General features: G+C 37.5%; 1 protein-coding gene and 1 long non-coding RNA gene across 3 annotated transcripts; both read left to right on the plus strand.

The window, feature by feature from the left end:
• Positions 1–1959: 1959 nt before the first annotated feature.
• SCYL2 (SCY1 like pseudokinase 2) lies at positions 1960–32919 on the plus strand. Of its 2 annotated transcripts, XM_082498693.1 has the most exons (18): positions 1960–2139; positions 9743–9900; positions 14097–14241; positions 14836–14985; positions 15597–15818; positions 16695–16811; positions 19032–19157; positions 20588–20764; positions 24331–24342; positions 24476–24598; positions 25874–25987; positions 26468–26600; positions 28388–28506; positions 29164–29264; positions 30021–30087; positions 30219–30308; positions 31399–31518; positions 32116–32919. In XM_082498693.1, the coding sequence occupies exons 1-18, from the start codon at positions 1963–1965 to the stop codon at positions 32764–32766; spliced, it is 2802 nt and encodes a 933-aa protein (XP_082354819.1). In that variant the 5' UTR covers positions 1960–1962; the 3' UTR covers positions 32767–32919. The 2 variants fall into 2 exon arrangements, with proteins under 2 accessions (XP_082354819.1, XP_082354818.1); XM_082498692.1 differs by lacking the exon at positions 24331–24342.
• A 2547-nt stretch (positions 32920–35466) lies between these two features.
• On the plus strand, positions 35467–38207 carry LOC309675458. The gene is made up of 2 exons (XR_014269498.1): positions 35467–36318; positions 36384–38207. It is a non-coding gene; the product is annotated as an uncharacterized lncRNA (long non-coding RNA).
• The last annotated feature ends 13663 nt before the right edge of the window (positions 38208–51870 follow it).

Consider the following 51870-nt stretch of genomic DNA (forward strand, 5'->3'; position numbering starts at 1 on the left):
CAAGACAGACCAGCATAGATGTGTTGCTTCCAGCACTGTGCTAGAGTTTGCTTAGGACTAGGTTAATACTGTTACACACATCTACACTGGAGTGAATTCTTCGGTAACTCATATTACGTTTTAAGAAGTTTTGTTTGGTATGTTTATTACCTCTTCTAGAAATCAAGTCTATTTTTCTGATTTGATACTAATCAGATTATTTGTCCTGATTTCTAATGGAATCTATAGTACCAGGGGGAGAAGGTGTGCATGTTCAAATAACTGTGGTTGATTTCACTCAAGTTTGACTGAGGTATACAGGTGTCAGAAATAAGTTGCTACAGGTTTTGTGAGGCTGAGGAGCTGTGGAAAGGAAACAGATTCCATCTGTGTCTTGAATGTGGAAAAAGCTGTGGTATAAACGCATATATTAATAGTTACCAGATAAGCTATGTAGACCAGAATATTGCATAATAAATGTATATGATACAGTGGGAAGAGCTTTAATTCGTAAAAGCAAGCACCTCGCATCTGATCAGGACATTGGGGCTGATTAGTCCCAGTGCTCACTGGATTGCTTGTTAGTACCTTCTGCTTCTTGTCTCCTTGTTACCGTGACTTGGCAAACATCGTCTTCATAACAAAAGAATCTTGTCTCTTCCCTTTGAATAGGAATTACATTCTCTATTTTTCAAAGAAGTAGTTTTATGCAAATTATATGCCAATGGGTTGAGTATATGACAAATAAGCCCATAAATGAAAATAGTATTTCTGCAGATTTTACTACATTTCCTGCTGTCTTAGGTTTGTTTTACTATAGGTTGAAGACATTTGGACTCTACACACCTAATTTGAAAGAGAATGTGAAGAAATATCCTTAAATGTTGCTTTTGAATATAACACTTAATACTGATTCCAGGAAATCATTTCTTCTTGCATTCTCTCTCCATCTTTGCTCACACCAATAAGGAAGATGAATGTCTATCTCTTTTTTTCACTGTCTGTTTCCTGTCTTCATTCTTGTATATATGTTATCAGAGAGACAACTGTGTAAATGGGACACAGGCTTCAGAACTTCTATCTTGCAGAATAGGGAAGTTAGATTTTTTTTTTTACACTAATTATGACAACTTAGGAAACTGTGGAAGTACACACTACAGGGAGAGATGAACTAAATTGTAAGATGCCACAGTCTTATAGCTCTTAAATTTGGAAGGTGATATAAAAAACTTCCTTGTACAATTTTGTTAAAGCATAAAAAGATGGTTTCTTGTTTCCTTTCTCTGTAGCAGCTGATCAGCTCATTAATACTTAGGTCATCAAATAGTAACGTCAGCAATCTGATGGGTAAATACTGAATTTTGAGCTTGTGTTTTGACAGGCACAGTGTAGGAAAGAACATATTTTTTAACTGTCTTCTCTATAGTACACATCAATTCTTTTGCTGGTCTGGGATCTTAAACAATCTTTCCCTTCAGAAAATGTGTAGTTCCAAGAGCATTGGAATTAAAGGAGCCTGGTTTCCTTCAGATTTGGTTCTCTTTTTGATTGATATTAATATACAAGGTGTGAACCTTTCCCTTTATAGGAGCAGTTTATAGATTCTCTGCTTTATTCAATCAGCTGTGTTCAAGAAATGGTTGAATTTCCCAGTCCTTAATTGCTTTGTTAGATCTAAGGAAGAATGATCAACAGATTCAGAATTTTTGGAGGAGGAATAGAAGCAATGACATATAATCCCCAGGTATGCGTGCACAGATATGTGTATGCAGTGTGAATATGTATAAGTGCAAAGCCCTAGAAGTTATATTTCAGTATCCTTTTTGTGGGTTACTCCTGTATATTATTGCATCCTTGGTTAGGTATCCTTTAATAATATAGTTTTCAACATGTGTCTTATGTTAATAGAAATTGTGAAAGGACTGTGGAGCTTTTTTTTTTTCTTGTCTTTGTAGGATAATACGTTGGTCTACAGTTGAGACAATGGAGTCCATGCTGAATAAATTGAAGAGTACCGTTACAAAGGTAACGGCTGATGTCACCAGTGCAGTCATGGGAAATCCTGTTACCAGGGAATTTGATGTTGGCCGACATATTGCCAGTGGTGGTAATGGTCTTGCTTGGAAGATCTTTAATGGGACTAAAAAATCAACAAAGCAGGTGGGTTGTCAAGTAAAGATGTAAGTTTATAAGCATTCAATAACAGACTGATAAGTAGCAGTTGGTAGGTGGCTTTTAAAAGCAAAATCCAATGGGGTAGTCTAATGCTAAGGGTAAATAAAATGAAACAAAGAATTCAACGTTATTTATATGTAATGTTACATATAATATTTATATATAATGTATATAATTGTATATAAATTGTATATACTTTATATATAATGTAAAATAGGTGATAATTGCTTTAAGCCTTCAGTGGTGGAGAAAGAAGTGGTTCTGCATTCATAACATACAATTTGAGACCAAGACCAAGAATTAATCTGAGTTTAAAGTGATCTGACGAGAAGAAAGAATTTTTTTTTAACGTGGATCAGTTCCCCAATTTGTTTTATCTTGCGGGTTTTTTTTGGCAGCAGTACTGGCATTTTACAGTTTAAAATAATCATGAAGTTTGCCATCATTTGCTCTCAGGGAAAAAAGACTACTTTTTTGCTCAGCTGCTGTACAGAAATTGAGGGGTTAGAAATGTTAAGTCATGAGATAGAGTAACAGGAAGGCATGGGATAGAGGAGGCGGCTGTGGAGGAAGTGAGTTGTGCCTTCCCTGTGCTGCTTTCAGATCATTATTGTTCCCTTTTAGTTTCTTTAAAGTATTAGGGTTTAGAGCACTAGCATATAAACTTTTGACTCACTGGAAGTCACGTGTGTAAATGAAAGTGGGATTGTGACTTTGGAAGAAGGTTTGCCAGAAACTGAGTTTAAGAACTGTTATTATAGACAATTATTTTGTTGTACTGGAGAAATGTGAAAAGTCTTTTTTCGAACTTAGAAAGGAAATAGAATTCTCAACGAGTAAATAGAAGTGTTTGTACGTTATGGCATTCAGTTAAACTTGATGCTAAAGTGATGTGAGGTCAATTAGACAATGAATCAGCTGGCTAAAGATGTACCAAAAAGAAATGAACACAAAAGAATAACTTTGGAAAATATGTATACAATCTGTTAGATGGTAGGAAAATAAACTGTAGCAAATAGAGAAGAAATATACTATGCAGAATAAATAATCTGTGGAGAATGTGTGATCTGATTGTGACAGGATCAGAATAATGTTTAGCAGGTACTTTTGCTATATTCTCAAGCATCTGTCTAGCTGTTGCAGAACTCTATACATCTAGTATTAACTGAATTTACCCAGCATACCAATTGGGGTGGGTTTTTTTTGGTCTTATTCAACTGTAAAAGGAATTATAACAGTGAATAGTCTGCGCCCGGTAAGCGTTTGACCTGTAGCAGGTGTAGCTTTAAGGTCTGGAGCATTGTAGCTAGTTTCTTTCATTGCCTGATTGACAGAGTGTATGTAACTTGGTTCCTGTTAATCATGTTCTTCAAGCTTTGAATGAGTGTTCTGACCACTGATTTTGCAGAGTTTTAGATCAGGTGTTACCACATGTGATTCTGCAGTGTCTCTGTAAATCCTGACTAACATCTGTACATTTGTGTGCCATCATTAGTCATTAAAAACACAGCAGCAGTTGTACTGCAAGGAATTTTAGATGGCTGCTGATTTCACATGCAATTACCATTCATTATTCATACAGTAGTTAGGTAACATCATGTCAACATTCAGGTTGACATTGCAAAATAAAACTATGCAGCAATACAAACAGTTTATGTTGCGTTGTATTGCAATATATCTGTTCTTTAACATTATTTCTTTTGCATGTACATTTTGAATGTTGGCTGGGCAATACGGAACTGACTGGCTGTCATTTTCCAAGTGGTAGCAGTCACTTGTGAAGTGATGCGCATATTGGCTATATTGCAAGTGTGTATATCTAATTTGAAGCTACATGCACTTAGCTTTTTTACAGTAACGTGTATTGTAATCAGACAAGCAGGATTCAAGGGCTTAATTGCAATATTGTCACTTTACAACAACACAAGTAATAATTTAAGTCATTGTAGCCAGATAAAACAGCTACATTTGGAGTTTTAGCATTACAGCAGTAGAGCTGATCAGAAGTTTTTGTTCTCAGGACAAATCAAAGTCAGCAGTCTTACAGAAGCTGGGCAGTTGAATTTAAGATTCAAATATGGATTCATTTGGTTCTTATTTTAAGTCAGTGGACAGTTAAAAACATTCCATCTCTGGTAACAGTAGATATGTATGATTTTATTCCTCTTTCCAGAATTCTGCCTGGTTCCTGCCTTGCTGTTTTTTCTGGATTTCTGAATCTTTATGTTTTTGTTCTTTTTTTTTTTTTTTTTTAATGTGTCTTATCTTTTCTTTCTTACTTTGTAGATGATTGAATAACAACGTAACAGAACATGAGGAAATTACTTACTGTGTGCATGTTTGTCTGGTGCTATTTGTTTGAAAGATTTATGAGTCTTTTTGATTATATGTGTATACGTGAAGTAACATATTGCTAATTTTACAGTGTGTATTTCTGCTCATCTTGGATTATTTAACTTAGTCTATATGCACTTATATTTTTTTCTGGCATAATATGGCACTTGTCCTTTTTTCTGCTTGGAAAGTGTGATGATCATAAAGAAATAGATAGGGTAAGGTCACTTAATGTTCTCGTTGGCAACTCAGTAATAAAAACTAGCGGAATTAAGGAGGTAATGGTTTTGACTTCAAGACTATTCTAATTGTATTTAACTTTTAGTGTGGTAGTACTAAATATATTAACGGTGGATAAGTCAGCTTTCTGTTGTTTTGGCTGTGCACACAGTAGCTTTGAAATGAAAGCTTCCTACTATTCAAACTTTAAAGTCTAATTATTTTTAAAACTGAAATAATTGTATTGTATACCTTATGACTGAAACAAACTGATGGGAAAGTAGGGTTATAAAAAAACATTGGCAAGCTTCTAAAAATAACCCCCCAAAAGCTGGAGGGAAATCTTTTTTTTGGCAAAAGACCAGAGTAATACTGGAATGCTTTCCAATATTTTAGTTGAGAGACTATTTTGCTTTGCACAGTGGGAGGTTTTGGTAAAACATCATGTGTTTGCATATTGAGTTACATTTGATTATTCATTTAAAAAATGTGTGAGTGCATATGGGTAAAATAGATAACAAAAATGAAACGGAAAACAAATGTAAAGTTTCTAAAATCAAGCACTCTGACTGCTACCTTAAAAATTTCTTTGCTTTTATGTTTATGACTTGATTACATTTAATTTTTTTCCACGAGAGTGCTACACCATTCATTTCACAAGATAGATGGTGAACTGTAATTATTAAATATTTTGTGTTGTTGTGTTTGTTTTTTTTTCTTCCTTGTTGTTCTGTGCTTAGTCTCTGGCATTATTACTCCACACTATTCAAAGTGTCATTGAAAACAGAAGGATTTGAGTTTCTGTAGCATTCATCACTATAGTGCTTGAATGTTTTACGGGTATTGCTGACAAGTGTTCTCAGTATGCAGTGAGATGAATAGGAAGAGGTATTGCTATTCCATTATCATTACATTTCCACAGCTTTTAGAGTTGTTAATTTAGAAATACTTTATTTTTTGACACACAAACTCAGTGTATTTCTGAATTCTTACCTTCCTCTTAGGGGCAGAACAGAAAGCATGACATGCCTTGGTTGCCTGGTTGCCTTTTTCCGGTTAGGGAGAATTATTTTTCTCTCTCTCTTTCCCCTTTCCCCCTGTTGTGGTTGTTTTTTTGTTTGTTTTTTTTTTTTTTTTTTCTTTTTAGCAGTTGCATTGGCTAAGATAGGACTGGGATTTTTGCAGTCTGTTTGGTTTATAAGGTTTTTACGTGGGTAAATAAGGACAAGTGTCAGTGTGTGTTTCAAACTGGCATGTGTTTCATAAGGAATGCAGGATTGCAAATGGACTTGGAGGATGTGGTGGCTCGACCCCGACCAGCAACCAAGCACCCACACAGCTGCTCATTCACTTCCAAACCCCCAGCAGGATCGGGGCAGAAAATAGGAAGAAAAGCAAGAGAACTCCTAGGTCAAGATCCAGACAGTTTAATAGGTGAAGGAAGGTGGTGGTGGTGGGGTGGGGAGGGGAAACAAACAAAGCAAAGGAATTTGCTCACCATGTCCCACAGGTAGACTGATGCTCAAGCTAGTCTCCCAACAACAGCTACCTTGGAAGGCAAACCCTTCCTTCTTCCTCTACCCTAGTCTTTGCCACTGAGCATGATGTTATATGACATGGAATAGCCCTCTGGCCAGTTCAGGTTGGCTGTCTTGGCCATGTCCTGGCCCAATATCCTGCCTACCCACAGCCTATTCACTGCGGTGGTAGAGTGGGAAAAAGAAAACCTTGACCCTGTGCAAGGAGGACTGTTCAGCAACAGCCAAACAGTGTGTTATCAACACTGTTTTTACCACAAATCTAAAACACAGCAGCATATGGAATATTATTAAGAAAGTTAACTCCATCTCAGCCAGACACAGTACAAAGGAGAACTACACAAAGAAGCTGGGAAAAGGAAATTGGGGCATTTATTGATTAAAACTACAAGGATAAAAAAACCTTTATGAAGGGGTATGTTAGTGAATACTAGGTTTTTGGGGTAGTGGTCAACAGGATTCCCCTGAAATACACAAGCACAGTGAAAGTGAACTTATTTACACTTTTCTGTTCAGTGTCTGAAAGCGTTCTAGATGGGTTAATATGATTATAGTCCAGTTAAACCATGTCCTGTGTTTTGCATGTTGTGGACAATGATTACTCCTGTTTGGACAGGTGACATGTATTTCCTTGGCAATAGCATTGTAGAAATAAAACACTCATCTTTTCAGTGTTTGTTCATGTTAAAAATTCTAAATTCTTGGCAGTAACAACAGGTATTTTCTTAAAGGTCTTCATCCTCGCAAGTATTTATATGGTACACATCATAACATACAGCTGTCTCAATGTCATCACTGAACTTTACCTAACACCACTTTGAAGTAAAGCACTTCACTTGGCTTAAACATGTGGGAGGTGAGACAGAAGGTGTGGACTGTCTCAGGTTTGTGTACAGAACCGAGATTTAAACTTAGCATTGTGTCCCGTCTAGTCCCCTACATGCTTGTCCATACTTCCTAAACCAGGTAGTAGCGTTACTGGTATACAGTATTGAGACAAGAGCATGTTGAGCAAGGTGTGTTTACTTCCTATCACATTATGAATGAAAAATTGTGTCATTAAAGATAAGGGTGGTTTTGTCTCTATTTTTCCACTTTCTTTGTGGAGAGCAGTCGTGGTTTTTTTTAATATATTTTAGTCTTTTTGTGTTAAATTTATTTTTGTATCACAAAGTTGGAATTACAATACAACTGAAGAATTAAGTAACGAGTAGTCATCTGCAGGAGGAAGCTATGCTTCCTTCAAACCTATGAAATGAAAAAAAAACGAAGTGGAAGCTCCCCTAGAGTGTTTCTGTGGAAAGATGTAGTAACTATGTAAAGCCTTTGCAGGTTTTCATCTCAGTAAGTTTCTGTGAGAGTAATTACAGGAAATGAAATGTCTATCAGCTACAGTCAGTAGCCCTCCTTTTTGGGATTGAGTATCAGTTCTTTTAAAACAGAAAAGGGAAAACAGAAATAATGTGTTCATAGTCAAAATTTGACAGGGTTATTTGGTTCACACAGCATAAAACCATGAACGCTTTTGAATGTTTCCAAGCATCCTATATGGTTTCAGTAATTTTTGTGCATTGCGTGTGTGTTCTGTGGCCCATGACTCAGCTATCTCTTCATTTTTCTGTGAAGTAATATCTGGTGACTTATGGAGGTTAAGATATTAAATTATTGATATGGCATTCTGCATATAAAAATAAATGTTGATTATGGAATTGAATTTCAGAATGGCATATTTTGAATTATTAATATCAGAACATTTAACATTTTAGTGTCCGTGAGCAGACAGAGAAGGCTGTTTGCTTTCTTCTTGTATCAGATCTGTTATATGAAAATAAAGGTATTGAAAGGAAATTGTCGGCTCAAATTATTTTGATTCTCGACACTCCGCAGTGACTAAGTGTACAAAATCAATGTGGTAGCAGTCATTTTCATATGTAGAATACTACAATTTCAAATACATACTTGTATGCGAGCAGGTTTTGGATATGTAGAAGTTATGTCAAATTTCACACAAACTATGCAGGATTGCAACAAGCACCAACAGAACTTACTTATAGCCATATTAAAATATTCAAAACATAGTTGATGTTCCATTTATTTAAGTATTCACTTTCTGATCATTTTGATTTGTCATTTAACAGAAATGCTGTATGACTTTGAAATTTTGTTATTGGTCACATACTGCTCAATACATTCACACTTTGTACTGGAAAATGTGTATTTTTTAGTGGGTTTAGTCTATGTTTTCCATCCCCTGTCACTGGTTCTTCCCTGCCTTGTGTCAATGTTAATGTTTGATCCGTCACACTTAAGAGTTGGAGCAGGGAACTGGTAGGAAGAGAAGGAGGAAGTGTACTTAGTTGAGTTGGTTATAGACCTTCACCTGCTAATGGCTTAATGAAATAGGTACCAGCTAAAAATTATAAACCAACTTTTTGTGTATTGGACTGAATTTCTTTCTTTATATAGCCTATTTCTGGAAGTCTTTTTTTTTTTTTTTTTTTTTTTTAAGAAAATCAATTACTGTTCCTTTGAGATTTTAATTAGAATAATGGTTATAAAATGTGCACTTACAAGAGCATAGACTTCCTCTTGGGACTGAAAACTGTGTTTTCCTATTATTTTCTATGGGTTTCTAAGCTTTATTATTATTTACAATGCTGTTGCGGGAGTATAAGAAAGTCTCTCTGTTTCATGGCAAAGTTTTGAATTAATTTTTTTCTTCAATTGATTTATTTCTCTTTACTGGCTTCCAAGGTGGTGATGTAATCTAATTTTTTGTTTCACATCCACCTCTAATTTCAAAGTTTCTTATAAATGTCTTACTTTTCTCCCACTCCATTTGCAGAGGTTGGTTGGAAGAACTATTTTCTCTGTTTTTAACATCTACCGCCTCTCTGGGACTTCTTTTTACACATGTTTAAGCATTAAAAAAATTTCTTAATGATTTATCATGTGAATGGTCTTATCAGATTAATTGATTACTGTGACTATAAATTATCTTTCATGAGTGTCTAGTTTAATATAGATTGTACTGGTTTGGAGCAGAATGCTGAAACAGGGTTGGATTTAATAAAACACTACTTGATATATTTAATGTCAAATGAATACATATATGCTCAGAATATTTTAGTTGTTCATAGTTGATGTAAAAGCTTTCATCTACTTAAAATCAAGCTGATTTCTGTCCTGCGGATCTGCTGCTTTGTCACTGTGTGGCCAGTGGTTATAGTTCACATATTACTGTTTGCAAGCTAAGGAGTAGTAGTACTTTAACACTTAAAATGTATATTCTAGAGGTTATATACAGTAAACTATGTGATTATGACTGGGACAAAGTATAGGACAATGTGTATATATACATATACATTGAAATGCTTATTGCATTGGTGGGATTGTACTGTTGATTCAAAAAATCTGTGTGTGTGTGTATGTAATTGTGTATAGGCTTGTTTTTTGGATGTGTTATATACCAAGTGTATTTTGTTGCTTATTTCTAGGAAGTGGCTGTTTTTGTCTTTGATAAGAAGCTAATAGACAAGTATCAAAAATTTGAAAAGGATCAGATTATTGATTCTTTAAAACGAGGTGTTCAACAGCTAACCAGGCTTCGACACCCTCGACTACTAACAGTTCAACATCCATTGGAGGAATCCAGGTAAGCTGTAGTAAAGTTGAGAACAGACTTTCTTAGTCATTGTTTTGTTATTGAACGTAAAATATCTGGAACATTCAACACATGCGTCTGATGAGATTCAAGTTGACTGTATTTACTTATGTGAGACTAGTATTCGCCCCACCCTCAGGTGTTTTGGTTTTTTTTTTTGCCCCAAGCCATAGGATGCATTTCTGGTGTGAATCTAATGCATTTAATTAATAATCATTTGCATGATTGTAGTACATTTGCAGCTATAAGGCTGCACATGACCCTTAGACCATGAAAATTTTGTACTTCAATTAACTTTGCTTTTATAGAACTCTCTTAAAAATTGTTTTCTTTTAAAAGGTTGTTCATATGTTTGTTCCATTTATGAGATGTATGTGCTTAGTGCATGTGAGATTGGAGATTTTTGGTATGTGTGTTGTGGCCACATATGTGTTTAAAAGGTCCTCAAATGCCAATCGAGGGAGACAAAATTCAGTGTATTTTGGTAGTGGTAATTTGATTTATATAGGGTTGGTCACTAGGCACAATAATGGATTAGTCTTACAGATTTATTGTTCAACTGTAGTGATAACAGCACACTAAAATCTAACAAATAAAATAAAGGTTTCATGTTAAAATAGAAAGCTGATCCTGATCCTACTGAGTAAGATCTTGAAGGTTTTAGAGTTTTTTTCCCAAAGTAGTTTTTTCTAAATGGTAGTCTAATAAAAATTCATGTACCTTACTTTTCAAACTTCTATGTTTTTGATTCTGTCTGTTAACCTACATTTTTCCAAATGTACTGGCTTCTAGGAGCTGATAATACTGTAGGAGTGCTTCTTCATCTTTGTGATGCCTGCTTTGGGAAAGATCTCTTTGATTAAATGACACTTGCATATTCATATATGTCTTTCCTCTAGTACTAAACACGCTTCATGTTAACAAGGGCTTGAAGCTGTCATTGACCCTATGGTTCGGTATGCCCCTGACAAAAGTCTAAGGAAGATTAATTAGGTAATTGAAGGCAGTTCTCAGTACTCTACAACAGTAAATATACTATTAGACGCCAAAGGGTCTAGGGTCATCTCTGTTGTAGTGTATGCAGGTGAATCCGAGACTATACCCCAGGCTTCTTCCTAAAATCGTCACAGTATTTCATACAATCATAGAATCGTCTAGGTTGGAAGGGACCTTTAAGATCATCGAGTCCAACCATCATCCTAACACTGCCAAAACCACTACTAAACTGTGTCCCTAAGCACTACATCTATGTGTCTTTTAAATACCTCCAGAGGGGTGGTGATTCCACCACTTCCTTGGGCAGCCAGTTACAATGTTTGATAACCCTTTCAGGGAAGAAAATGTCAATTGACTCGGTAACTGCACCTGTAATTATTTTTTCCCTGAACTCTGCACTTCAGAAAAAGGTTAAGATTCATACCTTGGAATGTTAAGAAAGCTTTGATGTTCTTCCTGTGGAGAATTTAAGCATTTTGAGTAAAATTTACAGTGTAGTTACGTTAAAGTTCTCATTCATGAGTTTTTAGTAATGCCCTATGCTTTGCTCCAATTGTTCTTCTTTCCATACTTGGCACACTCAGCTACTGGTAGAAACAGCCGTAGCACAAAACCTGTCCAGTTGCTTGCTGTGCCAGAAACTGATGTAACGGGTTTTAATAGGGGTTTGTAAAAGAAAAGTTTGCTTGGAATATTTGTGTGTGTTACCTTGTGCAGGCATGCTGTAAGATTTCTTTAGAATTGCAGGTCTTTCCGGAGTGCTTATTCTTGAAGAAATCTGTGATGGGCTCCTTCTGGCTAGACTGTACCTCATCTTTTATTTTTTTTGTGTCTCCAAAGTAACATGCAGTTGTGTTGAACTGTTGCAAGTCACTCTTTATTCCTCCTTCGTGGGGCAAAGGGATGCTTGGTGTACCTGCACAGCTGAAGTAGATGTAGAAAGAAGGGCCATACTTTTCAGACCCTAGTGTGTAGGTAGCTTTCCCACTCTTAATAGAATGTTTCTACTCCAAATTATTGGTATTCAACATAGTTACAGGTAATACAAATATATATATTATAATTTATACATTTTCACATGCATTTACATAATGAAAAACTCTATAGTAAATAGTATAAGAAATGCAATATGCTTACTTAAAACTGGTGTTGAATTTCAGTAATGCACAGATGAGCAATATTATTATATATTTAACTTGTTATTGGAGAAAAGGATAAAAAAGACAAATTGTAAGTTTACTCATAATGTCATTGCTACCCATTAAAAACAGTAGTAGTATGAAGAGTCCCAGATACTTAATTTACTAGACATTCTGTCTATTGCAGTTTTTCGCAAAGCGTATGCGTTTTTGGCCATCGCTTTAACTTTTAACTTTTTTTCTTATGTTCATTTTGATATTATTCAGGGAACTGTTAAAGAAGCTGCACTGTATGGCAGACATCAGCTTCTGCAATATTCAGTTGCTTTAATTAGATTTGCCCCATCCTTCCGTTACTCTGGTTTGGGTCCTTATTTAATAAGCTCATAAAGTAAAAAATAAACAGCCGTCTTTTCATTCCCTCAAAACAAGAGCAATCAGAGAGTTTATGTTATGAAAATCAATGAATAACTATTCCCTAGATATTTTCTATCATCTGTGCCTTAACTGTAACTAAATGTATAAGCTCTGTGGTAAAGTTGGAGTTAGATTGAAAATGAAGGACTTTGTCTTTCCGTGCTCTGATTCTTCCTTGTGATTACTGCAGAAATGAGTTTTATAGCCCTAGTTGTGTTAATAGAAATAGGAAAGGGATGGCATTAACAGAATGGTAGGGAGGAAACCAAGCAAAGAAGTTCTGTCAGGTTGGCTGACAGGATTCAACGTATTTGAATATTCAGTTGTTTTTCTTTCAGAAAGGCAATAGATAAAGCTCAAGCAGAACTAAAATCTGGATGAGTAATGAGAGGTTTGCATGTTTCATCAGCCTGATTTTACTTCAAAGAGCAAGCTTGTTAATTACTGAGATACATAAAAACAATGTGGTAGATTCATGCTGAGGTGTTGTGTCTTCTGGGATATTTTTATGGAATGAACAAAAAGTTAGGCATATGTCTTCTTGCCTATAACTTTATATTCAAAAATATATCTTCATCTACATAAAGATATAAGGATAACTTTACATATATAAAGATTTATATATAATATACCCAAACCATTCTATGATTACTATTACTCAGTTTTTGGTGTTAATACTGATACAGTATTTAGTGTTCTCACGAATTACTCATCCTTAAACCAGGCATGTGGGCTATCAAATACGTAATGCTTTCTCCAAAAAAATTTTGAAACAGTTAGGAAGTGAGGTGCAACGACTGTTCAGGGCCTCCAGGACCGTACAGACCAGTATGAAGAATGTGGATGTAAAGAATGACTCTGTCTCTGTTACGTGAAGTTTGTTAAACTGAGACATACATTATTTTCAGGACTTCAAAATTTGGATTTTTGAAGCATAGTGTTACAACGAGTCCACTTTATGTGCGGAAGTTTGCTTCATCTGTGCTTTTCAAACACTGCTAACATAAAAATGCATAAACAAGACCTGTATTTTTTCTTGAAGAAAACAATAGAAAAAATAATTTAGAAAACAGTCACTTCATGTGCAAACTGCAGTTCATACAACAAGCGTATTTGTGTTTGGCCCTCATGTTTTCTGTTCATTTGCAAAGTAAAAGAATATTCAGGTGCTACCTTACATTTTATTAATTTAGTTTCTGACCATTGTCTGACCACATTAAGTATTGGTTCAGTCAGGGATGTGTCAGTTTTAGGCACAGCTTAAAAGCCTGATTTTACAAGTTTTAATAGTGAGAATGATTTGTTTGATTTTCCTGGATCAGGACAAGAAAAGCATTGTTTTGTTAGAACTTTTTATGAAGCATTGCATGCATCATTAGTGATGTATGTGAATGTTAGAGAATAAAATAACTTAAGCTGATTTTTATATTCTAATAATTTTTGAATACTTCAGATACTTACATATTTCTCTCTAGTATAATATTACTTAGAAGGATTCAAAACCTGAAATATAACGTGTTTAGGTAGCACCAAGTGATCTGGTAACGTATAATGTGATGTTTGTACGGCTTTTTATTTGCCGTCAAGAGATTTGTTACATTTATTTACATTTGGTTTTATGTATTTCCTCTGTAGGGATTGCTTGGCATTTTGTACAGAACCAGTCTGTGCAAGTTTAGCTAATGTTCTTGGCAACTGGGACAACCTACCTTCTCCTTTACCATCTGACATTAAAGAATACAAACTTTATGATGTGGAAACCAAATATGGTTTGCTTCAGGTATGACACAGATTGTCCTTACAATTTTCTTGTGCTTTTAGTATTAATGATTGTTTTATAAAGTTTGTAAACTGCCAAAGTTTGTCTGCCTGTAGTAAATCAAATAACCGGGAAGAGATGGGTGATAGTGCCCTGTTCATTGTAAGTATAAGAGAGGATGAACACTGGAGGCTCTAAGTTGCTACTCTTTTTGCTTATTCTGACATGGAAAATGCAAAATCAAATAAATTTTTATTTTCTGTATAAATGTCTGTGCTAGAGTTGTCTCTCCCATACGTGAATCTTTTCTTTACCTTCTTGTGGAGGAACAGTAGCTCCCAGGTTTATTTGGTGAATATGTTGATCAACTTTGAAAATAATTTTTGTTATTATACTGTGAGTTAATCGGCACTAGTAATCTCATCTGCTGATTACCCATCCATGTTTAATTTCCTTCATGCATAATTTTTAAGACGTAGCCTAAAATAGTGGTGAAAAATGGTTTCTTAGTTAACTTACCAATTTAACTGTGACCACAGGATCAGAGTTTTTATGAACATCTTACAGGATATTTGGGGAAATACTTAACCTGGAATAATAATCTTTTATTAACAGGTTTCTGAAGGCTTGTCATTCTTGCATAGCAGTGTGAAAATGGTCCATGGAAATATTACTCCTGAAAATATAATTTTGAATAAGAGTGGAGCATGGAAAATTATGGGCTTTGATTTTTGTATCCAGTCAACAAATCCATCTGAACAGGAGGTAATAGGTCTTTATATTCATCATCATTATATTTTGAATTCAGATCTTTTTCTGAAACCAGTTTCATGACCTTGCATTTCAATGCAGAATCTGTTATTTAATATTCACCTCTATATTTTGTTGGCAGGAAGTTTGAACTTATGGCACAGGTCTGGATTGAAGTGCTGCCTTTGGTCATCACAGAAAAAGAGTCTGAGTTGGCTCAGTGGAGTCAAAATAGACTAGTGATGGTTTCAGATAGAGGCTAAAGCCTGTGCCACTTCTGCTCAGCTGCATGTTGGACATGCAAAGCTACTTAATTTAGTCTGTTGCATCCACTCAGTGCCTGGTTGCTGCCTCCCAAAATGAATTCCAATCATAGCTCATGTTTCTCTCTTACAGCAGTGCTCCGATTTTATGTTACGCTTCCCAACTCTAGTCTTCAAACTTAACTGCATCAGCTAGTCACTCTAAGCAACAGACACAGGTTCTTAACAGTTTTGCCTTATTTTGTTTCATTCATAATTGAATTTGAAATTTGAGTGGATTAATTTTTTTGCTGCTTGAGTTTCTTATTTAAAATGCTCTGTGAAAATCCCTAAGAAATGTACTGTCTTTTACTTCTCTTGCAGCCAAAGTTCCCTTGTAAGGAATGGGATCCAAACTTGCCATCCTTGTGTCTTCCAAATCCTGAATATCTGGCACCAGAATATATTCTCTCCGTGAGCTGTGAGACAGCCAGTGATATGTACTCTCTAGGAGCTGTTATGTATGCAGTGTTTAATAAAGGGAAACCGATTTTTGAGGTCAACAAGCAGGATATTTATAAAAGCTTTAGTAGACAGCTGGATCAGGTATTTGTTCTATTTGTAACTATTATTCATTGATTTTCATATTTGGAAAGTTACTGTTTTAAAATACGTTTAAATATTTAGAACACAATACCAGTGCTCCAACATAAACAATCTGATAATGGTATCTTACCTTGCTTGCTATCTTTATGACAAGAAAAAAGAATCCTAGCAACATACAGGAAATAAAAATGTGTAGAGAAAGTTGCGTGTACCAACTTTATAAAGCACAAATTTAATTTTTCACCTGATTTCTCTGTAAACCTGTTGAATGCTGGTCTTGTGGAATAAGTATTTTACCTGTTGGGGTGAACAGTGTGAAACACAAGGCAGTGAATGACTTATGGAGGACCACGGAAGATGGCTGAGGTTAGAGTGATTTGGTCACTTGACATGGCAATTGGTATCTACTTAGCTGTCAGCTATTTCACATTCTTTGTGGACTATGAATATTAACAGAAGACAGTTACTTGGATCAGCTGACATAACGTATGTTCATATGCAAGTTTCCTTGTCATAACTGCTTTGGTGCCCATTGCCTTAGTTGTGTGTACTGTATTTTAATGTGTGTAGACAACACCTCGGATAATAACATGTACCTGTTTAAAAATACTGGGTTTGTGTTCTCTGATAACCTGAACACAATGAGAAGTTGGAAATAGGGAAGAGTGACCTGAAGCAGGTAGACTGTTGGGAGACAGCAAGAAGACTGTGAGGGATCAGAAGCAAATGGGTTACAAAAGGGGAGAAGGGAGGGATATCAAAGGTGTGGGTAGAGAAACCATCAAAAAGTCGAAGTACAGTCCTATTGTGTATTGGAAATAGTTATATGCAGGATTTTCTGACTTCATGGTGCATGTGCTTAAATTACTTACGCAGCTGAGCCGTTTAAGCTCCAGTACTCTTCAGAATATACCAGAGGAGGTGCGTGAACATGTAAAGCTACTCTTAAATGTAGCTCCAGCAGTCAGACCAGACGCAGATCAAATGACTAAGGTCAGTTCATGGAAAATACAGTAGCCACAGGAAAGAGGGGAAAATAGTGTTTGATTTGTAGAAACAATAGAGCTATCTTAAAGTGTTTTCCTGTTAATCATTTTAGTTGAAATGTTAAATATTTTTTAACTATTTTGGAAATAATGATGTTAGTTGATGCCAAAAGTTGTCCTTATGCTGACCTTTATTAATATGGAAGAAGTGGGTGCTAAAACAGAATTTAGAATAAACATTCAATGCAGCACTATTTTGTTGCTTTCCAATACAGTCGAATGTATTTTTTTATGCTATGTTTTTATGCAGTTCAGTCTTTAAAACTGTATTGGAAGGATTTTAAAGCCATAAAATGATAAAGGGCAGTAAATGTAAGGATTAACTTTTGGATTATGATTTTTGGTGTATTCTTAAATATGCAGAAGAATAGCTTAAAATATATATTCAGAGCTTACTTGCCATAATAAAGCAAAAATTAATTGCAAGTTGGATAATTTAAGTTTAAATTTGACAAACTCTTCCTCTGCTTTTCTATTTGAAAGTTGAACTTAAAAGCATGATTCTTCCTTTGTCTTATACCCTATTTTCTTGTATCTGATAGCCTTTCAAGTTCCTGCTTAGATTTGCTTAGCTAAACAATTTTCGTCTTTTCCTGTCATATAAAAAGATTGTATGTAGAGAGAGAAATCAATACCTTAACAGTTGGAAGAAGTAGTGAGTGAAGAAGGGCGGGGCAACAGGCAATGGTTTTGCCAACATATATGCAGAAAGATGGGAAGCGAGGAAATTGGCAAATATTACTTAGGTTTCAACTTGTCTGAAGGACTACAACAAACAAGTCTGTAAACGGTTGTAATAAGCAGTATGGTTTATAAAGATGTTAGGTCTCTTTTACCAGGTCTGCACTGCAGGCTGAATTGTAGGGTAGAGCTTTAGTTCAAAAAGCAGTCTGTTACGGCCCGCCTGACATGAGCTAACATGGAACTAGACATGGGCGAGTTTACCTTGCTAGTTTTAACTAGTTTGTGTTAACCTGTGTAGAATTCCACGATCACATACCTTCTGGAAGACAGAATTTAAGTCCATAGTGCAGACTAGCTTCAATTCTCTGCTGAAAGTTTCTTTTCTTCTGTATTGCCCTACTCCAATCTGTTTTTCTGATTCTTTTCTTCTTTATTGCCCTACTCTTACTAGCTTTTCTTTCTGCCTTACAGCAGAGCTTCTTTAAATGCTTTTACATCCTTTCTTTTTGCACATTTTTTTCAACTGAAAACAAGCTGAGAGACCATGCTTTGTCTTTAACTGTTGCAAGCCCATGAGTTTTGATATATCCCTCCCTAAAAATGAGAGCTAGCAGGAAGGAGGAGTCTTAGCCATGCAAGTTTTTGAATGCAGAACTTTTCATTCCAGTCTGTGTACATCTTGGATAGACACTGTTCCACTCTTTTCATTCATCTGCTAACTGAAAACTGACTATTGGGGGATGGATTTTTATATAAACAGTCTTGTTATCATCGTGCATTTTTATCAATCTAACAGTGAAGCAGCTCTATCAGTATTAATATTATATACCACAGCTATAGATGAAACACCCTGGTATTTAGTTGGTGCCATCTTTATAAGTCTTCTCTGTGTATATACATTGTTACACAATACTTAAAAAGGCCTCTGCCCTCTTTGCTGAAGTAATGCAAACATGGCAGAGCATGTGAGAAATTATACTGGACAGGATATACGAGTGGGTCCTCACATTGGAGAGAAATTTATATAATTACGCATTTATTGCATATACATACGTGTTGATTCATTATAAGTTTCCAGGGGTAGTAGCCAGATTTGGGTGGTGTAGTAGGTAATCCTTTGTTGTCATATTAACTAGCATAACTATTCTTAGGAGAACTTTTTAGCAAGGTTTTTACTTTTCATTCATTTTTTTGTAGACAAAACACTATTTCATCTACAATAAGTTAACTTAGATACACATAACATGCATGGGTTTCTTTAAAATGCTAAGAAAATTCTGTCTTAATAATGAACCTTTATCTGTGAATATTATACTATTTAGTATGTAAAAATGTACTTTTCTAATTGTTAGTTGCAGGCGTGTCATTGTAAAGGTTTACTGTAGTGCATTGAGAAGGTAAATAGGTGATAATGTTATGGAATCTTTGTAACAGTGTCAATGTTGTCTCCCTCCAGATCACAAGCTTTTAATCTTATTTTTAGATACCGTTCTTTGACGATGTAGGGGCAATGACGCTTCAGTATTTTGATTCATTATTTCAAAGAGACAACCTTCAGAAATCACAGTTTTTTAAAGGTCTACCAAAGGTTCTGCCAAAACTTCCTAAGGTATGTCTGCATGATGTCTTGAAATGGTGAGTTTAAAACTATGTGAACACCTGTTAATGTTCTGAATCTGGGAATGCAGGACTTGGTGTAGTGTTGTACCATAATAGACTGCCATGAGACTGTCAGAATAGAGTGGTGAGAAAGAAGGCGAGATTAGGAAATAATTGGTGTGGAAATACTCAGCTAGCAGTAATTCTTTAAACAGAAAATGGCAAATTGTGCTATCATTATGTGTAAGGAGCCATCATTTGTGTGTCCTCTTGCAGTTCATCCCACTTTGAAAGGGAGTTGTCTTTGCTCCACTTACAAGGCTTTCCCTTTGTTTGCAGATAGCTCTTTGAAGTCATCTTGCCACCTTTTCTTCCAATAAGATTGCTTCAAGTTTTTTTCATAGCGAGGCAGTACTTTAATGTTGAGTGATGCAAAACTTCTTCCCTCAACAGACGAAGAGCTCTCTTGTGCTCGCAGTGCCCAGAAACCTCAAAGGCAAATGTCTGTCATTACAAATTTCTTCTGTGTAGTGTTAGACACTATGTCTAGACTGACTCCTTATCCTTGCTCAGAGCTTCTCAATCATTGCATTAAACATCTTTATTTTTAATTCTGTTTTGAACTACACAGTGCAAAATTTGGACTTAATGTTTAATACATTCTTTTAAATTTAGTAATAATTTAATTTATTTAATTAATTAATAAATTAATAATTTAATTTAATAAATTCTTTTTAATTTAGTAACTTTTTTCTTTGATCAGAAATCATTGATGCTGAATGGAATTTGGAAAGAGATGGGATGTACTTTACCTGACTTTAGACAGCCACTGACTGACCTAATCATCTTCGGGCATTCATTTTTTTTCTCTCTTGAAAGTATATTTTATGAGGAAGTGCCCATGAACTGTGTATTTCTCTTTATTGACTTTAAAAGCATTTAGGGATGTCTAACTCTACAGGAGACATCCACAGTTTAAATACCTATTTTGTCAGCAGAATCCCATTTAGGGAATGTACCTGGAGTTTTACAGGGAGGTATAGTAGGATTATGTGTTTGTTCAGCGAGTGATGGGGTACTGAAAAACTGATTATTTTGAGGGGGGTGATGGGGTCTTTTTTAAGAAAGCATATAGAATAAGGTTTCCAAAATTCATGTATGTGACTGAAAGTCCTATTTTCTGTACAGTTAATTGCTTTTTGTTGACCTTTATAGTTGTTATAGTCTCCACTTATGTTTTGAGTGCAAATAGGGAAAAGTAAGCAAAGTAGCACAGTGTAAGTTAGCTGAAGTATACTGTGAAAATAAAGAGTTCAAAATTGAAAATTGTCAATCTGTTTTTTGTAAATATCAGGTTAATACAAAAGGTGTTGAGCTGGCACAATAGTAACTTACTGCAATGCAGTATAAAGTGATGCGTGCTTGTTTTTTTTCTTTCAGCGTGTTATAATTCAGCGAATTTTGCCTTGCTTGACTTCTGAATTTGTGAATCCTGACATGGTACCCTTTGTCTTACCTAACGTTCTCCTAATTGCTGAGGAATGCACCAAAGAAGAATATATCAGGCTCATTCTGCCTGATCTTGGTCCTGTTTTTAAGCAACAAGAACCTATCCAGGTATGTTAATGTTGTTCAGGTTACAATTTTTCTCTTTGGTGTTTTTTGCATGAAAAATGACTAATTTTTCTATTTCCCTTTTCCAGCTTCACACAGATTTCCCAGCCTGCTCTGTAATTGTCCAAGCAGTCAGTCTTGATTCATATGAAATAGATTTTTTCCAGGAAATTCACAAAACCTCTATTCCTGCTTTTTTAGATGGGTTTTGTGAGGGTATATTTGCATTCATAGATGAGATTGGATTAGCAAAAAAGGAAATATTTAGCTTACCACTCAATTCTTATTTTTGGTTGATTGTAGACAGTATATTTGTAAGCATTTTATTGCTTATCTAGCCAATCTGAGGAGGGTTGTACAGTACGATATATTGCACATATTCTACCAGTAGCTGAGTCTGTCTATTTTTTTCTTGTATTCAGATTGCTGACACTGGGATCATGGGGTGGAAAAGTTGTAACTTTGACACTTTCTTAAAAATGCTGTTTATTGATGATAATAAAATAGTGTTTATTTGAGGGCTGTGCACAAATTTGTGAAATTTGTTTCATTTTATTTGGCAAATATGTTGTGTAAGTAAAATACCCTTTTTTTTGTTGTTCACATGCATAAAAGTAGTAAGACATTATCATTACTGTAAAGGAACAAAACACTTGCATCCTTTTGTCAACACCACGTGCATGATGATTCCTGAGGCTTCTGCCACATTGTGCCTCCACAGATAAAAGGCAGTTATGCCTTCCTTCTAGCTCACCTTGTTTTACTGCTGGATGCTGTTATTTCTCTGCAGAGCACTTAAGGGGCAGGATAAACGTAGGAATGAACAAGTAGACCTTTTATTTCTGGGTTTTGGAAAACTGGATCAGAGAACTCTCATTATACTGGGGAGGGGGAAAAAGGCACAATTGTGTAACTGAGAATACCTCAGAAAATTTGAACTACTTAATGTTGTTTATTTTTGGTACCCTGGGGCTTTATGTTAGCTTTGTTGTTGTCTTGAAAAGACTGAACGTCTAACCAACCAAAAGCCAGTGAGCATCTTACTTGTGCCGTTTCATCCTAAGAGGTAACATTGTGTTTTGCTGCCTTTAACATCAGATTTTTGAGACAATCCTCACTGCAAAAAGTTTGTCTCAAAGTTATATCTGGAGCATAATGGGCACAAAAGCTGTTTTATTTCTTGAGAAATGAGGAAAGCAAAATACAGACTTGGGGTCAGCTCATAAAGAGCAAGCTTTGCAAAGTTTTTCTTTAGCTTTCTAGATACTGTATATTAAATTCTAATGTTGACATTTTTAATGCACACTAAGCACTAGATGGCTTATTCAACTCTTATTTCTGTGGTCTTTTTAGTACGGCAAAGTTTAAGTAATATAGGACAGGTTTTCAGAATTAATATACCAGGAATTCAGGAAAAGAAATACAAAGGTTCAGAGTGCCAGAGGGCAGAATTCCAGGTCTGACTGTTTTTGTACAAGACAAAAACGTCCAGGTCATGTGTTTGTAGGTCATGGATAGGGCGGATGGGGAAGGTGTCAGTGTTTCTTCCAAATGTTCTCCCAAGATGTTTTAGATTTGTATGAGGCCCGTAACTTGGCTTTTGTAGGGTACTTGAGTTAGGAAGTGAATGTATTGTAGTGAGGCTCCTGTAATTCAGTGTGAAGAAATTATTATCCAGTGTTCACTATGTCTTTGTATGAGGGAATCTATAATATGAAAATGGAATATTTAGTTAAACAAGAAATTGTTACCGTACTCTTGGAGTTAGCATGGAGTAACTGGTATGCTGCTAATTACCATCCTAGTTTACCCTGACATAGCTTCCCTGTGTAGACAAATCCTTAATTTATTTCTAGGGGAATCCACAGAGAGTCAGCATATGAAGTACTGTAAATTCATACTCTAATACAGTACACCAAAGTGTACCCTGACAAGTGCTGGGCTCTGTGTTAATGACTGAAGCACAGCTTTAGCATTATTGATTGGAGTGCAACTGCTGCTGCTTGCTTACTAGAGGGTGTGTTTGATTCTGTGACTGTGGCATCTTAGTTTCTACTTAAATAGGTAAAAAGTATCAAATATGATCTTAGAAAGCTAAAAATAAAAGGACTTAATTGGAGTTAAAGACAGGTAGAGAGGGAGATCAAAACTAATTGAGCTTTATTTTATCTTAGTTGAAAAGCATTGACAGCCAGTGGAAAATAGCTGAACTGCTTCTGTGAAATCTAAATGACTGTATAGTGCAATTTTTAATTTTAAAGCAGTCTGTTACAAGTTCAAACGTCTTGTTCTTATTTTAAAGAAAATTTCCTAGTTGTTAAATAACAGGTTAATTCATGTCCTTTTCAAATTTGCAAAAACAATCAAAATGATCCTTCTCCAAAATATATATTTAGCTAACATAGAAGCAGTCATGCCACAGTATTACAGGATTGGTAGAAAAGTGAGCAATGTTATGAGCAGATGGATGTTTCAAAAAGCCAATTTTAGGACAAATAAAAATTCTTTATTCAAGAATAATTAGCAAATCTAACTTTAAAACTGATCTGGTGCATCTCACCCTAATTCTCCCAAATCTGGGGATATTGCATCAGAATCAGCGTTCATGGAATGAATGAATGAGTCTCTTTGTGTGTGTATAGTTTACGTAATTATAAATATAGAATAAGAAAGCACACATTATCTGCAGTTCAAAAGAATTTCTTCCCCGTAAAGGAAGCAAATGAAAGGGGGAACTTGTATGTGGTTTTGGTACACTTGTTTTTCTACACTCTGATGCTTCTGTGTATTTGACATACAAGCACTGATTGCTGCATACTTTTAGACTTAAAAATTGAAATCTTTTCTTCCTATGAAATACCTGGCTTTCTATTATGAATGTGATACCATTCACCACAATTTATCCATCTAGTCTAACCTGTTTTCTAAAAGGAGTTTAGTTGTCAGTGTCACCTGTAGCAAGTTCTGTCACCTATGTGAGATGAGACATGAGTCTTATCAGTTACATAGCTCTCTGTATTGGAGACTGAGCCTGCATGAGTAATTTAGAATAGCAGCTAACTTTTATATGGCTGAGCCTTAGCAAGGTGAATCCCGCTATGTAAATGTGCTATTCTAGTGTTGCTTTTTAGTTTAATGTGATGTATTTTTTTGTTGTTTGAGATTTTTCATTTTATGATCTATAATTTCCATATGGAATAGAATAAAGCTGTTTTGTGTCCATATCGTAGCTGTAATATTCTTTTCGTTGTGTCCCTATTTTGATTCTAGATACAGAGGGAATGCAGCTTCTATGTGTGGAGTTGTGATCAAATGCTTTAAGGGCAGCATTTGAGCCATAGGTTTTTGAAAGGTCAGCTTTTTCGATATTGATGTGTGTATAAAGATTTTCTGTGGGTGGATTTTAACAAAAGACTGTGTTGTAAATAGAAACAAGAACTCCCTCCTTAGTCATTATGATTTATTTCAGGAGGATTACTCTAGAACACACATATTTTTGTTTGATTTGTATTTGCTGTTTTTAAAATGCAATAATATGTCAAAGTGTTTTTTGTCTTCCATGCCTTCAGGCAAGCAACATGGTAAGTGATCTCATTTACTGAGTTTCAAGAAAACTTCTGAAGTTTTTGTAATATGATACAACACACTTTAAATTGTAAGTATATGTTTCTGGAGTTAAAACTTTTGGCTTCTGAATTGTCCTTCTTTTAATAGATCTTGTTGATCTTTCTGCAAAAAATGGACTTGCTTCTAACCAAAACTCCACCAGATGAAATAAAGAACAGTGTTCTACCAATGGTTTATAGAGCCTTGGAAGCACCCTCAATTCAGATCCAGGTATAGTAATTGCAGCCTTTATTTAAAAGATTTTTTTCTCTCTTTTTCTTTAAGCTGATGTGCCAACTTTTTGTATAACCCTGCGTTTGTTTACTTGGAAAAAAAAAAAAGATAAAGCTGTGTAAGATTCCTGAATGTTGAAAGACATCAATGTTTTATTAAAGAAAACTTGTAGTAAAATAAAATTTAGTTCCCTTACTTTCCAAGGAGTAACCATTTGATTGTTTGTTCTAATGCGCTTATCCTAAATTCTCACCAGCCACCATAGCAAAAAGTAGGATGTGCATTTATAAAGCATTGTCCGTACCACAGAAACTATGCAGGCATGCGTGCGCTTACCAGTCAGTGAGAGGTGGCTTATTCTGAGGTCCCACTGGTAAGAATGTGTTGCTTGGAAGACTTGATTTCCTGTAAAATCATACTAATATGCCTTCTGGTGACATTTTTATGTATCCATATTTTAATTCTACTCTTTATGCTTTCTCTACCTTTCTAAGGTTCTTTTTTTTTTTTTTTTTTTGGAGATCATTCTTCCACTGGAATTAACTTCCAGTTAGCCAAAGGCATTCAGGAGGGGGAGGGGGAGGTAAACAGGAAAAATATTTCTTAAAGAAGGATTTGGATAATCAGATGTGACTTTCACCTTTGCAAAACCTTTGCAGTATTCTGGAGAAAGTTTTTTGTTTCTAAATACCTGGCTTAAAGTTTTTCTGCATCAGTAGTTTGGTTGCTCAGGTATTTAGTTGCAACCTATACTTAATATTGCTGTCTCTTATTTTTTTGAGATGGGGCTGAAATTGGGTATTTTTCTCTCTGTTGCTTAAGTATGTTTAATCTTGATATGCTCTTTTATCTTTCAGCCTATCGTTGTGCTGCTGCAGTGTTGTTGATAGTACTTATTCAGATTTGCTTGATTTATGTAGGAAGATGTTAGTTTGATGTAATAACAGGATTTTTTAATATAAAGGTGCTTTGTGAAAATGCAAGATATTCTTGCTATCCAAATATTTTATTATAAATTTATGAATATTCTTTTTGAAATCCATTTTCCAGGGTTGTATCTGCATATCATGATTCTTTATTATTCCAGCTATTTTTAAGTAAGTCCGGTAGATTAAGGTCAGCTTAGTTGAATATGATGTTTCCTTAAATATTTTCTTAAAAGGAAAGCTTAAGCAGACATTTTAAACTAATTTTGATGTTGAGTAATATTAGCACTAATTTGGTAATAAACATGCATGTTTCTCTTTAAACTTATGCACATTTTTTTTATAGGAGCTTTGCCTAAACATAATTCCCACGTTTGCCAATTTAATAGATTACCCATCAATGAAAAATTCATTAATTCCAAGAATTAAAAATGCATGTTTGCAAACTTCTTCTCTTGCTGTAAGTATCCTAACAATTTTATCTCTTAGTCCTCAGCAAATATTGTTACCCTTAATTACTTTGGCTTTTCTGCTGTTGTGTCTTTAAAGAAAAGCCCATCAGCGTGCCCTGGTTTCTTTTTGATCTTTTTTTTTTAATTTTTACAAATACAAAAGCACAGTTTACTTTTTTACTCTGACAATTTTTAAAGTTATTAGCAACTTATTGTTGTTAACAATACTGTAAAAATTGTTGAAACCTGTTCCAGAATAACAGTGTTTGCCCTGCAGAAAAGCCAAGGTTTTGCGAGCAGTGTGTAACTATATCTATTTTACTTTCATGACACAAAAGGGTTTTTTTAACTTGTCTTGAATTTTCAGATATGAAGGTCATAGTTTCAGCAGCACTTGTTTTCTTCTAAGTGTGAGTTTTGTATGTTGGGTTTTTTTCTCAGACAAAAATATAATAAAGAATTTTTTTAATTCTTGTCATACTTCACAGGTCCGGGTAAACTCACTGGTGTGCTTAGGCAAGATTTTGGAGTACTTGGATAAATGGTTTGTGCTTGATGATATTTTACCTTTTCTACAACAAATTCCATCCAAGGAACCTGCAGTGCTAATGGGAATTTTAGGTAATTAATATTTTCAACTTTCTGCTCTTTTGTGCTTTGATGTTGTAAATCTGGGAGCTTTCTGTATGATCACTGATAACGTTTACATAGTGTATTGCTAAAATGACTACTAAAAACTTCCTGTTTCTGGTTCTTAAGTGCACCCCTGTTCAGCTGCCTTATGTGTTGCTGGTACTTCTGAACACTAGTACATATATTTGTAGTCTTCAAGGCCCAACGTGGTTCTGAGTACTCATTGCAGTTCTTGGGCTGTGACACTTGATGGCCCACAAAGCCACAGAGGCTGTGTTCCTCAGAAGAGTATATGATCTGTCTTCTTTCAGATGCTGCTGAAGCTTTTAAAATGTTACTGTTGCCTTCTCTTAGCACTCTTGCATGTCAGATGCTATAAACAATTGTCTACAAACCTACTGCTCTTCACTGCAGGTTTTATTAGCCTCATTTTCTTGGACGTTTAAGCAAACATGGCTGCCTTTGCACTGAAATGGAGCATAGTCTGGGTGAGGTTTCACAAAACAGCTAACAAAACCTAATGACTTGTTACTTCTGGAAGGGGAGGCCTCACTCCCAGTTGTGCTTTCCTAGTGCTACTCTGGCACTTGCCTAACTTGGGATGAGTGATTTTAACAACTTGAATGGGCTCGAGGAGACCAGATGACCAGAGTCACTGCCAAGAAAGAGGTGTGACTGCATGGCCAAGTCTGGAAGACAGCGACCATTTCTCTTACTGACAACACAGTAGTAGGCAGAAGACCATTTGTAACAAGCTGAGCTGTACTGGCAGCAGCCCTCATTAAACACTGTAATAATACGTGGTGGTAGCGTTATTTTGGTTTGCTCAAAATCAACAAGAGGGTATCTGTCAGTACTAATTTAAAATTGCCCGTTTCCCTTAATCCTTGCAGCTTTGCCTTATATTTGTTGTCTGAGAATGAGGGGCGGCGTATCTTTCACTTTAGTTGTATTACTCCTGAATTTTACTTGGATACAGTGGATAAGTGAACCCTAATCTGGAACTGATAGGCTGCAATCAATTCTATATATTTGGGTTTCCTTTTTTCCAGAATCGTACTACCTTCCATCTTACACGTGACATCTTCTTTGGCCAGCTGACAGCTCTGTTCTAATACTAACCATAGAAAGTGAGGGAAGCTGCTGCTTCTTTTGTGCTAGTATGTTCAGTGTTTGCCACCAGAGGTGGCCTGTTTAGGCAGAGAAATTTTTCTGTCAGAAACACTGTAGAACTTGTAGGCTTAGTACTGGATCCCTTGTGCCTGCCAGTATTCTTTTTATCAGTGATTTTAGAATAACTAAAGACTGTGTAACACAGCCCCAAACATTTGGGTAAGAATCTTTATAAAATGCGATCAGAGAGTAGTGTGATAGTTACTCCTAGACACTTCCGTATTTGGGGAGAGAACACATCCTTAGGTAATGCAGGTTAATTTCTCAGTGGCGATTTGTCAGTTTGTGACTACTCAGTTGCTCATGATCTGTTTAAAGATGCATATTCTCAGATAATTGAGCTGGACAATACATTGACTGATACCAGGTTTCGTAGCTGCCAAGTATTACTTTGGACCTCCTCATGTTCTGAACTTTAGCAAAGCCGCTTGCTATTATATGTTTGTGTTGTGGATGAGTACTTAGCTTTTGTGATTCTGTTTGTCCCTGCTTGCGCACAGAGCCAATGTATGTTCATTCAGATGATGGATACATAGAGTGCTACTTTGTTCACATTGTTTACTAAACTTAACAATTTTTGCTGTTTTGATGTTGCATGTCAGGTATTTACAAATGTACATTTACTCATAAGAAGTTGGGAATTACCAAAGAACAGCTTGCAGGAAAAGTATTGCCCCATCTGATTCCTCTTAGTATTGAGAACAATCTTAATCTCAATCAGGTAGGAACATGACTGTTGCATGCTTTTACTTGATAAATTGGCAGAGAATAGGTTTAAACTGTTGTCAGAGAAAAATTCATACATTACTGTGTGTATTTGTCTGTTGTAAAAGCAAACAAACAAACCCCAAAACCCTTCCAGTATTACTGTATTTGCATGTCCAAAGCTTGTTATTTTTCAGTGGATTTGACTCATCTAGTATAAAATTTCAGAATGAGTACTATCACCTTCCAAATATCCTGCAAAAGCAGTTAGCTATTAACAAAATTACAATTCGAATGAAAAGCTAAAGTATCTTAGTGTTTCTTCCCTTGCTCTTGTTTGTAAATGTTGCAGATAATGTAGAAGTGCAATCATGGGATTTTTTCTGAAAATGAACCTGGTAATATTTATTTGTGGGTTGTTTTTGGTTTTTTTTGTCTGGGTTGCCCCGCTTTTTTTTTTGTAGCAACGTATATTTTTCACTGTTTCCGTATACACTCTGCTTGTAGTTAGGTATCTAATGGAAGGTAGTGAAGGTGGATTATAAATTATTTAAAAATCTGCAGTTTATCTGATATTGTGTATTGTAAGTTTTATGAGATATTACTTTTTAAGTAATATATGTCTGAATTCCGTCACTGCAAAATCCAGACTTCTTGTATATTTCTTTTACAGTTCAATTCTTTTATTTGTGTTATAAAAGATATGCTTAATAGATTGGAGGCAGAGCATAAAACAAAACTCGAGCAACTTCATGTCATGCAAGAGCAACAGAAGTAAGTGTTTGCTTATGTGTATATTAGAGAAGGAACAAGTGAGCAGAGATAAATTTCAGATAATTTTTTAGCAAATGTGAGAAATCTCTAGCCATAGAAATAAAAAAAATCTAGGTAATTCTTATTTCAGTAGTTGAGAATTACGTCAAATAAGCACAGTTGTCAGCAAAGATTTATTCATCCTAGAATTATAATAATATTTGATGTCAGTGGTTTTATAGAGTAAAATCTTTTATACAGTTCAGTCACAGTTTATTATTTTGAGTCAATAATTTTTAATTAATTCATGAAGTGTAAAAGCTCATACTGAGCTCCACTAGTACAGTTTATGTCTTGCTTCTATATTCTAAGTTACTTTTCTGTAGTTGTTGAGAACATAAACTGTACCGGAGAAACCTAAATGTTGCAGCCTTGTAGAAAGTACTGATATTTGAAGATATTTTGAGCTATTTTATGGAGTCTGATATGAGGTGAGATTTTTGACTCAAATTAACTTGGGCTACACGAAGTCTGTGTCACCTCGTTCAAAAGGAGGAACTAAGACCATGGGAAGTGATCATTGGGAAACCTTTACAATTTAGATTATTAACATTTTCCAGTCTCCTGCAGGCGTTCTATAAATGGCAGTGCTCTCATAATGCAATTTCTTTGATTATTTAAATGCAGAAGAATAATCTGCATTCGTGAATTGCATTCCTGTTGCGGATGTGACTGTAAAGTTATCTTTCTGTAATATGTATACTCTGTACTATATAGATCGTTGGATATAGCTAACCAAATGAGTGTGTCTGAAGAGGCAAGATCTAGTAGTACAAGTAATCAGGTAAGTGACAATATTTTATTGTGTTACTCACATATAGAAATTTGAAATTTAAAATTATGTAGTCAATATTTATGTTACCTTAAATTACAACATTTCAGATAACTATGTTTTGTTACTTTGAACTTAAACAGATTGACAAGGTATTTAATACTAGTGGAACTGACCTTCTAACCAGTGGATCTGAGATCAAAGAGAATGACATGTCATCAACGCAGAAAAAGGTGTGTTTTACTTTGTTTTGGAGTCGTGTTACATCCGTCTGTCTAATACAAGGCTGATATGGTTGCATAAAAAGAGTATGTGTAGATAGTTACCATATTTAAAGCTTTAAAAGGAAAACTAACTGCTTTTGTATAGCACAGCGCCATACATAGTCACATGTGAAGGTCCACTGAAAAATGTTTAAATCATATCCTTGAATTTCTGTGAAAGCCTTTCCTTGAGCATAGCTTTGTACAGAGCAATCAGGATTATAAATTTTTGGTCATTTTCTTTCTCCTTAATTATAGATTTCAGTGAAACTGAAACTTCGGCAGTGGATATAGATAGGAAAATCAAAATAGGCAACTTATGATAAAATTACAAACAGAGATGAAGGTAAAATGTAGAATTTCATGTAGTAGCAGACACTAACATTACTGCACAATTCAAAGATAAGTGAAAACAAACAGTCACTATGGGGATAAATACAAGAAGCAAAGAAAAAGCGTGGCATGGCGTAGAATATTAAACATAAGCATTAACTATTGTAGAATTCTTTTCATGTTATTAATTATGTAAATGGCTCCACAGAATCTAGACATTTTATCATTTCCATTTCTAATTGTCTGAACCCTCTCACTAATTTTAGACTAAGGTGGAATGATTTATGATTTTATCCTTTATCATTGACAAAAGCAGAGTTAACATCCTGAAATGCCTCTTAACCAATCTTAAAATAAAATTCCCTTTCCAATTGCATGGTCAGTTGCAGTTCTATTTCAAGTGCCTGTTGGTAACCATATGAAAACAAAAACTGTGAAGAACATTTTCTCTTATGCCCAACCTTAAGAAGACAAAGCTAAAATGTTTTTGTTGTGATACCTCTTTGTTTGAGATCTGCTCAAATTTCTCTTTATGCTACTTTTAAGTACATTTCAGCAATATGATAAATATTGTAATAGATTTTGTGCTTATCCACTTTCTCTTTTGTATAAATAATATACATTGTTCTACCACATATCGAAACAACGGTGCTATTTATGAAATAAAAATATCAGTGTAAGAATAACCATTCTGTGTAACTTAGTGTCAATACTTTCCCTTTTAAAGGCATCGCTTACACTAGAAGAGAAGCAAAAGTTAGCTAAAGAACAAGAGCAGGCACAGAAACTGAAAAGCCAGCAACCTCTTAAGCCACAAGCAACTGTAATAACACCTACAGTGAAGCAGGTGAGAAAGAACAAAGTACTGCACTGTTTCCATTGGAGCTGTGATGTGTTTTCCTTTCGAGTGCTGTATTCATTTAGCATTTTTTTCTCCTGGGAGTCACCTTTGTTTTCACTGGTAGTACAATGGCACAGCTGAGGAAAAGCTAAATTTAATTTTAATCTGCCTTCCGTTTGCATCATTAGCAATATTCCCCACTTTTAAAATTACAGGAGTTTCCACAGGAATAATTATTATTGGAAGGCCGTTGTTTTAGATAAGGAAGAAGCACATATTAAAAAAGGTTTTGCTCTGAAGAGTTTATTAACTAAATATATAAAGGGCTTGGGGATAAGAATGGGACATGTAAGCTAATGTCACAGTAGTACTTCGTGTATAGTCTTAGTTGTTAAATTAAAGCTGCATAACAATTAGTTTGAAGTAGCAAAGAATGACAATAACCTAATTGCTTTTGTGTATGACTAAATTTCATGCCCAATTCCATGCAGTAAATTCTGATTTTTGAAAAACGAATGCCACTTCTGCAGGAGCAATGATAAAGACTGTTGCTAGAGTGTTTTTACAAGAGTAGAATTTAACTGCATTTTGTGTATTTTGCAGACAAAAGACTTGACGGATACCTTGATAGATAATATGTCATCTTTGGCTAGCCATTCTATCAACAAAGCTAAAGTTCCACCTTCAAACAGCTTCTCTTCTGTCCCTTCTATGGGAGTTGGAATGGGATTTTCATCATCTATTGACAACACAAAGAGAAATATAACAAACGGACTAAATACTAATATGGGTTTTCAGACTGCTGGATTCAGTATGGGAGCTGGTCCCACCACTCAGAATTTCTTCAGTGGTCCAAGTGCAACAACAACAACCAAGATGAACATTGTACCGACTGCCAATATGCCAAATTACAGTCCTATGAATGCTGCATCTGCAATCTCTCCACTGACACAACAAAACAGACCCCCAGATATGTCTGCTTTAGATAATCTTTTTGGTCCTCAAAAACCCAAAGTCAGCATGAAACAGTTGGCTCAACAGAAGTCAAACCAGTGGGTTAATCAGTTTGTACCCCCGCAAGGGTCCCCAGGTGCAAGCACTTCAGTCTTGGGACCTCAAATGAACATGATAGGACAACCTGGCTTTGGTATACAGGGTAATCCTTTCTTTGCTCCTCAGAACTTTGCACAACCAGCAAACACAATGACAAACAGCAGTTCAGCTAGTAATGACTTAAAAGATCTTTTTGGGTAAAATGTTTTGCTTTCTTCTTTCAAAGATCGATGAAATTTGGATCATGGGTAAGCTGATTAACATCTTTTTTTGATTAGTAAAAGCATGACTTGGGGAGACTTTCAACCCAGCAAACTAAAGACTTTTGCACTGGAAATAAAAGACTTGATTTTGCATTCACTTGGTACTGCAGTGGAATTGCGTAAGTGCAAAGTCATCTTACATGCTAAAGATTTCCTGTCTCTTTACCGAGCACCAGAGCACTGAAGGTAGGATGCATATATTCAATCAAAAAAGAAGCAGCTAAGTATTTCAAAATTATTCAGAAGTTTTCTCAATCAACTCCTGTGAAATTTCCTACAAAATTTTGTTTTTTAAATTCAACAAAAATGCTTAGGGGGTAATAGTGCTAGTGAATGCAATCCTGCAGCCTAGTCCTTTCAGTGTCTGCAGAATTCTTCCTGATGATTTGTCTTGCCTGAATTTGGCACGAACTGTCATTTTGCCGCATGAGAGTTTGCAAAAAGTAAATTCTTATGCTGCCTCAAAAAGTTTTGTTAGCCGTGCTACATGGAAAGATCTCTAACCGGTATCTGTGTAAGAGACAAGAAGAGAAAATATTTTGTATTTCTTCTCTTGTGAGATAATTAAAATTAATGTGGTGATAAACTACAACAAGATTCAGGAGGCATAAGAAGGTGTTTTAAAATTTTGTGCTAGTTTGGGACAGAGTAAGAACACTGCTCCAATGGTCATGCTCGTTTACAGCCTGTTTTATAATGCAAGATCCTTGTTACCAGTCCCATAGGAAAAGCAGCATACCTCTTAAGCAGCATTTTAAAATGCATTTGGTGACTTGATCACATTCCTTATATATTCCAGTGTTTTGGCTAATTTGATACTGCTTCTATCTGGTGTGAAAAAAGAATATGAGTAGTTATGGAACCTCCTAAAAAGAATGTTCTCTGTAAAATTCAGATGTTGACTGCCCCAACTGTCTGACTAAGCAGTTTTGTGTAACTAAACGCACACTCTTTAGTTACACAGAAATATATTGAATTACCGCATAGATTTTGGCTCCGTTGGGCAGGTGGAAAAGGATTGTCTCATACAAGTTGCACATGGTTGTGTGTAAAAACAGAGTGCCATAAATTGCCTTGACTAGAATAAACTATTTAATTTTAATTTTGTTTTAACTCAAGTCCTTATGAAGGATAGACGAATATGAAGCGAGTTCTCAAATACAGATTTGTTAGCTCTAGAATATATGGTAAATACACAGGTATTTCAGATCCTTTTTATTGTATTACTCCAAATTTAATAAAGCTCTCCAGAAAACCGAACAGTAGTTTCTTCTACTTCCCAGAAGGTGTACGTTCAGCTTGCCCATGATAGAATCTCTGCTCTGTCAGATACTACTGTTGGATTTTAACTTTTTCTTTCCTAGGAATTTCAGGGGCTTTCTTACATAATGTTTTGAAGACTATAGCTGGCTATTTTGAGAAGGAAAGAACTAGTTACCTTTTTTATGGAAAGCCTACAAGCTTTATTTTTCAAAGCCTTTCAGTGAAGAAATTGTTCTTTCATTTGCTGCTTCAGAAACCAAAGGGCCTTATGCTGTAAATGTGACTTGTATTTTGTTATATTTCCACGGTTCTAAGCGGTAATAGCATTAAGCATATTTCTTAAAGAATTGTTTATGTATTATAGCTGCTGCCTTAGTCCTATTATTTTAAAATACTTGGGACCAGTGAAATTGTGGTTTAGAAAACAATACCTAACACCTTGTGATGCTTATGTGCTGTTAATATTCATGGTAAACATTGTAGGTTATGTTAAGATATCTGTGTAAACTTAAGTACAATACTGGAACTGTTAAACTATTTAAGTTCATTTACAGTTACTAGTACTCTATACTTTCAGTTACACTAATGTCTTCTTTTTGAAAGCTCTGTTGTGTTAGGGTAACTTAAGGCAAGCCTTCAAAGAATTACTTGAATCTGTATTCCTCTAAATTATTTGAAAAATAAGCTTATATTAAAAATAACATCTCTTAGGACTTTACAGTATATTAAATTAATATGTCCATGGTAAAGGCAGTCTCCTAAATGTCAGTGTCCTGATCTGGAGTTTCAGTCACTGATTCCCCTGGACTGGGGGCTTTTCAGAACTGGATTTTAATTTAACCTATTGGAGGGAAAATTGACTGAAAAAATTTGATCTGATTTTATAAACAAGACCTCCTAAACTGTGAGGTTTGGGGTATGTGCTTTTGGCATTGCCTATCTGAGAATATAATCTATTTTCTAAGAACAAAGTAAAAAAATATCCTACAAGTTTAAATTAAGAGAAACTCTTCTATGCAGTGGTAATGTGATGGAATAAGATCTTTACCTGGCTCAAGTAATAGGATTTTTTTTCTACTTGTATTTGAGAACATAATTTTGATTTCTCGTTTGCTGCAATTTTCAAAATGACCAGAGTAGAAGAATAACAGCAAAGAAAATTGAAAAGGGTGCTTATGAAACTTACAACAAAATTTTCCAGTTATTTAAAAATAGAAAAAATAACTTCAGTTAAACTGAGAGGGTCAAATCCCTCTTCCTTGTTGATGCTTCCTGCTTTGTTTGTCAGGAAACTGGGTTTGTGTGAGGTTCTCTAATTATTTCTTCTTAACTTAAAGCAAAGAGGAGTTGCAAGAGGTAAGTCACCAAGGCCATGTGCCACTTGGCTCCTGCCACAATCAGTTTTCTTTGGGAAGTCTTGCCCAGTTGATCTCTTCACTTACAAGCCGTCATTCTGGGGCCCTGCAAGAGGCTGGAAGACTCGTGTTGTGGCTGGAGTGAATACCGTTGTTTGAGAGCAACAGTTGTATGACACATCCAAGTTGTTTGCAAAAGAGTAGGGGGAAGGGACAATGTTACACAGTGTGGGCATTCCAGGGGCCTTCTGTTTCTGGACATGGATGGAAAGCAGGGGTGCCTCCAGCTTGGCCTGAAGCAGCAGGACTGTCTAGCCCTAATGCAAAAGAAAATGGAGAACACAGGTTTGAAATTGGTATCTGACTGAGAAATTGCAAATTCTGTTACTGAAAAAGTAACCTGATGTAAAATAAGTTCTTATTACAGTGCCTTGAGCAATACTGGAAATTACGCAAAACTTCTGCCCTTTGTGTTCAACCTAATTTAAAGGAAAAAATGCGGAAGCCTGGCAGGTTGTATCATCACCTTACAGCCTCCAGCCTGTGCACCCGCTGTGCTCACCCGCTACGAGCAGATCGTCATTCCACTGTGAAAATGAGAGCAGAATCTGGGCTGAACTGCCCAGCCCACCTGGTTTACTTTACGTTCATTTGTAAAGAAAAGGTAAAGAGAAGGGAGTAAGTTCCTATTCTTTAATTGATTTATCTATATTAAGTTTACTACAAAAGGAGAAAATAAGTGGAGATAGCTGCACATCATAAGTATAAGCATCAGTTGTCCTTTGGCTGTTCTGGTGCTTGCTAAATGGACATGGCTGAACAGAGACAGCAGTGTTTCCCATATTAGAACTGTTGGTCTAATTTGGGTTTAGGTATGGTCTAATTTGGGTTTAGGTATGAAAGTCTAATTAGAACTGTTGGTCTAATTTGGGTTTAGGTATGAAAGTCTCTGAAGCATCTTCTGAAAATTCAGTCATAGAAAAGAAACTAATCCTGCTCAATGGAAGGATTGTATTAAAGAGCCTGAAAAACCTTCTTTGCTGGGGCTGGTGGAGAACAGCCTTGAAACTACTGAGTTGGAGATTAGCTTAGAAGCCCCAAGGTCTGCCTGTCAGGAGAGAAACAGGTATTGAAATGGCACAACTGTTCTTTCAAGGATGGAAGAGGGAGCGGATTTTCTGTTCCTTTTCACACAAGTGGTGTGAATAAGGCACAGAACAGCCCGTGGAACCTGCTTATGCAGGACGACAGCAGTACCAGAGGAGTCCACCAATTATTTGGGAGATGGGGAGAGAAATTTTACTGGGAACGTGGGTAAGTGCCCTAGTTTTTTTAAATGAAGATACTATGTCTTCCCTCTCTCAATGGTGATGTGAATGAGAAATGTCGTGGAGAAGTTGTGGCCTTAAAGGTCTGCACAGATGCTGAGTACCCCAAGTAAAAGGCTGATTTTTTGGATGGATAGGTGCGCAACATTTCAAGCCTTATTATTTAAAACTTTCCTTTTCTGTTAAGTTTTGTCTTTTTATCAACACCTGTTTCACATTTGTGTAGAACTTGGACAAATACCCCAATGGCCTTTTAAAGTAAGTAAAATGTGTGTTAACTTTTGTATTATAACCCCTATTATAATGTAATTTATGTCTGTAGATAGATAAGTAAATGTGTATATAGATTACAGGATTTTAGATTTTTCAGTTCAGTTGCACCAAAAGAGAAAAGTTTAAATGAGAAGTTAGATTTGAATAAAATTCCACAAGGCTTCTGTACAGGCTAGGAATTCTATGATACTTTTGTTATCTGTTATAAATTCACATGCTTAGTCTGCCTGCATCTACGTGACTTGAGCAGAAAAGGAAAGGTTTTAAAGCATAGGTTGATGAACACTGGATCTCTTATTGCAGATGAAGTTTTTGGACTTTAGAGTGACCTTTGTTTATCGATTAGGAGTTTTTTATTGGGGGTGGGTGAGATATAGCTGATTTGTGCCATTTCCAATGTAAGAAATGGGAGGGGAAGTACAGAAGAAATACCCTGTTGTATATGTGACTCTCTTTTGTTCTTTGTTAAGAGATATGCTGCATTTTATATACTCATTGTGAACTTTTACTCTGAACTAGCTGCGAGGAAACATATCTGGAGAATTTCAGATGAGTTAGCTGATTTTCAAGTGAGGTCCTGCCTTGTACCTTACTTTCCATTAGGGTTTGAAGGCTTTACAAGGAAATTACACAAGGCAGTAAAACCTTGGATTCGTAAACCAAATCCTCTTGCCTTCCAGGTCTCACACTTGTATCAACAGAACAAATAAGCCCCTGAAGTTGTGTTGTCTTTTTAAGTTCTCTGAAAGAGTTCTAACTGCTGTACAGATTTCTGAGATGAAGTTGTAAATCAAAATGTGTTATAGTGAACTCAGGCCTTGTGCAAAATATTTAATACTTGTTTATATGTCTAATCGTACAGTCTCTGTACTAGTGGCAGTTTTATGTTTTGATTGTAAAACATTAAAATTCTCATGAGATTTATAAAGTGATGTTACTGTAGTGTCAGCTGTGATTCATAATTAGAACTGTCATAGCATGGCATTAGTGTATATCCAGTTTATTGGACAGCTCTTCAAAAACAAATTTATTCTTGTATCAACTTTTAGATCAGCTACTTAAAAAATATGTAAAAGGTACAGCGACAATTTCAAGAAATTCATATCACTTTGTACTGTGAATGAAGTTGCCTATGGAAATAAATGAACTTTTCATATTTTCATGTTGGAAGACACTTTTCTTTAAAATTACCATAAAATTAACTGATGGTAACTTATTTAGAAAACTTTATCAGTGTATTTTGTTTGAAATATAGTTTATCCCATGGAATTTTGAATTCATTTCTTAGAGCAGTTGCTGTCCAGACATGTAAAATGTGCTCACACATTGCCTTCATGCAAAGAATAAAGGTCCTGGGGAAAAACCGACGCACTAGATGTCTCTAAAACTGGCATTTACATTTCTGAAAGCACACTAAGACCATGTCGGAATCTGGGGTTGTGATGCCACATGGTGATCTCTGTTTGCATTTTCAATGCTCACGTACCCAGAAACGAGCCCTGTCTCTAAACCCGGCTTTCAAAATACACTGCTTTGTCAGGCGTAGACTTTGCCAGGAAGCTAGTACGCACCTTTTGTATGATCAAGCATGAGACATCTGAGACCTGATCTGCTTAGGAACCTGGTCGTTGGCTGGAGATGTCATGGGAAGAGAGAGTAAAAGAAGAGCGAGCTGGATTAGGTGAAAATGGGAAGGTAGCATCAGGTGGCTCCAATTCCCTCTTCATTTTCATTTTCTGAGGGTGACAGCATCCCCATTCCTCCCACACCTGTATCCATCAAGGGAGGACAACCCTATTATATGCCAGGTTTTGATCAATAGTAGCAGAAGATGATAGAGTGTAATTCTAGTAAGGTGGAGACACACTTGATGGCACCCTGCGGAGAAAACCTCTGCCTTAAGTTGCTCAGCAGATCACAGTCCTGATCTGACTTGAACGTCCTTTACTGTGGTAATGTTCTTTTTGTCCCCTCCGTTTCTGGACATTGTTAGGATCAATAACTGTTACCTGTTTCTTAAGTTTCTTTCAGGTGCTGAAATCCACATGTGCTGGGTTGGTTTGTTGTGGCTTAAAATTCACAATTTCATAAGCTCTTCCATGAATTCAGATAAGCTAAGACTTCAAACAGGAAAAGTTGGAGGTCTTTGCAATTCATTGTTCTTCACCTGGAATGCTTTGATATTGGCAGTTAATTGTCCCTGCTTCATCACTTAAATATATCTAGGCCCTCCTTCAGGTATGTCATACTCCAGAGCTTTAGGTTAATCCTTTGTCTATTGGTGTTTGTAGAGCTGTGCTGCCCTGTCACGTTTGTAGTTGAGGACTGCAGCTCAGTAAGAAATGAGCTGTTAGGAGGTACGCAAAGAGAAATGGTTCATTCGATGTTCTCCTCCTGTTGCCGGACACAAATGCCCTTTGTCCTGCATCTCAGAAACTCCCTGCACTTGTGTCACCAGCTGGAGACCACTGCAGTTCTTCAGCAGACTGGAAAAATGGCTCTTAGCGTGACAAGGTGGATTCCAATATGTTGTGCCAAACTTACCCCCAGACTTAGAAAGCAGGAATTCAGAAAGAAACTCCTATCCACACTCCAACCCAAGAGCAGCTAAATAAATACCAGTTATTCAAGCTCTAAAATAATTTACTAAGTATGTGTCCTCGTTTGAGCGAGACGGGACTCATTTCTCCTCTAATACTTGGGAAGACTGCACTTTTAGAAGACTCCGGTGTCTGAATTTGTGAAAATCTTTATTTTACAGCCAGCTATGGTATGCGGGTTTCAAGGTCTCAGTGTTTTCGAGCTCGCCAGGTGCAGGGATGAGGAGGAGCGAGACCCGGGCACTTCACCCAAGTTGGCCAACAGCATTATTTCATACCTTGAAAGTCACATTCTCTATAAATTAAAAAGTTTCCTGTGAAGTTCTCTCTCTCCCTTGATGTCTGCCGTCCTGAGAACTTCATGCCCTGGTGCCGGAGCCCTGAGGCCTTCCCTTCCTCCCGAAGCCATAGCGCTGGCAGCGTCCGCCATTTGCTGTCACTGCTGGGAGTGCACAGCTTCCTACTGATAGAACTGGCTGAGTATAATCTTTGCATATTCTGTACTGGTGTCGGGATCAATATTGGTTCTTTAGTGCCGTTAATGTTAATTATCTAATCTTATTTTATTAAATCTGTTTATACTTCAGCTCCCAGGTTTCCTTGTTTTTTCCCCGATTCCCTTTCCCAGGTGAGGAGGGGTCATCAGGTGATAAAATGATTGTCTAAAAAACAATAAATTGTTATGGGTCTCAAACCATAACAGTATTCTAGGAATAAATTTTAGAGTTAAACTATAAACTTAAAAAAAAAATATATTCCTTTTTTTTCTCTGTAGGACATCTGCCTATGAACTGTATTATTATAGCTCTAGTGCAGCTTCTTACAGCAAATTAAGGCAGTTGTGGATGTGGAACAACTTGGAAATTATAGATTTAACTGCCTGCCTCTATCTACTTACCAATTATTGAAGGGTTTTTTTGGTCAGGCTTTTTGCTTGTGCCTTAATCATTATTTGGCCTTTTTAAACAGAATTTCTAAAAATGCATCACCTTTTGCACAACACTCAAATGACTATGTTTTACACCGTTCTGCAATAGCTATTCAAATCAAGGATAATGAAAGCAGAAGCTCCATTTGAAACTACATCAATGAAAACGTTATTATCTTTGACCTGAAAACCGAGGGGTTTGGTGGTGGGAGCTGAACTTACTACACAGGCAGCGTTTGTTCGTGTCTGTCTCCATGTCTCCTTAATGCTAGCTTAGGGCTGTAAGAGTTAACGAACCCAAAACTTTGCGGAGCTTCCTTTCCAGCAGGTGGCTTAAGAACCAGATACCACAAAGAGGAATAACTGGCTTATTTTCCGAACAGAAAAATCAAATACTGGAGAAGAGAACTCAAAAAAAATTAGGAAAGAGAAACCAAAAACTAGAGAAAAGTTTACCCTGCCACGCTGATAAAATAAGTGCTTACCTATGGCACCAAAGCTGTGAGTAAATGTTGAGCTGATGTCACAGAAGTGATTTCAAATAAGCAAACATGCTAACGAAGCAATCGGATACATGTGTAACTAGAGCATAAACTTTATCTGAATTAATCTATCTAGATTTTTTAAATTATTTTTTAAAGAATTTCTAAAAATAATTGCATCTTAGAGCATTTGTATGTTGCAAAATCACAGCAGGTGAATCAGGAAAAATGAAATTACACTAGAATGTCATTTTCATAGTTTTGTTGTTAAACAGGAACTTTAAATGTAGCTTTTCCCAAAAAAGCCTTATGCTACAAACCCTGGCTTGGTTACAAAATAGAAAAAAATCTATCTAAAAAATTAAAAATAGGTTTAAAAATATTTGGAACACACTAAAGACAATTTTGATGCCAGCTGTGCCCAAAGCCTTGATCTGTTGTATAAATCAAGCAAGAGAAATAGTTTTTGGTGTGGATTTCTGACTTGATAGATAATAAATGGCATTTCTGCAAGCTAAGTGATTTCAATATAAAGTACTGATACATATTTTCATTGTTATCCCGTGCAAGATTAAATTATTGATTAATCTGTTCTTTTTTATTACTTGGCAAGCAGGAAACTCTTTAAAAATAGTTGAGTTTTTTGTAGTTTGATTGTGCATATATGTTTTATGTTTCCTGAGGAATTCCTTGCTTGATTCTTACTAATTGACAGCCATTACAAGAAAATGATTTATGGTGAAATGCCACCTTTGCATTATACTCACTGCCACATTTTGCAAACCAGAGCCATACAGTTGAAGCTCTTGGATTAAACAAGCATTATAAATATTACTTAAGATAATCAGATCATTAACTGGCTGCTGGGTAGGAGGTGTTTCCTTATTCTTTTCATGACACAGATAGTACAAAGCCTTGATTTTCTGCACGTTGGAGAAATTAAATAAGTGGAGGTCTCTTCACACATAATTGCCAGTTTAAGTGAGCTCAATCCCATGTATAGCACTTCTTTTGCCAGAATTTTTCTTAATACTCTGTGCCTGCTCCTTTTCCAGGTCCTTTCTGGTGCAGCCCTCTTTTGCAGCTCCTCTCTCTTTGATTTTCTTCCCTACGTCAGTGCCCACTGGCAGCATGTGGCTGTGTAAAGTGGTAAATGGGCAACAAAAATCAGAGGTCTCTGACAATTTGACGTTGTTTTGGTTTTTTTTTTTTTTGTGATACTTGGTAAGAGAATGCTGAATCTAAGACAGTATCAGCCTCAGTTTTGTGCCTGTTGCCCTTCACAGAATCACAGAATAGTCAGGGTTGGAAGGGACCTTTGGAGATCATCTAGTCCAACCCCCCTGCCAGAGCAGGTTCACGAAGAGCAGATTGGACAAGAATGTATCCAGGTGGGTTTTGAATATCTCCAGAGAAGGAGACCACAACCTTTCTGGGCAGCCTGTGCCAGTGCTCTGTCGCCCTCAAAGTAAAGCAGTTTTTACTCATGTTGAGATGGAACTTCCTGTGTTCCAGTTTGTGCCCATTGCCCCTTGTCCTATCGTTGGGCACCACTGAAAAAAGCCGGGCCCCATCCTCTCGACACCCGCCCTTTAGATATTTATAAGGATTGATGAGATGCCCTCTCAGTCTTCTCCAGGCTAAACAAACGCAGGTCTCTCAGCCTTTCCTTGTAAGAGAGCTGCTCTATTCCCTTGATCATCTGTGTAGCCCTCTGCTGGACTCTCCCCAGTAGTTCCCTGTCTGTCTTGATCTGGGGAGCCCAGAACTGGACACAATACTCCAGATGTGGCCTCACCAGGGCAGAACACAGGGGGAGGACAACCTCCCTCGACCCGCTGGCCACGCTCTTTTTCAATGCATCCCAGGAGCCCATTGGTCTTCTTGGCCACCAGGGCACATCGCTGGCTCGGTGTCAGCAGGACGCTGATCTCAGCAGGAGATTGTTGCTTTGCCATGAGGGGCTGCAGAAGGCAACCGAACCGGAGGGTCCGCATCTCTGCCTGAGGGTCCAGCTCTGGCAAGCTGCCAGGCCGTGCAATGGAGGTGGCTGATGAGTGGGCACGTGTTTCCTTCGCTACCTGTTCTACGGGCAACGTGAGACTGGAGGAGACACATTAAAGGCAGCTGCAGGTTAATCGATCCAGAGGATTACCGAATCCAGATCCTTAGAGTGGTACGGCAACCGCGCACAGCAGAGAGGCAGCTTTCAGGGAACGGCTGAAAAAAAAAAAAAAACCAACCAAACCCAGAAAGGAGAGTGGAATCTGTCATCTGCCAAAATGACAGAATACCTGGTGCCAGCCCCATAGGCACAGACCTGTTTTCATTGAGATATTGTCCCCCACCCGCCCGCTCTGTTCCAGTTCCGAAGTTGCCTGTGCAGAGAGTGCCGGCTGCTGCTGCTGTCTCGTGACAGAGCTTAACCAGTCGTGACGACGACTGCTGCTGAGGAGCAGCTGCTTGGGCCCAGATTTCATTTAGCCGTAACACACTTATTGGAACGTTTCATTTCTGTGTGTTTATTTTCGTTGGAATAGGCTACTTTGTTAGACTGAATGGTTGCCATTAGAAAGTTGAACGAATTACTCATTTATTTTTTTTCCTGTTTTGCTACAGCAGACGTTTTCTGGTGAAAGGTAGGTCAAATATTCAGTATATAAAATGACATAGGGCTTAGATTCATAAAAAAGGAACTTTATTAAACCTGTGTGTTTTAAAACAAAATTATCTGAATAAAAGTATTAGTACTGGTAATTACAAGCACTGTCCTGAACTGGGCATTACTGGTCACCGTGTCCTTCAACATGCTGCAGTTGACGAAACGCATTCTTCTTCAGGTTTTTTTGTGCAGGTATTGTAAGGTAAGAGAAGGTTTTGCTTCTTCAGTGTTGCTCAGTTTATTAACTTTGAAAAATTAGTGTTTTTAAATGGAAATAGAATCGATATCCTTCCCACTCGTTCCAAAAACCCGCAGCTGGTGCTAGGTGCTTAGCCAGTGATTTCAGCTAGCTTAGCAAGATCCTTAAAAGCCCTGCAAAAACGTGTGGGTTTTGAATTTTCTAATTTATAGATTGTAAGAGATGACTTTATATTTAGGCACTAACACAGACTGTCGGCACTTAAAATATTAATTTTAAACAGACTTATTTTGCTGAAACAAAAAGCTGACTTGCCATTTTAAGCTGGCTGTCTATGCCATAATCCATTTTTTAATGAGAAGGGGCTATGTAAAATTTATTCCTGAGCTTATTTTATTCTAATATAAATGATCTTTACCTGCAGTTCAGCATAAACATAAGTCCTCCTTCCAAGGAAACTGTAGCAGATGTAGATTTTAAGCTCTGTTTTTAAGACCAGTGTGCCTGCTTGGACATCCTTCTCCCTCATTCCCTCTCAGCCCGTTGCAGCTTTGACCTATTGCCCACTTTCAACCATTGTTTGATGAGAGGGTGATTAAAATACTGAAGGTACAGAATTCATATAAGTTTTATGGAATCCATTGGCTCATTAGAGGGACCAACTTTGCACTTAAAGGGAGGGAAAGGCGGTAGACTGAGATTGCTCCTATTAGACACTAGAAAACTAATGTAAGGCAGAACTCCAGGAAGGCAGGTTTTATAAATTCTCATCTCCACATAGCAGCTGGTTTGGAGATTTACTTACATATTGGACAGGTTTGGGTTTTGACAGTATTTAAAAGAATTATTTTCATTAACTTCGTTCATGATGTTTTCCTTAAAACAGTTCAGATCTGGGATTAGAGGGACACGATGAGCTATATGGTATAATTTGGTGAATCAATCCAGTAAGAGACTGTATTCACAAGTCGGGTATTACCACAGATAGTTTTGAACAGTGTGTTATGCACATACTGCCTGGCATAGATTATCTGTTACACATGGAAAGAAGACAGTACCAAAGACTATTCCCCTTCAAAATGTACTTTCCTGGTAAGGGCAAAAGGGAAAACAGAAAAACTGAAGGGACGAACAGAGTTCTTGAGTAACTTGTAACAAAAAGCTTTCTAAAAACATGGATGGAAGCAGTTCCTTGCCGATAATGACAGGCTTTAACAGGCTATCAGAGATCTTAACTTTCAAAATGATCTGTAAAATGTAATGAAACTACCATAAGGTGTCACTATAACCCAAGCAACTTCCAAATAAATTGCAAACATTATAGAAATGTTCTTATCCAACTACAATGCTTTCCTTATACAGCTTTGTGAAAGTAAAAAAGGACCTATTTTTAAATAACGGAGAGTATTCCCATATGCACAGAAATCATCATATTCAATACATCTGTTTTATTTTCTCCTTTTTTTTTTCCCGGTAGGTGTATTGTCACCAGTTCTTGGCATTTAGACCCATTCAATTTTGGGAGAGCAGTGAAGAGTGTTTGCAAAGTTAGCCACAAAAATATCAGATTTAGAAAACTACATTTTACACAGTGGTTATTTGCTTTATATATGGAACTTCTTTTTTTTTTCTCCTTAGAGAAAAGTTTCTATGGGAGAGGTTCTTGCTTAACATATTTACTGGTATGAAACTGAAAATTAAAAAATATTTTCTAGCATTAAATATATCTGTAGTAGTTAGTGCAATAATACAGAAGCTCTATCCTTTTGAGGGGAAACAGATGTACTCCACGTAATAGCTTTCCACACAGAAATGCTTTAAAAAGCCCTCCTACTTAGTGTGTAAGGTCTAATAAATAACCATTTAATTAGCAGTTTCCAGTAAGGAAAACTATAAATCAGAATTCCTATTTCCATTATTGATTTATTTGTTGTTAGCATCCCAGGATGATCTATTTTTATTTCTTGTCTAACTGCAATCAAGTTTCTTTCCTATCAGCTACCTGATCAGGAAGCAGAACCTAGAAACTAAAGACGAATTTTTTAACCATTTGAAATTAATACCGGTTTTGCAACAGACATCAGGGAAACGTACATATTATCTGAAACTTTTATTTGGGCTGACTCAACACAAAGCATTTTGACATGGCAGGAAAGGATTCAGTTCTTATATACGGTAAAATAGAAGTCAGAATCCTGAAGTCTTTGATTTATGGAGGAAAAGTGCAGATGATGTAAAGCCACAGATTTCAAAACCTGAAGGACCATTTTGATCACTCAATCCAAACCCTTGTATAACATCCCAGGTTACCCCTTTTATCTTTGACATCAGATGCTGTAGATCTTGAAGGCTGGGTTCCTATAGTACGCTTCTTTTATGTAATGTAACAACAGCTCTTACAGATGCCAATAGAAATAGGGTCTGCAGGACACCAGGCACTATACACATACAACGGGAGAAATAGTTTCACCCCAAAGTTTCACATCTGGTGATAAAATGTGCTTGTCATCTGAGTGCACCTTTGCATGTGCAAAGCGCTGAAAGAAACTCCTTTGAGAAGGTAATATGGAAACTCACCTAGGAACCCTGATCTCACCCTTGGAATCCTGAACTCATACCCCGGTGCTGATAATCCCATGTTTCCAGGGAGCACGTAGCGGATGGGCGCTCCAGCAAGCACACATGGTGGTAAGGTTTGCGATTTGAAAGGTGTTATTGCTTAGGTTAGCTTTTAATCTCTGCTTGATACTCAGTTTCATGATGAATGAAATGATCTTCACTCACGCTTATCTTTGCACGGCCACTTCTGCAACATGTCTAAATGTTCTTTTTATCGTGTCTGGACACTTCTCCTCTTGTTCCTTTTATTTACTGCATCTACAGTTGTGATTTCTGCTGGAAATACAAGGAAAGATGAAAGAGACTCTCACATGAAAACCACAGTTGACACGTTTTCTTTGGAAATAATTGGTTTCAGGAGAAAGCTAAGGCTGCTGCTGTCCCCTCTCCTGAAGAAGCTGACCATAGACAAGAATCATGTGAGCATTTTTGTTCCCTGAGTGCTGTGCCCCAGTGTCAGGAGAAGTGCAGTACTGGAACTCTTGTTTCCTACTGGAGGATTTTTATTTGCCTTGTTTAACGTTCTGCTTCCTGAGGTGAGGTGATAATTTCCGCTTTGAGTGACTTTAATGCTCCATGAAACATCAGAAAGGAAGAAAGTAAAATAAGCCCATTCAGAGAAGAACTCTTATGTTTTCTATAATTACTTAGGACCCCAAATGTGACTTTAGCTTTGTGTCCTGCTGATACAAAACATATGTGATCATCCTGTCTCTTCCTCTGTGTCCTCTCTTAAATTTTGAGCTAATTTCAATCCTCTTTACGGGAGTAAAAATGTCTAGGATGCCAAGTTGCTACTTGTTTAAAAAAATAAGCAGCAGGGTAGCACACACTTGATAAGATACCAACAAATCTACCAGACAACTTTTACAAAGGTCTTGTCCATGGGAAAAGCATTGTCAAAGTCACACTGCTGTAGACACCAAAGCCTACCACTCCTATGGCCTATGTGCAGATGAAACCAATATTCACCACTTCTGCTTCATTACTCTGATTCAATTGGAAGAAAAAGTAGTTATTTAAAATTTCCAGAGAGACATAATTTTGAAATATCAAAACGTTTTAATTCAGTTTCATTTTAAGACATCTAAACTTAGGGAGATAGGGCACCCAGGGTTTTCTAGCCTTTGAGCTATTGGTAAGAGCTAAAAGACAAAGTCACCCAGGAAGCCCAGAGCCACAGATAAGTAACTCGCTTTCCCAAAGGAAAGTTCCTCCAAAGGAATAACAGAGAGCAAACTGTGATCCCACAAGCAGCTACAAGCACCAGGGATGCGACCACATGGCCTTGAACTGAAAAGAAAACGATTAAAAATTAACAAGGTTATTCTAGTCTGACCTCGACCCCCCAGGCTGTGGACAACGCTTTGCACTTGCGCGTGTCTCCACTGGAGGACCCCAGCAGCCTTTGGTGGCTGTTAAGGCTGCCCACGCAGCACCAAGTGAAGCATCCGAATGGTAATTCAGTAGAGACACCAAAAGGTTAAATTGACTTTCCCAGGATGTTAGTGTCAGGGTGTGAATGACTATGATGATTAAATATTTGTCTAAAGAGTTCAAAATTTTATGTTTTGCAAACGTTGGGAGAAGTGGTGGCTCGCAAGGCTGTGTCGGGAATTGTCGTTAACAGAAGCACACTGCCTGAATGACACCTGCACGTGAAATGTGTAGGCTATCCGGTCTGCACTGAAACTAGTAACAGAATTCTCCCTTTAAATGTGGCAAAGACTTTACCCCAACCATTATTTTGAGGAATCGACAGCAGGAGTAGCATAAAGATGATTTTTCCAGGCTTTTCAACAAAAGAAGTAACTGTAACAAATCAGCCAGCCTCTAGGTGTACCTCTACTTGCCCCTGTAGAAACTATTCTTCCAGGTGAGAGTTACATTTATGGCTAGCTCTGACGTTTTCATGCTCAGTTTTCTTAAGAGGATGCCACAATCCCAAATCTAGCTCTGTGTCTGCAAGGCACAGCTGTTGTTAGAATGGCACATCTCCTATACGTGCGTTTGACCGGTTTCCAAGTTTTTTTACAACTCGTTTTATCCTTGAGCACCCGAGGTAATGATAGCATACGAGCCCACAGCAGTGGCTGTCTGCGTGATGGTTTTATGTCCATACGTGCTCTAAAATACAATTTTAATACAGCCTTACTAGAGGTCTTTGGGGGTATGATTCTGTAGTTTCAGTGGTAGCTACAAGTTGTGTGAGCCAAGAGTAGTTTTAATTTTGCAAAATATTTCTTTGCGAGTGCAGGCTTAATGACGTTGTGTCTTGGACCGAGATTCCAACTTGCAAGCAGCAGACTTGCAATAATATGACGTAACACAATGTGTTTTAAGAAGGTCTGAGACATCAGAAGGAGAATCGAAATGGGGTAATTTAATTTATGCAAAAGAAAATTAAGGCATAGGGTTAAATCAGGAAAGAAAATACTAGGAACAATGACAGCTGGGTCTGTAAGGGCTATCATACTAGGTCTTGTTAAGGAAGAGATTTCCTCAGCTGATGCTCCAAAATGCGTACTGGGATTAGTCGCATAGGGATTACCATGGCCTCATCCAACACATCCTTGTTGGGAATTGGTTGGTGCCCCAACAGGAGCAGGGCACTGCAAAGCTGCTGTGATGCTCTCTGCGGCAGTGTTTCGGAGTCCGGGTATTTTATTGCTCTGTGAACCCTGGGGAGGAGGAACCAGAGAAGCAGCTCTGCCCCTGTCGAACAGCATCCCTGCAGAGAAGCAAGAGTGAGGAACAACCTCTGCTTAAGCTTTAGGGAAAGGGTCAGTGAATTTCAAAAGGGGCCACCGCTGCAGAACTGCAAAGCGTAAAGAGGAGGGAGAGGTGAAACCTGCTGCCAGAAATGTACAGTCCTGCGAGTGGTGAGGTGGGCAATATTGCTAATGAGAGCCCCTCCATCCGTGAGGGGAATGTACCCTGCCAGATGCCAGCCAGGACATACCTCTGAGGGAGCTGCTTGAAGCCTTCCCAGATGCAGGAAGGACAGACTTAAGGCTTCCATGCTAAATGCAATGAGAGAATGTGCAGATAAGTGAACAAAGCACAAAATTTTGAGCGTAGCTCCTTTTTCTTGTGTCTGCTCTCTTTAACTGAAGCAGGACCAGAAATCCAGGAAGAAGGGCAAACTAAAAACCTCTGTTCCACAGCTGCTGGGTTTTGAACACCACTTTCCAGTTTGAGCCCCGGTATTCCAAGGTGAATTCCTTGCACTGGAATTTGCACCGTTTCCAGTTTGGAGCCGGGTTCTTACATGGTTTCAGGCGTTCAGCTGCCTTACGAGCATTCGGGAAACTCTCCCAAATGCTGGCAAATACGTGTTTGTTTACATGGAAGACAATTTCATTATATATTTCTACATGTATATATCCCTAAAAAGAGGCATACCTCTGATGTCTGGCAGTTAGCCTTGCCGGGGTTCATCTTCTGTGTGCCCTCTGAAAACTGGAGACCCTGTTTTAATGCATATGTGAGATTGTGTCGGGCCTGTGCTCCTTTCCATAGTGGTGACCTTACTGCTCTGGCTGTCAGCGTGCCCCGGTGGGCCAGGGTGCACCAGGGCCAGGGGTCTGGACTGAGAAACCAGGAGGAATTGCCTCCTCTTGGCCAGCTATGAAGATGATCACACTCAAGTCTGAGCAGCGTGAGGAGGAGGAGGTGCAGCTGGTCCCAGGGCAGCAAGACATGCTGCAGGGAGAGTTCACCAAGCAGCCCTTGAGCTGGCGGTGAGAGCAGTTGCTGTTTGACCCAACTAGACAGAAATACACCCAGGGAAGCCCTCCTATGGGCTTACGGGCAGGTAGTGCTGGGAGCTGGCTGGCCCCGTGGCCGTAGCTGCACTTATCGCTGTCTACGGGAGGAGTGTCTGCTAGGACAAGTGTGTGAGTTACCTGGGCTGAGCCTGGAGTTTTCCAACACAGCTCTACAGCATATGAAATATTCAAAGAGGAGAAAGAAACTGTAACCAGTTCTGCGACAAAAGAGGCTCCAGCCAAGCAAAACTTCCTCAGCTCCCAGGATCTGCTTCCTCCTTCTCCCTCTCCTTCTCCCTCTCCTTCTCCCTCTCCTTCTCCCTCTCCTTCTCCCTCTCCTTCTCCCTCTCCTTCTCCCTCTCCTTCTCCCTCTCCTTCTCCCTCTCCTTCTCCCTCTCCTTCTCCCTCTCCTTCTCCCTCTCCTTCTCCTTCTCCTCTTTGCTTTTCTCTTCATGTTTGTACTAGAAATAAAAGATTTCAGTGCAGGCTGCTTGCCTGCCCCACCTAATCAGGAGGAAGTATTTTTTCCAGTATTCCCTTCCTCGTAGTGGAGCTGGGACAATCCAGACATATGGTATTTGTATTACGGAGACATCTAAAACCCAGAGATGGGTGGCCCATGCAAAGAGCCAGGGGAGGAATGGAGGGGTCGACAGTCCTTGCCCTGTCTTGGCCCAGATTTGCATCCCACTCGATCCTACTGACTCTGTTCAAACACCCAAATGAGAAGTCTGTAAGTGAAAACAACTCAGATCCTGTTTGTTTCTCTGGAGGAATCGCCTTCTTGCTTTCTCGTTCCTTCTCTCTCCCTCTGTGGATTCTGGGCAGCCCAAGCCCAGAAGAGAAGTTAGGGAGGGAAGCGCGGTCCCTTGTGCCTGGAAGGACAACCGCAAGGGAGCGGAGCCACAGCAGCTGGCTCAGGGGGAGCAGGCGGCCGGTGGCAGAGTGGGAGCTGGGGTTGGTGGGTGGGTGGGCAGCTGTCTGTCCACCTGCCCTCCACGCGGCAAAGCACAGCCAGGGGCTTCCAGGGGAAACCAGTTCTTCTCCTGCTGGTGGCCTGACAAGGCACCGACAGGCTCTGAATTTAATTTTCCTTGGGAGAACAAGGGGAAGGTGGCAAACGCAAAGCGCTCTCTCAATTTTTCTGACAACCTGGACGATTTTTTTTTTCTTGTCGCCTATAACCCAAACCCAGTAACTGAGGCCAAAAGCAGAATGTCTTCATTTGACTCCAGCCCGCATTCAGGCTTGACGAGTGTACTGGCCGGCTGCACTTCCACAAGTGTTTTCAGTAAATGCTCCCGCCGTGCTAGGAGAAGTGTGTTGTCATCATGAAGTCACGCTGAGTTGGACTGGCTCGCCTCTCTCAGCCACTTTGTGTTTCAAACATGCGATGCATTTAATTTAAAGCTGGTCTTTCATCGCTTAGCCAAACAGCATCGCACCAACGCACCTCTGCGTCTGTCTGCCCAAGGGCCCGGCAACATCAATAATAAATGACCAGGCTGGGGACGGCGGCTCCGGGTTCAAGCCAGCGGGTGCACTGGGGGGTACAGAGCGAAT

Source organism: Vanellus vanellus (genome assembly GCF_965231255.1).
Source record: "Vanellus vanellus genome assembly, chromosome: 1".
Classification (NCBI taxonomy): Eukaryota; Metazoa; Chordata; class Aves; order Charadriiformes; family Charadriidae; genus Vanellus; species Vanellus vanellus.

Bases quoted from the DNA above. Each gene is read 5' to 3' on its own strand.
- SCYL2 (XM_082498693.1), top strand. From the start codon at position 1,963: ATGGAGTCCATGCTGAATAAATTGAAGAGTACCGTTACAAAGGTAACG. The intron at 15,819-16,694 runs GTATTTGTTCTA...TTACTTACGCAG, and splicing joins TTAGTAGACAGCTGGATCAG to CTGAGCCGTTTAAGCTCCAG. The intron at 30,309-31,398 runs GTGTGTTTTACT...TCCCTTTTAAAG, and splicing joins TGTCATCAACGCAGAAAAAG to GCATCGCTTACACTAGAAGA.